Source organism: Dendronephthya gigantea, unplaced genomic scaffold (genome assembly GCF_004324835.1).
Source record: "Dendronephthya gigantea isolate DGI-Jeju-01 unplaced genomic scaffold, DenGig_1.0 000177F, whole genome shotgun sequence".
NCBI classification, from domain to species: Eukaryota; Metazoa; Cnidaria; class Anthozoa; order Malacalcyonacea; family Nephtheidae; genus Dendronephthya; species Dendronephthya gigantea.
In genome coordinates, this window is record NW_021163187.1 from 288,359 (window position 1) to 345,000 (window position 56,642).

The following is a 56,642-nucleotide window of genomic DNA, read 5'->3' on the forward strand; positions in this document are numbered from 1 at the left end:
AGTTCAACATACTTCTTTATATGACATTAACATGCTTATACAAGCTAAACTGATGTCCTGTGGCACTTGAGAGTCTTTGAAAATTATAACTTGCAGGACTGGCAATTCTATTTCATGATGTTTTGGATAGTCAATGTCCAACAAATAGAATGAAGCCAGGAAGGCAACAACTGCATCAGCTATCTTTTCAACTACTGCCCATATCAAAATATGTTTTTCAATAACAATGTAAATACCTTCCTGGTCAATCAGGATGATTGGAAGATTTCGAACTAATTTTCCCCAAAATGCTTTGGATCTTCACTGTCGACCTATATATAAAGTACAAACAAAATGAATGCTCATATTAACAATTTAAGTTCACATTATAAATTATGCCTGAAAGCCATTTGTGAGTATTTATACAAGTTATATTGCTTAATACCTCTGTATAGATTTACATGCAGTTAATTCATGGACTAACTAATTACCCTAAATTTTGAGGACTTTTGTCAGGAAATATCACAGAAATCTTCTTTAGGAGATGTATCATGTTACGACAAGCCTTCTGGATGTTTGGGAGATGGTTATGCTATTGATATTATTGTGATTTGTGACAAATAGAATTTTAATTTATATAATTTCAAAACTTGCAACATATCTAACAACAATCTAACTGGCAAAAATCTGGCAACATATAGGTTGATTGCAATGTAGGCCATAATCATATAGTTTGTCAAATACCATGCAACAAGAGAAAAAGTATTTCTTTATAATGCATTAAAAATCAGGGCAATAAAAAATAATTAATGTTTTAGTTAACATTACAATGGTAAAAAACATGCATCTTAAAAATAGTCTTACTTTCAAAGGCTTGTTTTCATTTCCATTTCCAGTAAAATAGAGTATATCTATATCTTTCTTCATCTTCTACAATGCCAGTTCCTATAAAAAATTGAAATATTTACCAGGGTGTACCACTTTTCAATTGCAATATGTGTGGGAGAGAAGAGTCTAGATACCAGACCCCAGGTCACACAGCACAAATATCTGATAAATTATAAACGTTTACATGTAACAGCATCTGAGTATAAAAACACAAATAACAACATACTAAAATACGATTAAGCTAATTATAAGTCAGTCTTAAGCGTGCGATATTTACTATTCGTAAAATGATAATCATTTTACTAGTAGCAGAATTTTGAGTTTAGTTCGTAACGAATTTAATAGAGTACGTTCGGTTAAATACTATTAAATTGTAGCAATACTCAACAAAATTAATACCTTCCAATATCTGCTCGCATTCTTTGACCACTCTAGCGATTTGTTCGAGCAAACTTGTCGTTTCTTGATCCATATTAAACGTATGAATTGAAAAAAATCGATAAAATATCGGCGATCAGTGAAGACACGTTACACAACAGCGACGAAAATTTGAAAAGGACGCGCTTCTTTCCCACAATGCCTTTAGCGCTCTCTCGTTGATCGCGTGATCACGCGCGATATGTCGCGCAAACGACGTTATGTTGCAATCCATGCTCCTTTACATGATAATTAAAATTTAAAATATCAATCTTTGACTTTTGCATTGTAAATCTTACTTTTAGTATATCAAATATTATTGTACATGGGTAGCGAATTAAGGTGGTGTTTTTAGTTCAATAACCAAGCACACCTATTGAAAGGCTAAATGTGACACATTTCTCTCATGATGAAATTTGTTTCTAAAGAGCTTCTATATTGTAAAAATTGTTTGTACATAAGACTTAGCTAAATATAATCTATGAAGGGAGGCGGACATTCGTTCATGGTAAATAACAATAATTCTATTGTATATATATTTTTTTACTATACCCCATTAAGTTCTGGTTTTCTTATTATCTTCTTATTCCAAGAAATTATTTTCTTGAAACGAGACTCAGATATAAGGCAAGCTTTCCTATTTTAAGAAATATTTGGGATATTACTCAAGATTAATTTTCTCATATTAAGAATTTCAGAAGTTAAGATAATCTTTCTCATTCCAAGAAATTATTTTCTTGAAACGAGATTCAGATAAGGCAAGCTTTCCTATTTTAAGAAATATTTGGGATATTACTTAAGATTAATTTTCTCATATTGAGAATTTCAGAAGTTAAGATAATCTTTCTTATATCAAGAAATCATTTTCTCAGTATAAGAAAAAAATTTCTAATTCATAAGAATATAATTTCTTGTCTTAAAATCTGTAAATCTGTGGCTTGACGACTTTCTTATTTTAAGAAATTACTTTCTAAACGAGATTTTATATCCTAGAGTTAGAAAAAAAATTCTCGGTTTAAGAAAAATTTTCTTTACATAAGAAAAAAATTCTTAAGATAAGATATATTTTCTCGATAAGAAAATGATTTTTTGCTGTGTATAAGCTATATTGGAATAACACACTTCTGCGCACATCACCTCGCGTGGAGGCCGCACTCACAACTTTTTCGTAGAGTTTGCGATATATATACATATATATATATATATAATATATAATATATATATATATAATATAATATATATATATAATATATATATATATATATATAATATTATATATATATATATATATAATAATAAATATATATATATATATAATATATATATATATATATATATATATATATATAATATATATATATAATATATATTAATATAATATATGGTTTGTGGATTCGGTATTATTAAGGTGGTTTTTCACTATATTGGTGGAGGTGGAAATCTTCGATGGAATGGAATATTTCGCTCAATTTTCTTTTCAATTGTAAAATAAAACCGAAGCAGATTCCCTCGACATATCACAATTGAAAAGAAAACCAAGCGAAAAATTTCAACTTCAAAATGGAGTTATGTTAAGAAGTCGAGTTCGATTCGCGAATCGTCTGACTATTTAGGAGGTCAAGGTCTCGTTGAAGAACAGTTGAAGCAACAAGACAGATCCATCCTCTTCGATGTCTACACAAAAGTAAGTTATCTTAAGGCATTGATTTATTAGTAGAAATTAGTGCATTAGAATATTAGGGTATTAGAAACAGTATAAATCAGTATGTGTCAAGTATAACGGAACAAAACCGGATGCATAAATTTGTGCCCCATACAAACCACGTGTTCTTCCTTATTTGTTTTCATACTAACCTTCCTGACAAATCCCCTTGGGTCAAAACGTCAAGAAGTGTTCTTTTGTCTATTTAGGCAGTTGTTGTACCACATTTGATGTATAAATATGTGTTTAATGCAAAAAGTTTCATTACCTGACTTTTTTTCAGGATCATCAGTGATAGCTTCTACCATTTCATTCTTACTTTTTTTCACCCCGGAAATAACCTTTTTCTTTTGAACTAGGTTGAGCAACTTTGCCTAGATTTCAGTTTCGAACGTTTTGACCATTTTTTTTTGTTCCAGTCATCCCCATTATCCTGTGAAACTCTGCTTTCAGCTGAAGTAAAAACAAGAATATCTACATCATATATTTCAACCACTTGCAACAAAAATCGGAGCTTGAATGCTACATATAGAGGTAACAAGCGGTGAATAACATAGTTGGTTATAGGGTTTTTAGACTAGGCAAAAACACTCCAATGGAATTTTTACCTTTGGGTATAAGCATCACCAACCATGCTACCACAATGATGCTAAAGACGGGCGTCGTGCACACAATTTCTGTGTGGCAAAGATCCGAAATTTAAAATGAGAAAACTGAAGATAGCTATTAGTAGTTTACCTCGGACACAAGTGTCAGTGCCGGATACTCTTCCAAGACGTTCTCAAGAGTTTTAGGCGTACGAAGGATTTCGTGCCTCCTGGAAGGGAAAGTGACCTCCATTAATTCTTTACTCAGGTCTACGTTTTTGTTTCGACTATTGCCAATTTCCTTCTTTATCGCTACCACATGTTCCCTGCAGGTTTCTGCCGTCTCGCCTTCAGTTGCTTCCGACAACACCGACAGTTTAGACGACCCGGCCATTCGTTTGGAGTCACTTTCCTATTTGAATTAAGTGAGCAAGTGTGAATGTGAGTGATGCTAAAACCGAAGTATAGTGAAATTCCACTTAGGATAAAAAAGAAGGAAAACAAGATAACGGTTCGAACAAGAGCTCACGGAACATGGCGATTTTATGTAAGTGCATTACGTATAAAGGGTAAATACCCCTTGGATTGTCACAGTACTCCTACGTCTCTTCTTTCTTCGTTGGTTTTTAAATCTATTTTTGTTTGCTTGTTCCCATGAAGCCTGCAATAAAATCATTTTAATATATATATAATAGGTCATTTGGCATCTTCCGTTGAAGAGTCATGTCTTTTTATACTGTATACTATACAAAAATACGCGACGGTTTTGAAGGAGGGTATGTAGAGGATTTATTCAGGCCTGTGAGCATTACGAAATGACCTAGGGTGCTAACTAACTAGCGTATTATACGTACATGAGATAGGCTTGTAAACTTACTGTTCCAGAAACAAGTTTGTCTGCTAAAAACGGATATTTTTATATGATTAGAAACGCTACGTGTTCACGTTCCGTTTTCTTAGGATTCGTCGTATGAATCTGAATGGTGGAGCAGACATCACGATTAAACTAATCGCGCAGATTACCAATGAGTTCCTGTTTCTCCAAGGCGGCAGTAACGGATGGGGGAAACTGTAAAGGTATATATACTCTGTGTCTCCATTTTCAATAGTCACTAATGAATAAAATCAGGTCTTATATAGATCCTTTTCAAAGGGGTGTTTTAATGGTCTGTGAACATCGTCTGCTGACAGACACCTTACGTTTGGCCTTTACGACAAACGTATGAAAAGTGTAAAGTTTTAATCCCTTTGTTTGATTAGATATATATAATTAGATGTATTATATGAATATATTTAATATATATATAGTTTGTAAGAAACCAACCATTTGTCATCATTTGCATGTTATACATATAAAATACGAGGTCATATACGCCCCAAACTACCAGTGGCAGCTCTTGGGTACCTACGTTCGACCCGGGAAGATAGTTCCAGCCTACGTTGCCTGTGTACCTCTGAACCTGCTTAAGCGTTTTTACATGTCTAAAACGTACACTATACGCAGCAAAACGTAGCCAAACCAAGGCGATACCTGAGGACAAGCTAGGTCCAAAACTATAAAATATGAATAGAATACCATTGAGTGGGGATGTTTCACTTGTTCCATCGGTGTAAAATCTACTATCTCTTCAATAGGAGCGACCATATCATCAGGCAAAGACTCTACCTTCATTGCTACTGGGAATTCCGTTTGCTGTTTGTTTGATACCTCCTGGTCAACTTCGTCCGTGATGGCTTGCCTTATTCGAACAATTTGTCCCACCTTTATATTTATATAAATCCTAAAAGGGGATCTGTCGATGACTTAAGCAAGTTCACCGTCAACAACTACGTACAACATTGAAATGTAGTATATATAGTATATATATATAGAAATTTCTTTTCACAGCGCTGAATTAGGAAATGATTTCGTTCACCGCAGACAAAATCTAATTGAACCAATTTGTTCTCTCCACACTGTAAACAAACCTTTAACTCCGTGCGCAAAATGATGATGGGTTGTATACCTATTTTGTAAGGGGAAAGAAAATGCCATTATACCCAAACACTCCATAAAATGATGATTTTCACGGTTTGCATTAATACCCATACCTTACTAGATTGGGAAATACATAAATTAGACGGCACTTTCAAATTATTTGAAAAGCAATGCCTACATGCAATACATCTAGAATATTTAGCAAACCACGAGCGAATGACGAGTTTGAAAATTTAGTGATTTCAGCAATGCTACGTGTGCAGAAACATGGTGGGTCATAGTGGACATTTTTGCGCAGTAAAAAAAGTTTTCCCATACAGAGGCTTTTAAAACATCGTTCTTCTATGCGTTTTTACTAAACCAATTAGTATACGATGTCCAATTATTCAACATATGGAAAAGCAAATTGTTCACACCTCTGTAGTGGCCGTTCACAAATTACGTGGCGCATTTTTGGCCATTTTTGACACCCCCTTCTGTACACATACTATCAAGTTTGTGAAGGCAACGATTGTTTTGGCTGTTTTCCATGTTGTCTGGTTTATGTTGTCCCTTCTACAGCGTTCCCTATCAACTATTCTCTCTTTCTATCAACCTGTCATCTTTCCTTTTTTCTCTTACCCCACGACCATCTTCTCACCCCTTCCCCCAGTCATTGGCGTCAATCTGACGTTAATTGAGGGGGACCATATTCATTCTGCTGTGCCTGGTTAATTTCTTTTGAAAACAACTCACTTTCAAAAGAAATCATCCTGGCGTAACAGAATATATGAATATGGTTCCTCCCTAATTAACGTTAGATTGACGCTGATGCCCAGTCCCTATGTTCAGTCTTCCTTTTCCCGCGTTTTTTATTTCCCCCTGTCAACTGACCTCTATACAATAACTGAATGCAACACTATATATTTTACAATTAAAGCGCCTGGGTACAAGGCTGCTCAAACACCTCAGAGGAGCACGTATTTTGTGAAACACCCCTTTATATCAATATTTCAACAATCTAATCGTGTTCTTGTGTGTACAGATATTTTTTAAGGATGATTTAGTTCATACTTCCTAAGTTACAAGTCAAACATATTTAAAAAGAAACATTCAGTACATTTTTTTCAAACACCTCAGAGGAGCACGTATTTTGTGAAGCCCCCTTTATATCAATACTTCAACAATCTAATCGTGTTCTTGTGTGTACTGATATTTTAGCGATGATTTAGTTTATACTTCTTAATTACATGTCAAACATATTAAAAAAGAAACATTCAGTACACTTTTCCGGTAATTCTTGGGTTTCACGTGACGTCACAGATTCAAATGGTCAACTCAATTTCATAATGAAAAACGGTTATGGTAGGATTCGAACCATCGATTTACCACTTGGGAGACCATCCTCCTCGCCACTCGACTACAAGGTCTTGTGCTGGATGGCCATGGTTATTTAGTTTACTTTTTCCTTCTACGAAGTTCATGATAAAAAATGCTTTTAGCGGGATTCGAAACATCGATTTACCACTGAGGAGTCAGTCGTCTTCGCCTCTAGACCACAAGTTCTTGTACTGGATGGCCATGGTTATTTAGTTTACTTTACCCTTTTACGAAGTTCATAATAAAAAATGGTTTTGGCAGGATTCGAAACATCGATTTACCACTTAAGAGACAGACTGCAGAAGACATGCTGAACGGCTATGGATATTTAATTTACTTTATTCTTTTCACGAAGTTCATAATTAAAAGGTCATGGCAGGATTCGAACCATCGATTTACTACTTAGGAGATAATTGTCTTCGCCACTAGACTGCAAGAACTTGTGCTGAACGGTTATAGTTATTTAATTTATTTATCCTTTTCACGAAGTTCATAATGAAAACGGTTATGGTAGGATTCGAACAATCGATTTAACACTTGGGAGACCACCGTCTTCGCCACTAGACCACAAAGACTTGTGCTGAACGGTTGTGGTTAATTAATTTACTTTATCCTTTTCACGAAGTTCATAATGAAAAAGGTTATGGTAGGATTCGAACAATCGATTTAACACTTAGGAGACCATCGTCTTCACCACTAAAGCACAAGGTCTTGTGCTGGATGACCATGGTTATTTAGTTTACTTTATCCTTTTCACGAAGTTCATTATAAAAAACGGTTATGGTAGAATTCGAACTATCAATTTACCACATTTGGGGACCATCGTCCTTGGCACTAGACTGCAGGATCTTGCGTATAACGGTTATGGTTATTTAATTTATTTATCGTTTTCACGAAGTTCATCATGAAAAACGGTTACGGTAGGGTTCGAACCATCGATTTAACATTTGGGAGACCATCGTCTTCGCCACTGGACCGCAAGGTCTTGGGCTGGATGACCATGATTATTTAGTTTACTTTACCCTTTTCACGAAGTTCATAATAAAAAATGGTTTTGGCAAGATTCGAAACATCGATTTAACACTTCGAAGAAAATTGTCTTAGCTACTACACCACAAGTGCTGCAGGGAATGGCTATATTCATTTGAACTACTTTATCGTTTTCACAAAGTTCAGAATGAAAAACGGTTATGGTAGGATTCGAACCATTGATTTAACACTTGGGAGACCATCGTCTTCGCCACTAGACCACAAGGACTTGTGCTGAACGGTTGTGGTTATTTAATTTACTTTACCTTTTCACAAAGTTTATCATGAAAAACGGTTACGGTAGGATTCGAACCATCAATTTACCACTTGGGAGACCATCGTCCTCGCCACTAGACCGCAAGGTCTTGTGCTGGATGACCATGGTTATTTAGTTTACTTTATCCTTTCACGAAGTTCATAATAAAAAATAGTTTTGGCAAGATTCGAAACATCGATTTACCACTTAAGAGACAATTGTCTTAGCCAATACACTTTAAGGCGTTGTACTGAGCAGCAATGGTTATTTAATTTACTTTATTCTTTTCACGAAGTTCATAAAAAAAGGTCATAGCAGGATTCGCACCATCGATTTACTACTTGGGAGATGATTGTCTTCACTACTAGACTACAAGATCTTGCGCTGAACGGTTATTGTTATTTTAATTTATTTATCCTTTTCACAAAGTTCGTAATGAAAAACGGTTACGGTAGGATTCGAACCATCGATTTAACACTTGGGAGACCATCGTCTTCGCCACTAGACCGCAAGGTCTTGTGCTGGATTACCCTGGTTATTTAGTTTACTTTATCCTTTCACGAAGTTCATAAAAAAAATTGGCAAGATTCGAAACATCGATTTACCACTTAAGAGACAGTTGTCTTAGCCATTAGACTGCAAGGCCTTGTGCTGAGAGGCGATGGTTATTTAATTTACATTATTATTTTCACGAAGTTGATAATAAAAAAGCTCATGGCAGGATTCGAACCACGGTTTACTACTTGGGGGACGATTGTCTTCGCCACTAGACTGCAAGATCTTGCTTTGAACGGTTATGGTTATTTAATTTATTTATCCTTTTCACGAAGTTCATAATGAAAAACGGTTACGGTAGGATTCAAACCATCGATTTAACACTTGGGAGACCATCGTTTTGGCCACTAGACCGCAAGGTCTTGTGCTGGAAGACCAAGGTTATTTAGTTTAATTTATCCTTTCACGAAGTTCATAAAGAATAAGGTCATAGCAGGATTGGAACCATCGATTTACCACTTGGGACACAATTGTCTTTCCCACTAGTCTGCAAGGTCTTGTCCTGATCGGTCATGGTTTTTTAGTCTACTTTATTCTTTTCACGAAGTTCATAATGAAAAGGTCATGACAGGATTTGAACCATCGATTCACTACTTAGGAGATGATTGTTTTTGCCACTAGACTGCAAGAACTTGTGCTGAACGGTTATGGTTACTTTATCCTTTCACGAAGTTCGTAACAAAAAAATGGTTTTAGCACGATTCAAAACATCGATTTAACACTCCATTTAGCCACGAGACCACAAGTTCTTCGGGGAATGGCTACGTTTATTTGATCTACTTTATCGTTTTCACGAAGTTCATAATGAAAAAAGGGTTATGGTAGGATTCGAACCATCGATTTACTGCTTGGGAACGACGGTCTTCGCCGCTAGAGCACAAAGTCTTGTGCTGAATGGTCTTGGTTTTTTAGTTTACTTTATCCTTTCACGAAGTTCATCATGAAAAAGGGCATAGCAGGTTTCGAACCATCGATTTACCACTTGGGAGACAATTGTCTTAGCCACTAGCCTACAAGATCTTGTGGGGAATGGCCATGGTTACTTAGTTTATTGTATTTCTTTTCACGAAATTGATAATGAAAAACGGTTATGGTAGGATTCGAACCATCGGTTTACCACTTTGGGACCATTGTCTTCACCAATTGAGTACAAGTTATTGTGCTGAACGGCCATGTTCATTTAATTTACTCTATCATTTTCACGAATTTATAATGAAACACGGTTATGGTAAGATTCGAACAATCGATTTGCCACTGGGGAGATCATTTAAGTTTAAAAACCTTCAATCCAGCTGTTTTTGAAGCATTCTAATAAAATTTTGTATGTTCCTTCACAGGGAGCTAGTGATCTACAATAAAAATAACCAATGATTCAATATTTTGTCCACCACAACCCAAGGTGTGTGTTCATAGTTTTTACTAGTAAACAACTCTAACATGCCTTTCCCTGAACAAGTAAAGTTGTCGGGTTTAAATAGAAATAAACACACTTACAATGATTTCACAACTTCTTCTTCTCGTTCCCGTTTGCTTCTATCCGATTCGTTAAACAAGTTTTTAAAGAAAATATCTAAAGCTGATAACGTGATGTTATCATTGAATCACCACCTTTTCGTGTATGGAAATGAATATTGTGTTTCCATATTGCTTAATTCACGATCAATATGGCGGTTGGTCGGTAGCTCTATATATTTTTTATGATATTTATTTTATCTAACGAGTTTCGTACATCTCGACCAATTAATATGGCATTTAAGAATACTAATTGCATGGATTTTGACGGATTTGCTGCGGATGGCATAACCTTGAGTATTTGTATAGATATTGCTTTTCGATGTCGGGTCAACATACAACGAGTTGGTTTTGAATCTAAATACAAAGTCTCATTTGCGATTGCTAAAGAACCGAAACATGGATTTGTTAGTCTAGTCCTATGTGCGAAGCCTTTTAAGCAGGATCTAACAATGTGTGTGGATGTTTCGTCTAATCCTGGTCCTCAATCTTTTGATAAATATCAGTCGGATAAGATGTCTCAACATCGAAAGCAGTCACGTTTGATGAACACGTTTCGACCCGAGGAGCTTAGTTCAATGCTTGGGCAGTTGAATCTACAGAAAGGTTGGTTTTTCCATATGACTTATAGGAATATTTTCTATAATACCTACTTGGCAAACACCTCCGCGACACTATACATGCAATCACTATCATCATGCAAATCATCAGCCTGTAAACCTATATGGCAGAAATGATATTAATTAAGAGAAACAATCTCATCAATATTCCTTTAACGTTCTAACGGATCCTAAGGCTCACATCAGTACGATAGCACACCAGCTCTTACACTATATTTTGCCCGCTGCCGATCGGTAGGGATGGAGACGGTATCCGAGCGAAACCATCGGGCTAGGGCTGTAACGGTGTTTCTTTTGAGTTTGCTGTTTTCGGCGCAGATAATAACTCTAAGAAACAATCTTTTTTCACGGTACCTCCTCCATCCCGTGATCAACTGTCACACGTGAGTCACTGAAGTGAAACCGTGGAATAAACGATACGAACATCAAAGTAAACAAATACACAAAAAGAAGAAAAATACCTGTAAATGTGGCGATCATTAAATAATTTACCTTTACCCCAAACACCAATTCAACGACCAAAACGGGTGTGAAAAGAACTGTGCTTAATCCTGCAAAACAAACTAACAGAAAAAACCCCGCGAGGTTAATAAGACGCTTCTCCCGTAGAGTTCACAACATCGCGTGAAGTCGTTAGGGAAAAGGGAGGGATGGGTCACGCAAGCAACTAACAACTAGATCAGGCAAACTGGGCTCATATTTATACTCACCGGAGGGGGCAAGTAACCGACCGGACCAGCGTCCTAAGACCCGAGACACTAATATACGAAGACCCGTATAACATTAACCTCCATTATTATTTAATAATAAATACATTTATCAAGCATTGCCAACACTCCTGATACAGCTGTTACTCAGCTTTGTTCTTTTGGTCTTCTCAACTGCCGGTCTATTCGATACAAAGCCAATTTAGTCAAAGACTATGCGGTTGAGAATGAATTTGACATATTTGGGATTACAAAAACCTGGCTTCACCCTGACAAATTTGATCTGATATCTATTGGGAATTTCACCCCGAAGGGCAACTCTTTAAACATATCTCGAGACAACAAGGTAGATGGGGAGGCATTGGTATACTATACAACAACACTTTAAAAGTCAAGCTGGACTAGGCGAACATGTTCACACACATTAAGTCTTTTGAACTGATGGGTATGCAAATCAATATGTTATCTCAAATTCTAAATTTAATCGTATTATATCGACCTCCATGTAGACGATAAGTCGGAATTAACAACAAAAAAATTCTCAATCTTGTTGATTCTTTTAATCTGGAACAACATGTACAATAACCAACACACATTGCTGGTCACACGTTAGACCTTATCTTGTCCCATGAGGAAAATATGTTCAATCTATTGACGTTCATGATCCATCTATATCTGACCATTACACGGTTACATGTGAACTAAATTTTAAAAAAACATTGTTTCAGAGAAGGGTCGTGGAGTCACGTAAAATTAAAGCAATCTATATGGACTCATTCTTTAATGACATTAGGCTATCTCCGATTATCACTGGGAACACGGCTGATATTTGTGCGAAAGTCAACCAATACAACTCGGAGCTGTCCATAATTCTGGATCATCATGCACCACTTATCACCAGAGATATAATTAGTCGTCCAGCTGCACCTTGGTACACTGAACAAATTAAAAACGAAAAACGTATCAGAAGGAAACTCGAGCGGGTATGGCGTAAGTCAAGACAATCCTGTGATCGTCTAAAATACAGTCAGCCATGTCGCCGTGTCAGTGAGCTATTATCGGAAAGTCGTACTCGTTACTATTATGAAATTTTAGAAATAAGGGAGTGACCAAAGGCAATTATTTAAAACCGTTGGAAAGTTTCTACATCATACCCCTGCTTCTCAATATCCTGTGCCAATCTGATCAGAATCTAGCTAACAATTATATGACTTTCTTTGAGAACAAAATTTTAATAATGTAATATTTTGGTATTTTGATTTTTGTTTAAGTTCGTGATGTATTTCTATGTAGCCTCAGTCTTATCCTAATGGGAATTTTTTTTAGATGTGAAGAGAGGATGGCCATCCGCATTAAAGTACTAAATGTGCTTTGTAACATATTAGGAACATTATTTCCACTATATGAGGTATAAAATGTTGGTACTTTGTATAAATTTTAGTCCATTTTTCTAGACATTAGTACGGTGGCGCAGAGGTGCAAAACACAAACGCAAATTCAAAACACAAACGCAAATTCAAAAACATAAACGCAAATCATGAAAGCACGAACGCAAATTCAAAACAGAAACGCAAATAGAAAACACGAACGCAAATTCAAAACACGAACGCAAATTCAAAACTCGAACGCAAATTCAAAACACTAACGCAAACCTAACAACTTGAACGCGGAGAAAAAGGAAGTACAGACTGGTACAGACATACCCTGTCAGTAAAAGGAAGGCTATTTTCGCTGAGTGGAAGTATTAGCGCCATGAAAAACACGCGGTTCTTCCAGTCTGGCTTGTATCAAATTTGCAAATAAGGTAAGCTGATTTTAAAAAACCATTAAAAGTTATTTTTATGGGCATTCCTCCATTTTTATACTTTTCGGAAATATATTTGCGCAGCGTACCGTAGTGTTCAGAACTTAGAATTGGCACAAATCACAACATCCATTTTTATGCAAATGTATATGTATATTTGTATAATAAATTCACATTGGATGATAGGTGGTACACATTCCCCATCATGTACTGTACTAGAATTAGGTTTTGCGCATATAAGCAAGTTTTTTTTGGTTTTAATTTGGGAATGATCTCTTTTAAGTATAAACATTTTTATCTGCTTTGTGTACTTCCCAATTGATTTGACCAAAACTGTATTATTAATTAATATTACATTGTATTAATATGATGAGGCGTCAATAAAGTTATAAAAATTTAATTTATTAACTGCATATAATAATAATAATAGATGTTTTGTCCATCGTGCGGAAACCTATGTGTTAACAGCAATGAAATTTTGCAATTCCTGTGGCTCAGCATTAAAAGACGGAAATTTTACAAAGCCCAAGGAAATGTCAAAAAATGCAAGTGGTGGCTTAAAAACTTTAACTTTTGAAGAATTTCTGAAGAGAGGATCAAGCAGATAAACTAAAGACCAAGAAAAAAGTCAATAAACCTTTAACGAAATGAAAAAAAGAAAATCAGATGAAAGAACGAAATCATTAAAAAAAAAAGAAGGAAGAAATTGTAAAGGTTTGTTTATCATTTCACACTTATACTAGAGATTGACACATGACGGGTTCCTCTTATCATCATATATTTTCTAAAGTTATAAGACATTGATAAATTTGGCAGTACAACTTAGCAGTAATAGTAAACTTAATATTATTTTGGTAGATAGCATTTGGTTTAGCATTTATACAGTTGTCATATCAGTTTACATGATGCAATCTATGATTATTATGAAATTGTTATACAGATAATATTGGGTTGGTAGAGTGTGGAGTAGCAAAGCAGCTAAAAGTCAAAAGAGGTTCTCTTCTACCTCTCGATGTTAAGAAAAATGATTCCAGTTGTAAAGCGAAGAGTTTGGGGATGGACAAGCAGTTGGCTCATAATAAACACTGAGGGATTCTGGTGACTTGATTGTGTTCTGATGTACCCAGACTTTGATCTGGTTAACACTATCCAAGAACTTCACAGCCATTTACAGTTGAGAGATATAAGGAAAGCAATTGGAAGGCCTTATAATCGAGTCAACTTGTACTTGTGCAAGGTCTCTGACTTGAAAGTAAGGATTATTTACCTATAACAAACTGATTTGCAATGTAATTAAAGCATATACAGTACAGTCTCCAATCATGTGTAACATCAGTTTTAAATTTTTCAACTTTTAATTCTGTCACCCTCAATTATGATCTTTATGACAAAATCCATACAGAAATGATGAAATCAGGTCAAGTTATATTTTTGGCCGTGAAAATCAGTCCCATGTTGTTGGATATAAAAAGTACCCCAAAAACCAGGACTTCATGATGTTGGTGACATGGGACTTAGGATGGCCACACACAAGCTATAGCCTATAAGAACCTAATGACAATAATGATAAAATGTTGCTATAATGCTAATATTTATAGTTTATTGCCAATGATATTGAGAAACTGAAGATAATCTGGGTAATTATGAATAGTGTGGTAAAAACAGTACAGTTATCAACTGACAACCAATAAAAATAACCAACTGATTAAAAATTTTTATTTCAAATTTCTACTCCTGTATAGTTAGGACCACACAGCCCCCAACAATTAACCTCAGGACTGGAATAGCAACCAAACTATGTTAACTCCTAACAAGCAGGCAATTTTTGGCTATGATTACCAAACAAGTACCTCTGAAACCCAAGCGAGTATCTCGCCAACCAAGCAAGATCTCTGATGCCCAAGAAAGTACCTCTGGCACCCAATCAAGTCCCTGTGAAACCCAAGCGAGCATCTCCACCACCAAAGCAAGTACCTCTGATGCCCGAGAAAGTACCTCTGGTAACCAAGCAACTACCTCTATCAACCAGGCAACTGAAACAAATATCACTGAAAATTTCCAGAAGATATATGAAGGTTAGAAATATCATGCATGGAGAGCCCTCTAATTCCTATCGAGTATTGTATTGCATATCACATAAGAATAGTCATTTTTAATTTTTCTAGATATATTAGTTGAAACAGAAAACGTCAACAACACTGAGGTCATATCCTGTCATCGTTGGAAGAAATGGAAATGAGGTCTTGGTTATCCATAGAACTCAAGTAAAGAATGATTCTTCACTATTTTGCTAATAGTAACATTTAAACAAGTTTCATAAGTGTACAAATAATCGAACCGCAGAGGTGTTGTAGAGAGAAGTGTAGGTAGCGGGGCTGTACGAGATGCGATTTCCATATTTTGGAAAGATATCTACAATAGCTATATGCTCGGTGAAGCTGAAAGGGTACCAATAATTCGTCATGATGTGTCTAAGTGCATGTGGCAGGCTCTCGCCAGAGTCCTACCAAAGGTTATGTGCAAGACCCACTATTTGCCTATTAAAATATCCCCAGTCTTTTTAAGCTGCTGTCTTTTCGGGGAGGAATCTGTCACTTCTGAGATGTACTTTAACTCTCTTATGAAGTATATCTCTAGAACCGAAGCCATCTTAGTAGAAAAGAGTTCTTTCTTCCCTGTAAGTGTGATACTGAAGAGGTTTTAGATCTTTTAACGCTTTTGAGTGCAAGAAGAGCTACGCCTGAAAACTTCAAGGATCTTAGTACCTTTGAAATCTTTTATCACTTCTAACGACGCCTTGTTTCAGATATACACCTCTTTTTTTCCTACTGCGAGCAAAGTATGTAAGCTCATTAAAGCTGAACAAAAATCCCCTGCTGAGAATGAATCATTAAGTAATTTAAAGCGTTGGATCAAAGGTCTTAATATGAATGATCTTAAACACTCTTGAGAATATCAACCGATCCGATATTATTTTAGTTGAGGAGATTTCTATCGCATTTACCTCTTTGGTTGGTAAAGGTCGTTGCCAGTGTTTCATACTTTGGAGCAGTGATAGAGCTCCCATCAACTTAAACGATTTCGGCGATTTTAGAAAGGAATGGTGCAGTCTTATGTCTCACTCAGACATTTATATGGCATTAGTCTAACTGACGTGAATGGGTGATTAAGGTGTTTGTTATCCCACGTTTTGTAAAGGGAAAGTTTTTTAATATTACATGTTCTTTTATGTTTTGAAGTAATTACTTGAGTTTCTGTATCTTAGAAGTCTCATAAGAATTATATTGCTTAACATGCATAAGTTACTAAAACTTTAGACACACTATAATGTAAAGTTATATATATGTTAAAGTTCATATTATTTCAACAAAGAACACTTAAATAGTGGCAATTGAAGCAATTAACGTTAAATTTAATTTGAAACCTCGTAAACTTTTGGCGGTTAAATTCGTGGCTTCTATACATTCGGCTGATAAATTTTGGCTTATGACATGGAATTGCAAGCAATTTCCTCCAATTGTAAAAAAGTGTTTCCTATATAATTCTATGGCTTATATTAGGCAACTTAAGCAAGGATAACGTTGACGTCCTGGGGCCGGTTGTTCAAAAGCAGGTTAAATTTAACCCTGGGTTAGTGCTAAACCTGGGTTAAAATCCTTAACCCTAGGTTAGCTAAACCTGGGTTAAAACTGTGTTGTTCAAAGCTGGGTTAGCGGTAGGGTTAGTTAACCCAGGGTTAAAATATTTAAAATAAGATTAAATGTATTTTAACGACTAAGTTGGATATAAGAACGTTTTCGATTGGTCAACGAACGGGCGGCAAAACTTTACCCGACGAGGATATATTGTCAGTCGAAAGATTATATGCCGTGAGGGCAGGGTCGAAGGGACGTTGTTTTGAACAGCAATTTCCGTGCATGCAATTTTGGAAAGATTCGAAATGAAAGGCCATGTTGTATGATAAACAATGTCGCGATGTGAAGCAAAATTAAGCAATGCATATTATAAACAATCTATTTTGAAAATTTCAGGCATTCTTTGATTATTCAAAACTCAGGAACAAACGTAGCCTTACCATTTGCTGCCAATCAAAAGAATCAAATTTTGGCATCCGAAACAAATATTTCGATTACGATGTTTCATTTCGTACGGTTGTATTCATTTATCGCGTATTGCATTGAAGCGAAGATAAATAAATCAATACATCAGCTGAAATCGAACAAAGTCAAACATAAATAATTATTTGCTGTCGAAATTATTCGTAAAACCTTTCAAAAGTGTTTAATTCATGACGAATTATACGTGTTTACGTGTTTCAGCTACTTATTCATCCATTTTGAATCGAAGTTAACCCAGGAATAAAAAGTTAACCCACCTAGCTAGCAGGGTTAATTTTTTTGTCAATTTTAACCCAGGGTTAACGCTAACCGAGCTTTGTGCAACGCAAATCAACCAAGGTTTAAAATTTAACCCTGGGTTAGGCATTTTTAACCCTGGGTTAGCGTTAACCGGCTTTTGAACAACCGGCCCCTGGACGTTAACTGTACTTTCGTACTCCCATTTACCAGTGAGGATAAAGGTCAGCTTAAGAGCTGCTTTCCAGTTACGCGTTTTTTATATGCCTACGTTTTATATGCCTAAGTTTTTGAAGTGGTTTTTCTTTCGTGTTCTCGTTGCTTAAGGTCGCTACTTGTTTTATACTACGTTAGAATATGAATTCACTTAGTTTGTTAGATTTTTTCGTTGTTTTTTCTTGGTTCTCACTTGGGCTGCTGCAATCAGCAGTTCATAATTATTGAGAGAATCGTTCTATGTTGTTGGCTCCTGCAGTTGTAATATTGAAAAATTATAATTAAAATATTCTTGATTTACTTTGTGTATTTCGTCATCTTCCACGGCAACGCTGCCTTCGATCGCTTGGATATCATGTTGCAGGCACTCCACCTTATGATCAACCGCGTCAACTGACTCGGGCAAGAAAAAAAGTTGATCAGGAATGCCATGAGCAGTGTGGTATCTGGATTTTCTCACATAATGGGCATTCCAGGACTCCTTAATAGCCTTTAGGGAATCCCTCATCATTTTAATGAAACAAAACCAAAGACATTCCAGCTGAAGTATATTGCTTGTGTCAACAATACCTCTGTCTACCAAATCTTTAAAAAAATTATTCCACCACGATGCCCACGACCGACGTAGCATGCCCCACCACGCCACTATACGCTGGTTACTGTGTGACGATCCATAGCGATGTGCTTTTATCCCATTATAGTGATCTCTGTGGTTTCGACGTAAGTAGCACTGAGCAGTGGCCATTGTACCATTTTCAGTCCCTTTGTCCGTTCGTAGAATTGTTGGGCAACCGTTTTGGGATTTAACACAATCAAGAAATAATCCTCCAATGACCCGAGGGTCGTTATTTGTTCGAACGATCTCTAACCACATAATTCACCTGCTAAACCCATCAATGCAGCTGTGAATGGGAAACTCAAACTGTTTGAGTCTATCGTACCCATCGGCATGCCAGGTAAAGTTTGGACCAGGATTTAAATACTTCCTCCGCTGCAGCTTATGAGCTTTTCTTACTGCACAACTTTCAGGATCAAGCACCTTTAAGATACTTTGAGCTGTTGAACGGCGCACACGCATGCCATATTTTGATTGCAGTTTCCTCCACATTGATCTTTATCCTAAGAGGTTGCTATTTTCATGTAGTTCTCTTTGAACGCATTCCCTAACTTGTTCTTCATTCGCGTTGTATCTTCTTCTTCCCAAACCATACTCCTGTAATCTGGTGATGAGCGTTCTTTTACATATTTTGATATCATGATATTTTTCTAAACATTCCAGTATCGTTTTGTACTTAAAATTTCTTCCGTAGTAAAAACGGATCGCTTCCTCCATATCAATAATTTTATATTTTACTAGGCCAAAAGACAAAAATGCACTTATAAATGTATTATACTTTGCAACAATAATATTCCCCGAGCCGGTGCGGAGCACCGTGCGAGGGTACTAATTCCGCTCGGATATTTACATCCACGATGTGCAAGTGCGAAATCAAAGTCGTCCGCCATTATGCAATGGACCTCACGCCATGGACGGTCTTCTACGTTACGCGCATGCGCCAGTGTGAACTACTAAGCTCTTGATTGGTCGAGACAAAAATTTGTATTTTCAAACGTCAATGAATAACTGTCATTTAGCATAATTTTGATGAAATTTACAAATTCATATTTTCATAAATATGGAATATATGTATTTTTACTAAATTAGAGGGAAACTCGAATGAGGTCAGGACTTTTCACGGTTTAACAAATAACAAAACCAAATTTTCGACCGAATTCACCGTGTATAATGAAGTCGGAAGATTTTACACTTGATAATATTTCATCCGACATAGCTTTAAAAAGTAATTCTTTTGTGGTAAACACAACTTTAATATTCTCAAATGTATTTCACTATAAATCTGAATGTGTTATGTGATAAACGACATTATAATTTTATTTATAAATTCCGTTTTCATAATGATAAAAAGAAAAGAAAATCAAAATATTCCCGTGAAAAACCAGTCGAAGCGTAACATAAAACTTCGGAAGTTGTATGAGACGTCGGATGTTATATTTCATAGTATTTATGCGAGGGGTTGCTGCATGCATGTATTTCTAGTAATAAACTTATCCTTGTTGACTTTAAATTTGTGGTACGCTAGGTCGTTTTGGATTTGGATAAATAATTAAGAATTTGCGTTTGTGTTTTGAATTTGCGTTTGTGTTTTGAATTTGCGTTTGTGTTTTGAATTTGCGTTCGTGTTTTGAATTTGCGTTTCTGTTTTGAATTTGCGTTCGTGCTTTCATGATTTGCTTTTGTGTTTTTGAATTTGCGTTTGTGTTTCGAATTTGGGTTTGTGTTTTGAATTTGCGTTTGTGTTTTGCACCTCTGGGCCACCGTACATTAGCGATATTATGAATCTTTTTCTAGTTTTGTAACTCCTTGTTTTTTACAGGGAGAAATACTTGAGAATTCAGTGTTGCCACATTTAGACCACATTGCGAAAGATCGGGATATTTTTTTGCGGATCCGAGCTGTCCAGCTTCTGGTCGATGTTATTGCATGCTCTGATTCACCGAAAGTTTGCGATGTTTTGCATATAATCGAGAAGGTACTCAATACAATCCTTTTCAGACGGTTTCATTTCTCCACTCCAATTTGCCTCTTCATTCGTGATGAGCTGATACTGTACTTCAATAGAAAACTCTCTCTTATCAGTGAAAGCTTCCTGACCTGAACCCAACTATATATCCGCAAATTGGATCGTTTTACACGGGAGTCGTGAATGCAAACGCATCAGTGAAGTAAAAGGATATATATTTCATTTATCAATTCCAAATTTCCACTGTCCAGTAGATCCTCTCAAGCGATACGTCAAGCCGTCGTGTAAAGAACATGTAAGGTAATTATAGAGACTGCAAGGTATTTGTAGGAACATCTAGAGACACATAATTACATCTAATCACTGTAAATTGTCTTTGTTGCTGCAGCCTCAGGATGAAACAGCGTAGAAAGACATCAAAGAGGCTGCATTAGGATTAGTACAGGGAACTATTTTGGCTTCAAACTAAATAGAGATTTTTGTCAGGACTTATCGTTCCAGTTGTATAAAATGAAACTATTAACAATGAATTCCAAATCGTAATTCATCATGGTATCAATGCCCCCCCTCTCTCTTTCAAAAATTAGGCCCATATTCCATTTCTAATTTAATAAGTGGGTTCTTTATAAAGTGATAAACTAGCTAAAGCTAATGCTTCCAAACTATTTCCACATCAACATATGCCATATTTTTGTGCAGAAGGTTAGTGGTTATAAATTACATTGGAGTGAACGAAAGGTTCCAGTGACGTTAGAGGTACTATTATTGTTTTCAAGTTTCTTGATAACTTACCTGTGTCTTCATATATATATATATATATATATATATATATATATATATATATATATACAGGTGCGCTCAAAAGTTATTGGACACACAGTTTTTTGATTATTATTTTGTCTGGTGGATTTGGTCGGATAATAACAACTTATTTTAACACAGAATTTGAAATAAAATATTTTAGTATTCAAAAGAGCACTCGTGCGTGCCAGCGAGCGCGATAGATTTAAAACAGCTCCCCAGCACAGACGAGACCTAATAGCAGACGGCACACGAGTGTCTGTATCAACAATAAAGAGACGTTCGAAAGAAGGTAATATGAATGGACGAGTACCAAGAAAGAAACCATTGATAAGTTAAGTCAATGTGCTGGCCCGTCTAAAATATGCGTTAGCGAAGAGACATTGGACAGCTGATCAGTGGTTAAAAGTGATGTGGTCTGACGAAAGTACATTTAATCTTTTTCCCAATTGTGGTAAAGTGTATGTGCGGCGGCGACCTGGCAAAAAGTTCCAACGCAAATGTCTTAAACCCACTGTCAAACACGGAGGTGGAGGTATCATGGTTTGGGGCTGTGTTAGCGGGGCTGGTATGGGCAAAATAAAAAGGTTGGAAGGAAAAGTAGATGCTGAAGACTATTATCGCATACTACGTCACGAAATGGCGCCCACTATGAAACTCCAAGGTGGCCGGCAGTCTTTCGTTTTTATGCAAGACAATGCCTCCATGCATACAGCTAAGAAGAATCTAATGTTCCTTGAGCGAAATAACTGTGACTTGCTGGACCATCCTGCCCAATCACCTGACTTAAATCCATTGGAGAATATTTGGTGGGCAATAGAACCTCTTCCTTCTAATGCAAATGATTTGTTCGAGAAAATTCAGCAAATTTGGAATAACTATCCCAACGATAAAACTGATTAGATACATAGAATCAATGCCCAGTCGTATAGAGGCAGTTATTCAGGCCAAAGGATGTCATACCAAGTACTGATTTGGCGTGAAAAAGGTTGTTTTGTGATGTGTGATGTGCTACTGATAATTGTGCAATTTGCATAAATGACAAGGCTATATAGTATGTAGCTCGTAAATGTTGTATTAAAGCATAAACTTTTGAATACTAAAATATTTTATTTAAAATTCTGTGCTAAAATAAGTTGTTATTATCCGACCAAATCCTCGCCAGACAAAAAAAAATCAAAAAACTGTGTGTCCAATAACTTTTGAGCGCACCTGTATATACTTGATATTGCCAGACATTTGAATAATTGAGATTTGAATAATTCAACTCAGGCTTTCATTCCATTTCTATCCTTAGGTCTCAGATTATCCTAGGAGATTTGTTGTTGTCTGTGGTGGTTTTAGCACAATGGTATGTACCAGATGTTGCTAGTACCAGCCATATAATAACCAAAGGATAAGATACCGGTTATTTCTGTAAATTGAAGTTTTACATTTTGTGCACAATTTTGCTTTTGTTTTCCGGCATCTTTTCGCATCAGAGAGGGAGAGGAATTGCTGAAAAAGATGATGGAATCTTCTTTCAATAATGTTGGTGTTACGATAAGATATGTGAACATTTTAAGTAAACAAATTTTAAGTAAATGACAAAATGACTTATATTCAGGTTACTTTATTTGTTTACGTTTTAACCGTTTTTGACAAAATTTTTTCCAGGTCTGTAATTTACTTTGAGCTGTATTTGTTATTTCTTTTGCCTCGGTTTTAGGCAGAGGAAAAGTTCCATCAAAGTGGAGTTGTTTTTTAAAACAAATTTGGAAAATACAGTTGAGTGATATATTATTAAGACAGTATTTCGTTTGTCCTGTGTAAAGAATGTGATATATGACAGTAAATGACAAATTTTTCGTTTCAGTGATGACGAACATATCACATCAATGTCAGAATTCAGCGTCTATAAAGAAACTCCTCGGAGTAAAGTGAGTTATGTTGTTAATAAAATTCTTCTAAGAGTCTATCCTTTTTCTCATTTTAAAATCGTTTTGACACTCTCAAATTTAGGATCCTGTTCAAAGAACGCTGTGTTTCTTTTCTTAGAAACGTACAATATCGTCACCCTTCATCCCCTTAGCTCATTAAGTCATGCGACATTCCATGTCAGTTCCAGTAATTGTTCATCTCTGACCTTGAAAGAAAACACTCCAAACACTCCATGTCTTCTGACCTGGATTCAAGTTTACTGCTTTTATCGTGTTTTTTATTTCACGTTTCCATTTTGAACATGTCCAATTGCAAAAAAGTATCCAGCCGAGTTAAAACAGTTTTATTTTTGCAGTTACTTTCCAGAATATACCGTATATACCGTATAGTAAATCATAGTTTTCAAACTTCTTTTTCTGTCAGATATTTTCAATAATTCGCTATCGAAACCATCCTCAGTTGTTGGGGCGGAATACACAAGCGGTCGGCTGAGAAATTACTCGTCTCCTGACAGGTAGTGTAAGAAAGCAAATTTTGTATGAAAAAATATTTCTTGTTTTGAATGTTTGTATTTCACTCAATCTAGGGGTACATTATTGGCTGGTTTGCTAGACGGTGTTAGAGCCAGTTGAAACAGAGATGTTTGCGTAAAAACGACCACAACGAAGAGAAATACTGCACGCTTATTCATAGATGATTGAGCGAAAATTATGGTCAAAATTATCCTGATGAACATCTCGTACTGCTATGATTACCCTAAATACGATCCCTCATTTCATTCTCCTGCTGACGTGTGTGATCTCATATAACACACCAACAATTACACTTCTCGTCAGGTATCAGCCAATAGCATTATTCCTATCAGCCAGTTCAATACATCACATACAGCAAAAGAAGAATTGTTCTTTTAAGATGATATATTTTTCAAGGTTATCGTTGGGGTCCATTGTATAATGTTGTTGACGAAGAAGTAGAAAACAGTCATTTAAATTCCTCGCTGCGTCTCCAGGTGAAATATTTCTCTTTTTATTTCACTTTTAAATTTTAGAAATATCTCCAAAAGCTTATATTGTCTTATGACTGGTTCCTTGCAGGAAATTTAACCGAAGCTGTGTACAGATTTAACTGCAATATTTCCTACTGCGGTCTACTTCATGCAGTCACCCAAGACGTAAGTTGACAACTTCTTATCTTGTACTTTTCTGCAGACAAAATCCTGTGTAGAGAATATTATTGCCTTTTTATTGAGTTTTAATGTTCTGTGAAAATCTGGATTAAGGCTGTTTTCCACTCACGTGTTTTTCATACGCACGTACACGCACGTAAAAATCTAAATCCTTATACATGTTACCTTTGAAAAAACTAAGTGAATAAATCGACCTAGATGCACGTTAATTAATAAAAATTTAAAAGCATTTAAAATTCTCCGTATGTGTACATGCGTATAAAAAACGCGTAAGTAGAAAGCAGCCTTTAGTGTAAACTAAACGATTGCTAGGCTGCATAGCTACGTTAAATGAAAACATTTGCCCATTTCGGCTGCTAATTGAAAACATTTAGCAAGGTTTAAAACGTCTCCAAACAACACGGTACATTTAAACTGGTTTATCCAGTATAGCCAAAGGCAAAGAGTATGGCTTTAATAAAAATACCCTATCCTGCTACAGTTCTGTGCACAAATGTACACAAAACACTAATAGTACTCCCTAAAAACCGCCGTAACTCCAGCCTAGTCCCAGGCCTTTCATTGCGCGTGTTTTATATTTCCGTCACGTCACCGAATGAAACGCGCGCGAGAGGCCTAACACAAAATATTTTCTAATCTTAACGGCCCGCTTAATGTTGTGAACTTGAAATTAGAATTTTTATTAAAGTTAATGTTTGCAATTTACAACAGTAACCGTTATAAAGGAAGCGAGAATAATTTAAATTGGTGGATTGAAGTTTATTATAATCATAAACATGTACGTACGGACTCGAGTTTACTTGATAATCGATGGCGTTGACGGCGAGCGACATTGAAACGTTTGTATGAATATTTCGACTCCTGGCAGTATAATTAATATGCCGTAGCTTATTTCAAGCAAATGTTTGACTAACGACGTCGAACAAGGCCAGTTAACCGCGTCGTAGATGGTAAACTGACCTCAATACGGAAAGTGGGGACAAAAAGTCCCCACTTTAGCGAAAATACAAAACATTTTGTTCTAGGCCTCTCAGTTCCCGCCTCGACGCGTATAAGGAACGTTAAGAAGCCTAGGGACTAGGCTGCGGTAACTCTGGTGGCTGAGTTGACTGGGTACGAATTCATGAAATGGTAGTTTTGAAATTTTCCCGCCAGAAGTACGACTGGAATATTAAGTCTTTTAAACTCCAATATATATTTCAAACGATTTTAAATATTTTGTTGGGACTTTTCTCGTAGAATAAAGAAAGACTTATCATTAATGCCATCACAATGCTCATTGCTCACGAAGGTATTGTATATCTTTGCCAATAAATTTAATTAGTGTTCAACCCTACAATATACATATTCTGACTGCTATTACTTTCACAGGTGTTCTATATATACTTAAAATAGTTAAAAAGTTTCGTCTATTTGCAGCAGACCAAAACAAAATATGAGAAAAAGATCTCGAAGCACTGTTTCACGATTTGAGAAGTTGGGTTTGATCCAAAGCAGGTTTTGCGCTTTCACAACGCTCACTAGGTGAAAAACGTTTATCTTTAACCACAGCACACGCTGTTTACTCAACCAGTTCACTTGCGTGAGAAGGTTGGTGTGAAAACTGTGAAAGCTTTGAAGAGGAATAGTGAAGCCGTGACTCACGCCGCTGTCGACATGTTGTGGTCTCTGATGTAGGTAAAGACAGGGCTTTCCTTTAAGCGGCCAAAATGGTCAGACCGGACATATTTAAATTTAAAATAGAGTATTTCGTTAAGAATATAGCGGCGAAATTTCCGAGCTAAATAGATGCAAGTAATGAAATACGTAAACTCAGCCAACTTTGAAATTTGCATGTTAACAGGATCCAATTTTATCGAAACCAACTCTGTTGTTTTATATAGCCAACGCACGATAACTATGACATTCGAGAGGAACAGATAAACAAAAGCTCTCTGTTATCCTGTGAAAAATTTCTAAGCAGTTTGTTGGGAATTCTCACGATAAATGTGGTAAGATGTGCGGTGTTGGTTGCCTATAATCTATGCTGAACCCATGCATTTTATTTTTCCATCCCTCTTGTATGTATATAGCCTTGTTTTGGAAGAGAAATTCCCTTGCAAAACTCAGCAAGTGATTTGTAGCAACTGCCTTTCTAATTTGGACTACCTTTCTAATTAACACAAGAAATAGATTAACCATGAAAACTTTTCTTCTAGAATCGTTCTTCTGGGGTTTTAGGTATAAGTGGATTGCTTGATTTTCTGACGTTTGCTCTGTGTCCTTCTTACAGGTAAAGTTCTGGTTGCTTTGCAATATATCAAACTGATGAGAAGAAATTTGAGGAGCTTTCATTCAACTTGCCTTCTTGGTAGTTTATGGCTCTTTGACTGACGTTGATAGTTGATTAAATTGCCTTTCTCTCTTTACATTTTTGGTGAAGTTTACCACGTCCACTAGCTTGACCCATGCCTGGGAGCAACTCATGAAGTCTGTTATTTGTTTGTCTAGAAATGGGTCATTGCACTTATCGATTGTTTCAGGTAGGTTTACGATAAAACTGCAATAAATAGTACCAATTGTACCATTTCTTCGCTTATGTATGTTTTACTATTGCCCCGCTAATGGTTCTTACCAATCGTGGTTTTGAATTCGTTCCTCAACAATTTCAGCATCCGTCGACAACAATTGTGAAAGGTGCTGGCATGGTTCTGAAGGCGATAATCGAGGTAATTTTATTCATTCATTCCTCCATTGAGAATTTTCTGCTTTTGACAAACGTCATTTATAACGTTCTGCATTTTTTTAGCAGTGATGAATGTACATATTAGTTCAGTTGATATTTAAAAGGTATTAAAGGGTCTTAATTTCGAAAGGTATTATACACACTTCAAATTCAAGCCAGGAACAGTTGATGGAAAAATGAGTCAACTATAGATCCTCCGGCAGGAATCGCTTTTGCGATACCGGTGCAATGCTCTTGTCACTGAGAACGTATAGTTGACTCATTTTTCCATCAACTGTTCCTGGCTTGAATTTGAAGTGTGTATAATAAAACCACTCGAAATTAAGACCCTTTAAAACTCGAATTAGTGTGATATATTAACAAATTGTTGCAGATGTATAGCCTCGATTCCATCCGGAGGACCTGAGTTGTATTTTAGCATTATTCTTAGATTCATCTTAAAACTTGTGATTTTATAATCCTCTATATACTAGCCATCTATAAATAGTTCAATTGAGACTAACAAGCATACTCCATCAGTAATTTATAATCTTTATTGTTAGCATATAGGCAATTGAGTGGACATCTTGTGGCTCTCTGGACAACTGGTCGTCCAACAGCAATGGCATTACTTGTGAGAATAATGTTCGTAATAAAGTAGTTATAGTTTTTAATGTCTAAAATATACAAAAAAGTTTAAATGCGAGATTTCCTGTTCGTAAGTTTTGGTTCATAAACAATTATGTAATAAAGTTGAATACGATTTTCACAGCCTGCTGGTTTGCTCTATTACCTTGAAAGCCCTGACGAGGTAGGAAATCTTTGAGAATTTTTTGCGAGGGCCATTATTTACATAAACCCATTGCAGTGATTCTGACTAACCAATCATAATAGTGACTAAGTGGTATCAACTGCTTTGGTAATTAAACTCCATCATTCATCCTTAAACTGTGCCAACTGCCCCACTGACGAAATAACTAAATGGTAATTCATTCAGAAGTGTAAAACCTTTTTGTAAAGAAACAATTTTGTTGGAAAGTTTTTATCTTTCCTTCAGCCACCAGAGACTAAAGAAGATCATTTATCAATTCGTGACAATGTAAAGCTTGCAGAGTACGTTTTAAATCAACAATCGTGTTCCAAAATTTCATAATGCATGCTTGTAGGTACGTATAAGCCTGTTATTTCACGTGTATACTTGTCTGTTAGAGCTCTGGAAAAGCGAGAGGAACGTCAAGGAATCAACTTGAAGGATATCTCTCGCATTGGAAGACAAAAATAGGATTCAAATCCAGGAAAGATGTGAGAATTTAAATCCAGTTGTTTTATTACAAGTAAGTGTTCATATTAAGAAAATGGGAAAATGTTCTAGTCGTTTGAAAGATGAAAAAGCAATGGTATTTAAACGGATCTTTTTTACGGATTCAGTCAAGATCTGAAAGCGTACAACCTGATTTGGAATTACAAGGTGAGCCTCGAACTTAAAGTTAGTTTCCATTGAAAATATAGGAAATTAACAGGTAATGGGGGATTTCCTGTCGCTATGAGTATAACAAGACAAATTCAATAGTCCTGACCTCTTTCTCTAAACTGTTCTCGTAAAAGAGTATGAAACAATTTCTTTTGTTTTCAATGTGACAGACACGAGAGGAACTTCTGGGGCTCTCGAATCTGAGATGCGCAAATTTGCAATGGAAAAAGATCTGAGTGGAAACTACGTTGTTTTTGGAATCACCTTTAGTTTGAAGTCCTGTATGAATGTTTAGCTGATCAACTGAAAATAGGTTAGTGATAATCCTTATACTGCTCTAGCTTTTTAACAGTTCTTCTTAAAGCGTCCCCCCTATCCCTTGATAGCAATCAAACTCAGTAACGTATCTCTCCTATCAGGCGACTATTATTTGAGAGTCTTGTTGGAACAAAACGACGGGGAGACGCTGATAACAAATGTGTGAGTCCACGACATTTATCTATCAGGATTTGCAAATATTCAAACTACTGTCTTGTTTCCCGCTGCATAAAAACGATTCCAGATACCTAATATATAATATACCTCAGAGTCCTATTCTCTATATTGCTGCACAGTTCACACAATGTTATTTGTCCTGCAGTATGTAGTAGAGAAGTATAGAATTATGGATGAAACAATTCACGATTCGATCGACTTTTCTATTTTGTTTTCAGGCTCGAGTTGTTTAACGATATGTACCACAGATTCCGATTGACAACTAAACCAACTATGAAAGCAATGCGCCTTCAGGTGAGGATGTCGTTTAGCGAGAGTCTAGCCATGTGTAGACTTCGAAGAATGAATGAAACAAGTCGGAATATTTTATTCACAGGCGATGACTAAAGTTTATGGAAAATGTCAGGAAGAGATTGGCGCTTTTAATGACACCAAGCTAAGGATCATCTGTTATTGATCCAGTGTTACTACAGGAGCCTGAACTAAACTAACTTTATTCATACTGTTTCGTATATTTGGCACTTACATGAAAATGGCATCACCCACAGGGATTGGAAGGTAAGCGCGCACTTATTTATTTATCACTACTGTCTTTATATCCTAATCTTTAACGACCATAATTTAACTTTTTCTTCTCTTGCCAGAAAATGTTTTATTGTGTTCCTCGTATGACGAAACGCTTATAAAGGTTTGTGTCGGTTGTGTATTGAACTTAATCTCAATTCCGAGTTTTGTCCGTGATTTCGTTTCACGAAAGCAGAGCGCATTCTGCGAACGTTTTTTGCGTACATGGTGAAGACTAGCCGACGGTCATGTTCGACAGACGAGTTTCTGCGAGCAAATAAAATACTCAGTTGCGTAGCCAACACGACAATTTAGTCATGCTCTGCTAATATTTTGGAGTTCATTCACTGTGAAAACAATGAATTTCTAAAGAAATTAATGTGATAATAACATAAATTTTGCATAGCATGACTGAAAATGCTTCATGTAAGATCAGGTCGAAGGAATATGCATCCTCATTGACGCACGTGGTGGGTTAAAAACGCGCTAGTTGTTCCGATAAATTAAAGAACAGTTCCATACCTATACTTTTGTACGTGTGAAACTTTTCGCTTGATTTTCTTTTAATTGTGAGAATCCGACCGTGTAGCAAACATTAAAATCAAGCGATAACACTAAACTTGATTGTGATAGCCCTGAGTATATGCCGCTATAATAGCTTTGTTCCTCATAATGATATGCTGGATTCCCCGTCCAGGTATCACTTCTAAAACACGCCTTATTTTTACTTGTATTCCAATGCACGTAAGTTAGTAAAAAACCTGACTAACCCGCTGGAGGGGTAAGAATGGAAAAATAGAAAAAAATTCATCGTGTAAACAATTTTTTTCTAAATCAAAAACTCACTCTTACATAACCCACTTATTGAAATATTTTCGCTATATATTTCAGTCAGATGCATCTCTCAGTCATTTGTCATTCCTTAGTGAACAAATAGTGTTTCAGTGAATTGCTAGAACATACCTGAAGAACAGCTATAAACTTCAATTCTCAAAGATATGTTCGTACCATGTCTTTGGATGAATGCGGATGTAAAGCGCGGTTACAGTTGGTGATAGGACATTTGATAGGACACCCACTGGTGAGTCTCTAATGAAATGAGTAATTTGTTAAACAATTAATCTTAATCACACATTAAAAGTTATATATGACCGCATGGAAATGATGTGATGCATATAACGTGAGAGGGTAATCTGTAGGAGCCTTGCTTATTAATCCAGCTAACCCGGACTAATCCATTTATTTTGTAATGAGCGAATTTTTGCCCGTCAGAACTATAGGATACAGAGTAGGTCTTCACCCACTAATTATAATTACGGCGACTTTGAGTGAAATCGTACCGACAGCATCTTTCTTGCCGAAGTCAATTTGAATGCATTGGTCCTGGTAATTTTTCCGTGCAGATCAAGAAGCAGCCTCATTTAAGCGACCATGTCCTGTCGACTTATCCGCATTCCCAACACTTGTTGCTATTATCTGGGATGTTATGTGTCTTCAGTACGAGGGGCAATAATTAGTATCAACTATTCTATCTTCCGGCACCAAAACACCATCGAAACAATCATCAACAAAAATGAAACGATAATGCAGATAATTGTGCCAATATATGGGGCCTCCAGAATTGAAACCAGTCGCGGTACAGCGTTATTTCAATTGATTTTCTGAAATCTTTACTAGGGGTTAACTTCGAATTTTATCACATTCCCATGTAGGGGAATTACTGAATAAAAAAATAATGTCCAACAGTCTGAATATGACATAATAATAAACTGAACATATACCATGTAGCCTGCAATATTTACCTTGCTTGGTATGTCAGTCCATCAAATCCATGTATGGCACAGCGATGGATGGAGGTGTAGTCAGTGATAAGAGAAAGGTAATAATTGTTAGCGACTCCTGAGTTGCCATAATTTATTTGATCTAAAATTGAGAAACAAGGAACAGGTAAATTAATATATTATTGTCCATAGTTGCGAGGTTATCAGCATTGTGACATCCCAGGTTCGTGCGTACCGCTACCGTGGGACAACATTCCTTAGCGAGCAATAATATTTCAGTGAATTGCTAGAACATACCTGAAGAACCGACATAAACTTCAATTCTCAAAGATATGTTGCCATACTAATTCGGCTCTATATGCAATAGAATCTACAATTGAGATTACAAGAACATCACTTTCACACAATTGAAACTATAATTGTATATGAATCACAAGGCCCTATACTGTATAGTAACAGCATGTATTTTGTGACTTCTATAACAAAAAGAATAACCGAACAAAATGGAGGTGTTTTCTATTCATATTCACTAATACCCCCAACCCCTGTATATTGGTAATGGCAATTACATAATAGGAAAGGGAAAAATAAATCTATTTTTAATAACACCAGTGTAAAATGAATGACATATGGAACTATACAGCAAAATATTGTGTAGGCATAATTCTTGTCATGCCTTCCATCACCAGATATCATGAAATTATCTTGGTTTTTTAATGTTTAAATTAATCCGTTTAATTTAAAAAGCACAAAAATACCACCAAAATATAGCTGAAGAAAAATACTTTAACCCAATCGCTTCTGTTTTAATCCAGAAATTAATCAATATTGCTGTTAACCTGACACTGCAGTGCAGCTCTAAAAATCATATCAAATTACACGGATTACAAACGGAAATATAACTCGCCTTTGGAATTTCGTTATTTTCTTCGTTATTTTTATCCTGTCGTCTTTTAACCGTTACATGTAAACTGTAAAGGCTTTAGTTATCTTTTCTGATAGTTTTTAAGTCAGGATGGGCAGAAAAACTCGAAAAATATATTTTTTTTATTTGTTATTGTGTATAGCGAGGCGTTGCTCAGCCGCACGCACATGTGGTTGTCACGTAAGTTTAGAGGTGTCAAAAACGTAAGGTTGCCTACCCCGTGGGGGTAAAATAAGCCCGGTAATCGATTTACGGGGTAAAATTATCCCTAGAAGTCATAATTGTAAATTTTCGCCAATATGGTGATAATTATATGCACATTTTCCAGTTTCCATTTGTAAACACGTTTGTTGGAAATATCACTACAAATCGCCAAAGCGACTGTATTTCAAGTAAAATAGATGAAAATATTGATCCCAATGTATACTAGAAATATTTGGAGGTTTTTAGGCGAGATTTTTGGAAGGCTTTGTGTATTTTCGCTTCTCTAAAATTCAACTTAAAAAGTACAAGTTCGGCAATAAATATCTTGGCTTATAAGAAAGCTTTTGAAATGAACTAAAGTTATATAGGTAAATGTTTTTTCTTTGAGATAACACAATTTCTAGTTGATTTGATAAAATACTTCCAGATAAAATCGAAATTATCTGTGTGCGCCGTTTACGAGCAGACAGCAATGAGTTTAGTAGTCTCATATTTACTGAAATGGGTGAAGTATTCGCACAGTAATCACAATTTTAAATCAGCTTACCACTTTGAAATATCCTCTGATCGGACGTCTAACTGAGAGGATCCCTTAAACATCGAGAATACTTCATTAACAAGTGCCGCATCCTGTCCTGTTTGAGAAGTTACGAGAACTTCATTACTGAAATGGGTGAAGTATTCGCACAGTAATCACAAGTTTAAATCAGCTTACCACTTTGAAATATCCTCTGATCGGACGTCTAACTGAGAGGATCCCTTAAACATCGAGAATACTTCATTAACAAGTGCCGCATCCTGTCCTGTTTGAGAAGTTACGAGAACTTCATCTTGGGTATTGGTTACTCCTTACTCTGTTGGAAGTTCCATTCTGTTATATAAGGACAACACTTGTAGTTGGTGTGGTGAAAGGATGCAGATTGTCCGTTGGATGTTGTGCTTTTGTATTAGAGACGGACCACATTAGATATCAGCGCAAAATTGACACATTCATGGGACTCGAACCCAATCTCCTAAAAAGGAGTATCCGAAATGTGTTCTTTGTGTGGCCAGGAAAAAGCGAGAGCTACAGGGCAACTCGCAAACCGACTGGCAGACAATACGAACGTACAACACAAAACACACAACCGACGACACAACATCCAACAACCCACAACCCACTAACTCTGTAGCTGAAACGACAAAAAATATGGTGAGTTGTTCCTAGAAAAGGAAGCATTCAGAATTAGCATGAACGCAATTGTGGCTAGGGGTTTAACTGACGGCATGGATATGGGGTGGCTTCTTAGGGTTGGATACTGAAACTAAACTACGATCGTCTTTGTCTGAAAAACACAAAAAAATTATTAGTAGCTCCCTAGAAAACGAAGAGCAAAACACAGTTAGACAAGCAGTGAGCCGTGTTTCCAGATATGGGGACAGAGATTCGTAGCTAACAGAGTTGCCACGGGGATCTACTTCTATTAAAAAAATAATTACACATACCTTGATCCTACCTAAAGAAAGAACTCACTTACCTGAAGAAAACTGTCGCAGAAAGCTCTGTTTTACAGCCTGTAGGCTCTTGCATAATTCAGCAAAATTAAGACAACTTGATTGGTTATTTCTGTGCACAGGTAAATTTTGTCATTGGTCAATTTTTGTACTCCACGATTGGTTCAATAAAAACCAATCAGATTGGTTAATCTATATTCAAATTTTGATCCCGTTTCTTTGATATTTGCAAGGTGATTGCACAACAAATGTTCGATTTCACACGTTTTGGAGCATATTCCAAGCCAATGTATCACAGTATGTGTGTATTTGTTCGATTATTTCTCTCATGAAGTTCACAAAAAATTACAGTTCAATCATTAATAAAAGGCTTTATTTCCGAACCAGCTTTAGAACCCCATCGAGCAGGAAAGGCGGAATTTAAAAGGCAAGTAAATCTTTCAAACTGTTGTAGCATTTGAATTATGTGGTACATTTAACTACTGAACCTTTCAGAATATTGTCGAATTGGGCATGCCATGGAATAATAGTAAATATAACAAACTGACAAAATCGCAAATGTAGTAAATTTCAAGGCTAAATATTGCAAATTCCAGTGGAAATATGGCGTTTTACCGCCATGCATACATAGCTATTCACAGGTATGATATTCACGCGTTTTATATATTCAATATTACACATCAAGGCGGCTTAATCCTTAGGATATTGCCCAAATTAATGCAAACGAAAACCGGTTGCAGTGGTTTAGTTCAAATATTCAGTACTATTTTGATATATTTAGCGTCAAAATCGAGCCTTTAGAAGATTCTTGCCGATTTTTAATATAAACATACCTGATGATATGAATTATCGCATCACCGGCAATAATATTTCACAATAATAAAAATATGGAAAAAGAATTCGGGCAAAAAGCCGAAATTCTGACCTAGTTCCGATTCGAGCTTGTCTTACGCACGTGCTTACCAACGATTATCGCTTAGCACTTATGAAATGCTATTTCTTCGATTCTTTTGCACATCCTAGCCCAAGAATTACTCAGAATTACAACAGATTGATAACATGTAAAATTGGGACATTTTGAAGACAACAGAGTACCAAAAAAGCAAAAAAATATGGAATTTCTAAAATACATCTTGCTATGGGTGAGTAATTTGAGATAACAAAGCAACCTAGTATTTTGATTATTGTTTTTATTTATAATACAAATGCAGGTTATAACTATATGCTGGTTGGAATATACTATTCAAATAATCGTTTCAACCGCTATCGTTTAGTGGTATTCCGGGGTCTTTAGCCCAAATATTTCTGAGACATTTAATGTCTTGCCTCTGTGCAACATTATTGTCAGGAGTAATAGCCTATTTTGCTGTACAGTTCCATTTATCATTCATTTTACACCGGTGTTATATAAAATAATTTTTTTTTATTCTCCCTTTCCTATTATGTAATTGCAGAACGAATATTCAATATATTAGTGTACCACATAAAAACTCATTATGACAATCGCTATCGGTCGTCTATTGCATCGGAGATACGACTTGTGGTAAGCCAAATTCAATGTTATTTCTCACGATTTTTCTATGATGCCTTACATTGTGGTTTTTTAAAGATTCTTCAATGTTTCCTCAGTCTGCGAGCTGAGAACATCTAGGCCTTGTGCAAGACAAAATTGGAAAAGTTAAATTCACTTCGTATGTTATTTGTTCTGAAAGGAAAAGTTTGGTTAATGATGATAGTGCAACGCATGTCAGGTATTCTGCTTCCAAAATTCCTTTTCTTCTTTGTGTAATACATCCTCATTTTTGTTTTAGTTCTGCAGAAGATAAGACAACCGGGATTGTCTCACTGCCTTACAACGAGGCAATGAATGTTATTCTTGTGTGCTTACAACAGGTAAACTTTTCCATCATAATATATCATCTGGCATTCAGTTTCGATTGAAGTTCAACTTTTTTAATTTTCTAGAAATTGGAATGGGAGGTGTTGTATGTTGTTCTGAGAAACTTTCCAGAGGCACTGCAAGATAAAAACTTGATAGATTTTTGAAAGCACTACTTACGTTCAATATGTACAGTGTTATCTAAAATAGTAAGGGAAGTAAAGTTTTGCACTTTTCACACCAAAATCATGAACTAAAAATTTTACTTTGCATTTAGGTTTGAAATTATGATTTTCTTCCTGGATTATTTCGTGTTCCTCATTATGTGCGAATTTTTCCAGTACGGTTCTTATCATTAAGTTTTTTGCATCTATCATAATATCTTACCATAACTATACCAAAACCATACCATACCATAACCATACCACAACATATCATATAATCATATCATATAATCATATCATATAATCATATCATATAATCATATCATACCATAACTAACCATAACCAAATCATACCATACGATAACCATATAATTCCAAAATTATATCACACCATACCATACCATGACCAATAAAATCATTACCATACGATAACCATATCATACCATAATTATATCACACCATACCATACCATAACGAATTTATACCATAATTATATCATATCATACTAATAATTTAATTGGATATTTTATTGTAACATGTGAAGGTATTAACAGAGCTGTGTACGTACCACATTTTTATTGGTCAAAATGAACAGGTAAGAACCTGCTTGACTTTATTTTCAGCGGTTGTCTGTTCTCGCTTAAACGTTGTTGTATATTTCGTCTAGTTTTGTCTGATGCGTACTTTGGAAATTGGTTTGGTTGCTCATTCCGCGACGTTATGCGTATCCTGTCTCACCATATGTATGTTAGAAATGCCTTGCCAGTTATGGCAAGGTAAGGCTACTTAAGATAGTCTGGAATTTGAGACTTTTTTATGTCCATTAGCACTTTGTAAAGAATGAAGTTGATTTAAGTAATTGCAGCATTTTATAAGTTTATTGCTTTGGAGATATTTGAAATCATGCCTTGATAATGCACTCAGTGAATTTACAGAAATGTATTTCAACAAACTGCAGCCTAAATGTAACGTCTCTTGTTATGCGAGATACTCCTTCACAAATACAAGATTTTTTGAGCCATAATTTCTGAATTTTCGTTCCTTAGACTGCTCCCAACATATCTGGAAAAGTTTACTAAACTTTCGCCAACGCCTCAAGTTGTCATACCACTGTTAGAATTTCTCTCTGGTATGTTTCTTGAAGTTACGTAAATTAAGAAATCTTTTGCGAAATATCAATGTACCCCTTAAAGAGAGCTAGCTTGTATAAACACCCAATCGTATTCGGCGAAAAGTTGTTGATGAGTTGAAAATGTTGACACTTTTTTTACCTTAGATACTCTAAATACGTGGTAACTCTTGCTGATAATGTCATTTCATCCTGGTTTGTCAACTGTCCACTGTTGTTAAGAAAACAATTCGTGCCATTTATTACAAAAGTAAGTCCACATCTCATTTTATTGCCACGGAGACTGCTTGCTAAATTTTCAATAGATATTAAGAAGTGGTCTTTAAACTTTATACAGCTTAGTCAGTGTTGTTACATAAACTTGTCCATTTCATGTTACATAATTTTGGTAATATGGAAGCTCGTTTTCAATCATTTGAAAACTCTGTTAAAATATATGTCCTTGTATTCCTTTAGAGTCTTAACAACACAGATATATCTTCAGACGCTGCAAACCCATACCCTAAAGTCACTAATCCCCCCACCAAATTCCAGTCACCCCCAAACTCCCTTGAGAAATCAAAAGAAGACTACAGCAACACACTTAGTTCAGAGATGAAGGAAATCGTGGTTGATATGATGGTCAAATATACATTTTCTTCTTATTTGACCCAACCAAAAACGTCTGTATATTGGCTTCGTATTTTTCTGCACTGTGTTTCAGGGAAGATGACTATTTTGTTGTTTTTATAGAACTGCAGTTGTTGAACGACTCCTGCACAATGGAGCGTCAAGAAGTTGGTTGCTTGGCAATGTGTTGATCACGGTTACAGTCAACAAGCGGGCAACTTCGAACATGTCATGCGCATATTGTTCGGCAGAAAAAGTGTTCGTGGGAGATGATTCACTGCAGAAAGGCACGGAGCCTGAGGTTTTAAAAGCTGAGCTTAAGAGAAACAAAAATGAGGCCTCAATTAGTCAGGTAAGGAAAATGCTTTCAGTATCATTGTTTAAATTCGCATACGCTCTCTCCCAGCGTATTCATGCTTAAACAACAAAATATATTTGCAAGAGCGACCAAGTTTTAATATTCTTCTAGTGAAAGCTCTTAGGAACGTATTTGACATTTCCAGGCTTCATCAACTGATAGCAAAGCTCGTGCAGATGATTCTAGCCAGGTGTCAAACACATTTTAGGTAAATGACAAATTTACTTACATACAGGTTACTTCATTTATTTACGAAAAAATTCTTTCCAGGTGTGTAATTTACTTTGAGCTGTATTTGTTATTTATTTTGCCTCGGTTTTAGGCGGAAGAAAAGGTTCCATCAAAGTGGAGTCGTTTTTTAAAAACTTATTTGGAAAATACAGGTGAATGATATATTATTAGGACAGTATTTAGTTTGTCCTGTGTAAAGAATGTGAGATATGATAGTAAATGACAAATTTTTCGTTTCAGTGATGACGAACATATCACATCAATGTCACAATTCAGCGTCTATAGAGAAACTCCTCGGAGTAAAGTGAGTTAAGTTGTTACTAAAATTCTTCTAAGAGTCTATCCTTTTTCTCATTTTAAAATCGTTTTTACACTCTCAAATTTAGGATCCTGTTCAAAGAACGCTGCGTTTCTCAGAAATGTGTCTTTTGGAAAGAGATCCCACGATGTACAACATCGTCACCCTTCATCCCCTTAGCTCAGTAAGTCATCCGACATTCCATGTCAGTTCCAGTAATTGTTCATCTCTGACCGTGAAAGAAAACACTCCAAACACCCCAAACACTCCATGTCTTCTGACCTTGATTGATGTTTACTGCTTTTATCATCTTCTTTATTTCACGTTTCCATTTTCAACATGTCCAATTGCAAAAAGTATCCAGCAGAGTTAAAATACTTTTATTTTTGCAGTTACTTTCCAGAATATACTGTGTCCTTGAGACTTGTGTATTATAGTATATCATAGTTTTCAAACTTCTTTTGCTGTCAGGTATTTTCAATAATTCGCTATCGAAACCATCCTCAGTTGTTCAGGCTGGAATACACAAGCGGTCTGCTGAGAAATTACTCGTCTCCTGACCGTGTAGTGTAAGAAAGCAAATTTTGTATGAAGCTATAAAAAATATTTCTTGTTTTGAATGTTTGTATTTCACTCAATCTAGGGACACATTATTATCTGGTTTGCTATACGGTGTTAGAGCCAGTTGAAACAGAGATGTTTGCATAAAAACGACCCCAACGAAGAGAAGTACTGTACGCTTATTCATAGATGATTGAGCGAAAATTATGGTCAAAATTATCCTGATGAAAATCTCGTACTGCAATGATTACCCTAAATACGATCCCTCATTTCATTCTCCTGCTGACATATGTGATGTCATATAACACACCAACAATTACACTTCTCGTCAGGTATCAGCCAATAGCATTATTCCTATCAGCCAGTTCAATACATCACATACAGCAAAAGAAGAATTTTTTTTTAAGATTATATATTTTCAAGGTTACCGATGGGGTCCATTGTATATTGTTGTTGAAGAAGTAGAAAGCAGTCACTTAAAATTCCTCGCTGCGTCTCCAGGTGAAATATTCCTCTTTTTTTTCACTTCCTCCACTTCCAATACCTCCAAAAGCTTATATTGTCTTATGACTGGTTCCTTGCAGGAAATTTCACCGAAGCTGTGTTCAGATTTAACTGCAATATTTCCTACAGCGGTCTACTTCATGCAATCACCCAAGATGTAAGTTGACAATTCCTTATTTTGTACTTTTCTGCAGACAAAATCCTGTGTAGAGAATATTATTGTATTTTCACTGAGTTTTAATGTTCTGTGAAAAATCTGGAATAAGGCTGTTTTCCACTTACGTGTTTTTCATACGCACGTACACGCACGTAAAAATCTAAATCCTTATACATGTTACCTTTGAAAAAACTAAGTGAATAAATCGAAGGAACTTAGTTTTCTGCGTATTTAGTATGCATTAGTTGAACTAGATGCATCTTAATTAATACAAATTTATAAGCATTTAAAATTTTCCGTATGTGTACGTGCGTATAAAAAACGGGTAGGTGAAAAGCAGCCTTCAGTTTAAACTAAACGATTGCTAAGCTACATAATTATGTTATATGAAAACATCTGACCATTTCAGCTGCTAATTGAAAACATTTAACAAGGTTCAAAACGTCTCCAAACAACACGGTACATTTAAACTTGTTTATCCAATATAGCCAAAGGCAAAGAGTATGGCCTTAATACAAATACCCTATCATGTTACTGTTCTGACAGAAATGTACACAAAACACTAATAGTACTCCTTAAAAATAATTAAGTCTTTTAAACTCCAATATATATTTCAAACGATTTTAAATATTTTTTAGCGACTTTTCTCGGAGAAAAAAGAAAGACTTTTTATTAATGCCATCACAATGCTCATTGCTCACGAAGGTATTGTATATCTTTGCCAATAAATTATTTAGTGTTCAACCCTAAAATATACATATTCTGACTGCTATCCCAGCTAACACACAACGTAATCCCAACGTTAGCGGAAGGTTTTGGGAATGTCAGGTCAGACCTAACTAAACCACGACATTCCCACGACGTTGTTTTCCCGTCGCGATATTACTATACGTGTTAATAACGTTGTAGCGACGTAGAACTTGGACGTGTGACACAGGTATTTATTTAACGTTTGTGCAACGTCCTTTGTTAACGTCGAGACGACGTCAAAGCAAAACGTATTCATAAACCTTCAAATAACGTAGATACAACGTTGCCATTTTCGAATATATATATATATATATATATATATATATCATAGTGACACGTGATATCTGTTTGAACTTTGAACGCGTGTTCGTCTTTGATCGTCTCTTCCCGCTGTAAAATTTTTACTGTTTGAAGCGTGTTCTGTCGTTCTGTCTTGGCTATTGCTGGAGTCATACGTATTATTTACAGAAGATTTTGTTACGGATATTGTCGCTTGATTTTAAAGTAAGTATAATTATGTTACCTATATACAGAGAATACTAGATTTATAAGACTTATAAATATTTATACCAAGACGATCATATACGTTTATAGCTCTCACTAATTATCATATTTAATATTGCGAAAGTATAGCGATTTTAGAGGTTCTATCAAAGAACGTTTGTGTAGAATATAAGCCCAAAAGCACGGGATTATATTCTTACTAGCTAGTAATTTAATGTGTATGAAAATATTTACATATATTGCGAGGAAAGATTTTTAGGCATGTTAATATTTGCATTTAAGATGGCCGCCATATGGTGGTTTTCATCATCCTTTATAAACAGTTATCGTTTCATTAAACGGCTTTATATAGAATAATTAAATCATAGTTTAAACTTTAAAGGAAGATAAAAGATATTACACCTTTCCAAAAATACGGATGGGCATGTTTTAAGAAGGATTGAAATCGGTTGAGTTCAATCCATCAATAATTGCCAGTTTGGTCTGATTCAATCAAGTATAAATAATTTATGTTACTCTAGTACATTAGATAAGGTGTAAATTGTCTCTCTTTTATCTTTTTATATGTTTAATAATTGAAGAGCTTATTCAAAAAAAAGTAAATTGATATCCACTGTTATAGTCATACAGTCATACATGATATAGTCATAAATGTATCATGTACAGTATGTAAGAAATAATGTTTGCTGTGCTCAAATTTGCTTATTTTAACTTATTACCTCTAAAATGCTCCACTTAAATCTTTTTCATTAATTATCAAATTGCTTTTTAAGGTAATTGAAAAAATACAGTATGTTAAAAGCATGAGAGTTGACACACTACAATTTCCCAGCAAGCAGGAGCAGGCCCTTATATATATGGGCCTACATGTATATAGGCCTACATGTAGTATGGCACTGTGATACCTGTGTGCACTTAAAATTTGAACTTGATATTTAAAGTTTCAATGTTTGTGCAACACAACCCATTTGCCAGCTGTGACCACAAATTCATGGTATAGATTTTGCAGTTTGCAGGTTTTGATAATTAATCAATCTTGTTAAAACTAAAACAAATTTTTGTTGCACCATAATATATAGATCCTTCATAAGAATGCACAATAATAGATCCTACAGCATGACTACATCATATACTTGGCATTTTTTATTATTCTGAATGCTGTAACATTAATATTGAATAGTTGTATGACTATAATATATTTAAAATAGGTATTTGATTCAAGTAATTACTGGTGAATAATATATTTAACAAATAAGTTTTAAGTTTGTCAGAAGTTTTGTTGCACCCACAAACTGTGTTGAATTTTCATGGGGTGTAGTTGACATAGTCATTTTAATTAAACAGGGAATATAGAGAAATACATTCAAAGAGAAGTGGAATCATGAGTAATTGTCACACAGAAGTCGATTTTGCAATTAGAACTGCTCAATATTTTATGTTTTATTCATATTGTATATTTTGCATGTATACCTACATTTATGATAGACTTAATTAACTTTCATATTTCTAAACATCACTGCAAAATTTCAACTGCAGGTAGTTTCTCAAACCAAAAAAAAAGCAATGAGTGATTATATTCTGTTGTTTATTGCAGCTTCATAAATGAAAGCAAACCGAGCACAGTATAGGAAGAACTGGACTGCTGCAGCTCGTAGTTTAAAACGTACTAGTGCTCCCATTCCAGTTGAAGTTGATGATACTGAATTATTTGAACTACCTTTTGATTCAGCACCCCCGAACCATGACACTGTAACTGTGTCAGATGATCATGACCAGCAGCCTGTTAAACGTATCTGCACCTCTGTTGTGGAAAATCACTTAAGCAATCATGATAGGTTAAATTTGGATGAGACTTGGCATGATAACTCTATTTCTTCATCAGATTCGGAGAATGATAATTTGTTAGATGATTCTCTTGCTGAAGGCTTAACCAATTGGGCTAATAGGTTTATGATAAAACATAATGCACTTGATGGTCTTCTTTCTGTGTTGAAAGAGAATGGGCATCCAAACTTGCCTCTTACTGCTCGTGCCTTGCTGCACACATCCAGAAATATCACCATTCAGGAAAAGTCTGGAATGGAATATGTTTATTTTCCCCTTGCTAATCAATTGTTGAAACACTTTAAGAAATATCCTTCAGACATAATTGCTAGGACTAATTCTCTTGAAATTTCTTTGAATGTTGATGGTCTTCCATTATTTAAGAGTTCAAGGAAGTGTTTATGGCCAGTATTATGTGCCATTGTAAATATCACACCTGTAGTTGTTTTCCCAGTGGTTTTAACCTGTGGTAATTCCAAACCAGTTGATTTGGATTTTTTGGATGACCTAATTGGAGATTTGAATAATCTTCTACAGAATGGGCTCCAAGACGGTGAAACTGTTCTTTCAGTTTGTTTAAGATGTGTAGTTTGTGATGCTCCCGCTAGAGCCCTTGTAAAAGGCACAAAGTTGTGTTCTGGCTATTTTGGGTGTGATAAATGTGCACAGAAGGGCATATGGGTTGGTCGTGTACTCTCTGATTAGAAATGTTGAGTTGCGGACAGATGTTTCTTTTAGAGAACAAGTGCATGAAGGGCATCATAATGGTGTTAGTCCCTTCAGTAAATTGCCAGTTGATATGATTAAGAAATTTCCGATTGACTACATGCATCAATTGTGTCTGGGCGTCATGAAGAAATTGCTTCTGCTATGGTTACGAGGAAAGCGAGAAGTTAAGATATCGGCTGGCCAGGCGGAGTCTATCAGTACTAAATTGATAGAGGTCAAGTCTTCCATACCCAGCACATTTGCACGTAAGCCACGGAGCTTAGCAGAAATTGATCGGTGGAAGGCCACTGAGTTTCGGCAATTTCTTTTGTATACTGGAAAAATTGTTCTATCCGGTATCCTAAGACCAGATTTATATGAGCACTTCTTATCTCTTAGCGTTGCTAGCTGCATTTTGGTGTGCCCTATGTTAGCTAAGACTTACAGGGAATATGCGAAGCAACTCATGGAATACTTTGTTGAGCAAGGCAAATGTTTGTATGGTGATGAGTTTTTGGTATATAATGTGCATAGTATGGTTCATTTGGCAGATGTGGTTGAAGAGTTTGAAAGTTTAGACGCGTGTAGTTCTTTCCCATTTGAAAACTACATGCAAAAGTTGAAACGTCTTGTGCGATCAGGGAAGAGTCCAATTGCACAGATTGCAAAACGCATGAGTGAACACTCTGGTTCCATTGAACTTGTAGATGAGGATGCAGTCAGTGTAAAAAATCCAGATAATGTTTTTATTTTGTCTGAATCATCATGTTGTGAAGTAGTAGATAAGACTGGCAATCATGATCACAATGGGGATGAATTATTTCAATGCCGAGTTTATAGCAAAACTGAATCCATCTTCATGACTCCATGTGATTCCCGCCTCATTGGTGCTTACAAGGCTAACCAACGCTGGACAAATATGAGACTACTGCCTTCCAAAGATCTCAAGAGAAAAGCCATAAAAATTAATCTTGGCCCTGACAAAATTATATTCATGGCTATATTGCACACAAAATACTAACAGCACTCTGCACTGAAGGTACTGGTTTTAATTATAATTCTGCACCTCTAAAATCCCAAAAAATTATGCAATTTGTTTAATTATTGTTTCTGTTATAGATGGCAAACAACATATATGCTGTCGTTGAATTTATAGAGGAACAATTAGTGGAAATTGTTGCAACATGTTGGATTGAGACAATTGATTGTGTAAGTAGTTAGAATTTGTTGAATTTTGTTCACTTGCAGAATAGTTCTTGGGTGTTACCCAGTTTCCTTTTTCTAAATTGTGATAATTGCTGGCTAGATTTGGTTGTGAAAACAGGGTACATGTATCATGCCAAATTTTTGACTTGCTAACACCCTAAATAGACCATTCCATGATGATCTTATGTTGCTAAATACTCTAGTTTAACAGTATTTTTGTTTACAAAACTTGTCATTCTAGGAATTATACTGCTACTGGCCACGAAATAATGCATCTCATAAATTAAGGAAGCTCGAGATTCCAGACAAAGAAACTTGGATTGCTTATAAAGTCAGAGTTTTCTCATATACAGGTTTGTTTTTAATAGCTTTGAAAATTGTGTCGGGAGCTTTTTGAAGGTTCCAACCATTACAGTAATGGCACTTTTTAACACTTTATCTGGACACCTGCCCTGACAAGTAAATTGCCAATTAGAGTTTTATATGCCATGTTTATTATTATTAGATTCAGTAGCAAAAGCACAAAAGATTTTGAAAAGGGCTGAAGAAACATCAAATGTTGAATCCGATTCAGATTCTGGCCATGCAAGAAAAAGAAGGCGCACAAAAGCCAGTTTATTTGAATATTCAGAAGGCAGTGATAGTAAGTTCTTTGGTATTGCTCAACAGGCTACTGTAGTTGAAATGTTGAGGGCATTAGGTTTATATTTCTTACATAGTAAGGATGGGATTTTCGCCCTGAGAAAAAGTGTTCTCAATCATGACCAGGTGTGGTGTATAGCACTTATATTGTTCTGCAACTGAGGTTATAGTTGTTTCTCTCATTTACATTTTAGCGGATGAAGATATCTCAAAAAATGGGAAAAAGAAGTCAGCCCCTACATCATCTTCCCCAGTTATTACACCATTGCTCCCTGTTGCACCGAGCTTTTCATCAAATCCATCGAATGAAATGAGTCTGCCCATGGCTCAGAGAAAGGGTTTGTCAACCTTCGATGTGAGCAATAGCCTGGGTCATCATGATGTTCTTCAAGATGGTTCAGTTGTAAATGCAGTCAATCAGGTGTTCTCTTTAAATCCCAGTGGTAAGCATTGAATGTGTTTTTATGTGTAATTAAATATGACCAGTGCAAATCACATATTCTTTTGAATAATTCGCAAAATCGTCTTTCTAATGCCTGATATTTTGAAAGTAGTTAAATAAGGTCATACTTTTTAGTTAAAACGTTTTTATTGCTGTTGTATTAATTTATACTTTGTTGATATTCAGAAATTTTTAGTGCCCTGAGCAATCCTCTCACTGATGCATCTAGGACCAGTTTAAGTTCTGGTGTACAGAATGTCCATGGAAGTAAGAATGTTCCATTTGATTTTCTAGCTTTTATTGTACAGTGTACTGTATGTACGTTGAGTCATTAATTCATATGCTAGGCCAGACTGAGGCTATTTTTTATCAAACAGCTGTTGGAACTCCTGAAGGCAACAGGATTCATGTGAAAGAAGCCAGCATTCAGTATGTATACTTGATTTCGTTATGCTTTGCCAAAGAGAAATATTTTATGTAGTGGTAGTCTTTCTCAAACAGTTACTAAAGAAGAAATCACTATTTCAAATCTGGACATAGCTTCAAGGAATAAAAATGTGCTCAACTTAATGTTGCATATTTTGTCTATACTGAACACTTTCTTGCTGCAATAACGGGTCATGTTGTGAAGCCATGACAAAATTTAAGTACTATTAAAACACATGTGTTTATCACATATTATAGTGTTGTCATAAAACATGGCCAGTGTACATATGGGTACTATCTAGAACATTGCGCTATATTGTTCAGAGTCAAATTAAACTTTTGCATTTTCAGTAATTTTCTTCTCAATTGTCAGGTTCTGGTGCAACTACAGACTCTTTTGAAACACCAAAATCAGGCAATCGCAACTCTCTACATCAGGATCACGACAGTAAGTTGGCGTGGTTTCTTTAGAGTCCATGAGATCTTGTCTGATTTTTTGTTTTGTGGATATGTTGTTTCAATTATGCACGTAATGTATAATTAATATATGTGCATTTATGTTTCTGTAGTCATTTTGCATATCAAGAAAGCTGGTCATCCATTCCTAACAAAGTTACATAATTAATAGTATAAATACATTAAAATGTCATTAGGCTTTCAAAGATCTGTTCGACGAAGCTTGATATAATGCTGAAAAAACAAGAAGAAGCAATCAATTTTGCGGGTAGTACTTGGTGCCACAAGAGGTGTTAGTGGAAATGACATGCTGAGGATATTATTCCCAATCCTCTGGACTCAGTTGAGGAATTGGAAAACCTTAATGATCGACTTGCAGATGAAGATGCTAGGAAAAAAATGGTAATGAGCATAATGCAGACACCCTGGTTTGCCATTTGTTCTGCCACGTACTGTTTTTGTTCACGATAAATTAATTAATATAAATATTTTACTTGTAGTTACAATTCTTCCTTGCTCTGTGTGGGCATAACCATGGTGTTAGCACAAGAAGAATCCTGGCTAAGGTTGGAACAAACAAGCTGTGGTCATTATATAGTCTGAAGGGGAGAAAAGCAAAGCGGGCATTTAAAGAACTTGCTGTCTCGAAAATTGTTATCAGTAAGTATAGCATAGTATATTTGTACATTATTGTTTGGCCCATGATATTTTGCCAGGCTTTACCAGGAAATAATGAATTATAATGTATTCTGTTTGGTGATGAATGTACCCATGTACTGTACAGGTGCTTTAGTGCTAATCCACCTTTCGAACAACTGGCTCATTGCTATTAACCCTTTCTGATAATTAGCTATAATTGTTCTATTTTTGTTTAATTATAGAGGCCTGTCTACGTGTTCACAAAGGTGTAAGTGAAATAGACATCGAGGAACAAATTGCAGAGTATTTGAAGCATGCTCCACAGAAATCCGGTGGCTCTAGATACAAGGTAACTATAACTCACCTCTATAATTGCTAGAGTACGAGGCTCGCATTACAGCAATGCGGACCTCTTCACAATCTTTGTCACAATCGAATTTTCAAACTCTAATACTAGCCACTAGTAAGGTGCAAACTACATATACAGGAGACGCGCGTCTTACGGTCCGTATATGAAAATTATCTTATATAGACTCTAATTAATGTTTGACATATTACCATAAATTTGAAGGGCTTATATGTCCAACATATACCTAACATTTATTGCGTTTTTTTCTTTGCAGGATCGTAGGAACCAGGAGCAAGGAAGTGCATAACTTATTTTATGGTGTACATTTTATCTAAGGCCTATCTACACGATGCGATTATAGTGGTATGCGATTCTTATCCAGACGTATGAAAACGATTGCTGATGCCAGTCTTTCTGTTCCTCAGTTTATTAAAACGAAATTTAAAATTTGACATCTTTACACACGTATTTACTCGAATACATACGCCGGTATATGAATCGCATACGACTAATCGCATCATGTAGATAGGCCTTTTGGCATGATATACATATATATATAATACAGAATATTGTAAATGGTTTGATTCGTATTAATTTTATACATGTATACACAGTTAAGTTTTATTTAAATAAATTGCATTCTATCCTGTACATCATGTTGTATTGTTGACCAATAATTTAAGCAAGATAAAAATTTTTAACATGCATATATTGCATGAAATTTGATAATTCAAGGACTTGTCTGAAAAATGCCTTTCAAACTAATGAGGACGTTTCATACCAACAGTTAAGTGAACGTTCACTGTACGTTGTTGGAACGTTCCAGAAACGTGCTATGAACGTTGTATAAATGTCCGAACGTCGACCGAAGGTTGTACGAACGTAAAACTGGTACGTCAATCCCGACGTGTTTAATCCGTTCGTGGGAGTTCACAAAAGTACGTTCTAACGACGTTAATTACAACGTAGTGTGTACGTTCGGCAAACGTTCGTACAACGTTGCTACAACGTAATTGTGTTAGCTGGGATTACCTTCGCAGGTGTTCATTATATACATAAAATAGTTAAAAAGTTTTGTCTATTTGCAGGAGACCAAAACAAAATATCAGATAAAGATCTCGAAGCGCTGTTTCACGCTTTGAGACGTTGGGTTCGATCCAAAGCAGGTTCGCGCTTTCACAACGCTCACTAGGTGAGAAACGTTTATCTTTAACCACAACACACGCTGTTTACTCAACCAGTTCACTTTCTAGACCGTGTTTCTTTTTTGCTTTTTCAGCTTCCGTGAGAAGGCTGGTGTGAAAACTGTGAAAGCTTTGAACAGGAATAATGAAGTCGTGACTCACGCCGCTGTCGACATGTTGTGTGCTCTGATGTAGGTAAAGACAGGGCTTTCCTTTAAGCGGCCAAAATGGTCAGACCGGACATAGTTAAATTTAAAATAGAGTATTTCGTTAAGAATATAGCGGCGAAATTTCCGAGCTAGATAGATGCAAGAAACGAAATACGTAAACTCAGCCAACTTTGAAATTTGCATGTTAACAGGATCCAATTTTATCGAAACCAATTCTGTTGTTTTATATAGCCAACGCACGATAACTATGACATTCGAGAAGAATAGATAAACAAAAGCTCTCTGTTATCCTGTGAAAAATTTCTAAGCAGTTTGTTGGGAATTCTCACGATAAATGTGGTAAGATGTGCGGTGTTGGTTGCCTATAGTCTATGCTGAACCCATGCATTTTATTTTTCCATCCCTCTTGTATGTATATAGCCTTGTTTTGGAAGAGAAATTCCCTTGCAAAACTCAGCAAGTGATTTGTAGCAACTGCCTTTCTAATTTGTCTACCTTTCTAATAAACACAAGAAATAGATTAACCATGAAAACTTTTCTTGTAGAATCGTTCTACTTGGGTTTTAGGTATAAGTGGATTACGGATGAACACGAGTCAGAACACGACTCCAGAAATATGAACACGAGTCAAAAAATCATGAACACGAGTCAAAAATTCATGAACATGAGCGAACAAGAGTCCAAAAATCATGAACACAGTGAACAGGAGTCAAAAAATCATGAACACGAGCGAAAACGAGTCAAAAAGAGCCCAAAAATTATGAAAACGAGTAAGAAAAACACAAACACAAGTAATTTTTTTAAATATTTGAACTCATTTAAACAAAAACACAACTAGACCCTATAGAGGCATCTTTTAGTTAGTCTTTATTATAGTAAAGTATTAACTCGGACTTATTTAAGATTGAGGCTGGTTAGTGGTTACTACAATCTCGAACAAAATAGTTTACTAACGTGAAGTTATGTTATGCGGGAAATTTAATATGACTTAAACTCAACTTCGCAGCTAGAGGGAACAAGGATTAGGTACATATAAAAAGAAAAGAATGCGCATACGACTTTGTCGAAGATTGTAGTATAATCATCAGTGACTGGTTCTTAGAGATCAAAGCAGGTTAGCCTAGCCTTAGGTGAACCTCCGCCGCAGGGCACTTTTCATTGCAGTGCTTTCCCCCAAAATTGCCCCCAGGAAAGCCTACGAAAGACCGTGGGTACGAGGTTGGCCTTAGGTAACAAAATTGTTCAAATGAAAGCTCCCAAGATTGGTGATGCTAAACGAGTAAATTTATAACTAAAACAATGATTGACATCGTATCTAAGTTAATCTTATACCAAACACTACAGTTTTTTGTCTAAGGCGTAATCAATTAGCCATTTCCCAATCGAGCAGGGTACTGGGTCGAGTCGCGACCCACTAAGTATATATGGAAAATGGCTCATACGATAATCATATCAACGTAATAACTGAATGTTGTAAACCCCCCCCCCCCACCTTTTCAGACTTTACTTTTTGCAATACTGAGGAGCATTACAATGTCCATTTAACTTGACTACTTAGCTGTTTTTAACATTAAGATTTAAATTGTTAACAACATGAAGTTGCTCAGGTGAAAGCATCTGAGACAGAATGAAAGGATGAAGACACGACCATCAAATGCAGCATTCTTCACCATAATGTGCTCTTTGTCAGGATGGTAATACGTAGTTTTGAACTCAGGACTAAATGTCAACGATCCCTATATGGTCACGCCCGGTGATTCGTCTGTCGATATACCTAATGATCAGGTTATTAGGTGATATTCGGTACCCTGAAGTGAACTCCTGATGACAGCCAAAGCATTTTCTGACGGAATTTGGCAGAAGTACTAATTCTTAACGGTATGGGGACATGCGGGACTTCCAGGAATCAAAATGTGATTGCTAGCGTTGCTTTGCTGCTGTAAATTAAAACTACTTGTTGGCGACGATGTGGTTGCGGAATGCCGATGCTAGGCTGGCTGAAAATGGCGGAGTGTGCATCAGTGAGGACACGTTGGTTTGCAGGCTGAAATAAAAATTCCGTTTACAAGAATGGAGGGTAAATGCGGGTGAAATTGTCCTCAGCAAGCGTGTTCGTGGGCAATGATTGTTGCACATTGGGTTGTTTTACTGGTCCAGTGGGAGAGGACTCATCACTTGTAGCCGGTCTTTTTGTGAAAGTTTTTGGGTCTCGTTCTTTTTGTGATCTTTCAGCGAAGAGCTTAAGTCAGATTGGACAGCTGCTGTTAAGTTGACAGCTTTTTTACCAGCGCTCTTCTTTCGCTTGCCAAGTTTTTTTCTTAGTTCACAAAGGTAATTGCAGAAAACTCCGACCTCATCTGCGACGGCAAAGGCAACACAGCACATTCCTAATGCCTTATAGACCTTTGAGGTACACTGAAAGAGGTCTCTGTTCTTATGGAATGGCTTAATTAACAATCAATGGTACGGATCCATAGCGGCTTTTAACTGTGCGTAAACGATCATCGTCTGTAGCCGCTTTAGTGATGGAGTTGGGTTCGTTTAACAGTTCTTCGGCTTTATTAAAAGCATCTTGTAAGAGGTGAGGAAGCAAAACAACATTTAGAACCGAAGGCGTCTTGAAGCGATACGGAAAGCGTGCGTCGTGGTTTGTCTAGAACGTCGTGGCTTGGACCGATGGCAGAAATTTGGTTGAGGAGAATTCGAGATTTGTTGTGACACTTGAAGATAATCTTGTTTACGTGCTGACGTAGATGGACCAGGTGCTTCGTCATCTAACAGGGAAATAGTTGGAATGGATTCCTTGTTTTCTACACTTCGAACTCAGGAGCGCAAGAGTACATCGTCGGTTGGAATGTAAGCCATGAATGCTGCGATGTGCATCTTTCGTCCGCCTGTGACATGCCTTTCCAATCGGCATATGTTTTACGAAACATGTGGTAGGCTGGTGCTAGGACGTAAGGACCATAATCATATATGGCTTTGACAACATTGCTAAATAAACGGATACTGCGTGCTTTCAAGGCATCTATAGGCACTCTGAAAGTGTCGGGTCTCGATGACTACGACCCTCTGAACGCACGTGGGCGGATATTTCATCTTTTGATAAGACGTTTTGCCACTCATTTGATTTTGGCCGTACACTCCGTCAATGGAAGCTTGCTTTCGAACTTTTTTAATCATTTTGTCCCTAATTTGCTTCTCTTTATAAGTTTCAAAATAATCGACGAACTGACTCGCGGGACAATTGCTGGTGTGTTCCTTTTCTATTTGAAGCCATTTTGATTTCAGTTGCAATAGCTTACGGTTGTAAATATCAGTACTTTCGCTTCCGTAAAGAGAATCTTCTTCTTCGCACGTGGCACCCCCGAAAATATCACTCACTATAATTTTTTTTGGATTGAAGTAAAATTTAACGACTGCAATTTTTTATCTACATTTGCTTGGGCATGCTCTTTGCCCAAAAGGTGGATGGTCTTTCCACTCGTTTCCTTAAGAATCCCGCTAGAAAGTGCTTCGTCTTCATCTGTACCAAAAGAAAGGATGTTGGCAAGAGCCGGATTCCCTCTTTTCACTGCTTGCCAAAAATGTGCAAAATCCTGCGCTGATTGATTTCGATGGATCAGAAATGGACCTAGAAACCAGGGATTCCTTAAACTCTCTCTTCCAATTACTGACATCTGCTTGTAGGTCGTTTGTGTCACGAGATGATTTGCAATGTTAAATGTAGTGTCAAAAGCCAAAGGCGTAGTAAACCTGGGATTTGCTGATGTTGTGGAGAAGCGCTCTATATTTGTCAGACTGTTGCAAATATGCCACAAAACAAGCTTGCTTCTCGTGTCTTAACAGGAATTCTCTGACGAATGCTTTATTTTTGTCAAGCAAATCAAGGTCCATTTCGTCAGCAGTGGATCTTTGTTCAAGGAGGTTAAGGATAACGTCCTGAATTTGATCGATACTAGATCTGGTTTTTGTTTCCCCATGCAAATAACGGTAATTATACAGCTGCTTGGTATCCCGAATAGTGGTTGACTGTAATGGACAGTCAAGTAAATTCAGATCCTTCGATTTTTCGTCTTCAATAATCCTTGGGGCACGAACATCTGTATGAACCGTTTCTTTCACTTTTTTCTTGAGAGAGTGCTCTCTTGAAATGCTTTTTGACACATTTTCATCGTATTCTTATGCTTTGATCTCTTTCTAACTACAGCGTACAAGTGCTCCTTGCCTACGATCTTCCGAACCCAATTTCAACCATCGCGGACGCTGCAGGTACCACCAACGATAATGCCATTGTCGTCTTTGTTCACCGAGACCTTTGAACTGATAAAAAGTGCGCCTCAGTCCGTAACCTTAACTTCATAAAACCTAGTTTGCTCTTTTTTCTCATAGTCCCCAAGTGTTTCATCAGCTTCAATATCAAACGGTTGCTTTACTTTTGCAAGTTTTCTGTCGACAACGAAGGATGAGGTTGTAGAAATGCTTGTTGGCTTTATTTCTGCCTTTCGTTCTGCACGAATATCCTTTTTTAAACAGATCTGGAATATTTTTTTAATGTCAGGATAACTCGAATAACTGTAAATTGGAAGCCTTTTGTCACCCCTGTAATGGACAAGATTAGGCAAATCGATGTCAAATGAGTAAGACGTATTATCATTTTCACTGTTCTCATTCACTGATTCGGGATCACTGGAAAATGTGATAATTTTCTTTGCTGTTTTCTTTTTTTATTGTTATAAAAAGATTTCATCGTCCTCCGTGAGATCCACAGTTAAGTTCTCTCGCGCTTTTTTCTTCTTTTCGTCGTTTCCCGATATATAGTTTTTCTTTTGGACATCTAGAAAAGCGGGTCATTTTTGTTATGTAAGTGCTCATGTTTCTGCTTTTTTCTACTTTTCTGCCTTAAAACAGTTACGCATGCAGTTAAATATTAATTTTGGATTGTCATCTTGATTACTGATGATTGACATTCTTGCATGGTAACCCTTACCATGACCAAATTAATTAGTAGAAAATGTTCTCATCCACAGCCTGAAAATAGTATACAAACTCTTTTTATATCTATATATAAACTCTGAGTGTAATTGTTATACTGTATTCTTATTACTGTCTTAATATTTAAACACGCCCCTCATGGAAACCAGCCTAGAGTTGATGGGGCTAGCATGTTTCTTGGTTTTAAATAAAGTTTACCTACCTACCTACCCATCAACCTACCCTGTGCCCGTGTTCATTCGTGCTGATGATTTTTTAACTCGTGTTCACTCGTGTTCATATTTCTTGACACGTGTTCTGACTCGTGTTCACTGGTGTTCATTCGTGTTCACTCGTGTTCTGACTCGTGTGGTGTTTTAGAACAGATCATGGCAAGAATCGAACCTACGCTTTTGCGATGCCGGTGTAATGCTCTTGCCACTGAGAACGTATGGTTGACTCATTTTTCCATCCACTGTTCCTGCCTAGAATTTGAAGTGTGTATAATAGCACTCGCAATTAAGACCCTTTAAACCTTTTGTTCCTTGATGATACAATCGCGTTCTTCCAAAAGCTCCTTTTTAACCGTGTACTTAAGCGTAGACGGCTTGGTAAAAGAGACAATAAAACCTGACACGAGTGGGTCATTTTGGTATGAGTTTCTTTTTCCAACGAGATAGCTGCTTCAGGATACTTAGAACTATCATCGTCGTCGTCATCATCATCTCTGCCTTTGTTTTCCTTCACATCTTCACATCGTTTAAAAGCCTTTTAATAAGAAACTTTCTTTTATCAACGGCAGCTTCTATTGCTTCTTCTTGGTCAAAATCATCACTTGTAATAAACGCATCTTTTGTGTGCATTATTTTCTTATGTACCGGATCTTTCTTTAGTTGTCTCACCCACAAAAGGCGCTCTAAATAGATATTTGAAACCACTGTTTATAAGGCTTTCTTTCATTTCCTCGAATGCTTTGTTAGTACTATGTTATGCTTCTTCTATTAACGGTATCCAGGGATCCATTTGTAATATAGGAAACATGATACACGTAATATGCACAATGAACAATGCACAATGGGTTATTGAAAAGGGATATCATGTAGCGAGATAGCACAGTATGATTAAGCAGAAATCAGTTAGTTGATACAGGAGCACGAGAAGAGCACATCTCAAGCACCGAAGCACGAATAAAGAGTTATAAATATATGTGTGTGTTCTGTGAGTATTTGTAAAGAGCTGTCTCCCCAAACGACCCGACGATCCCGGACGTTAGAAGAGCCTAAACGAAGCCACACAAAAAGGGTCGTTTTACACATTTCTTCTTCGCATTCTGAGTCCGTTGTCGTCGAACTTCCAAATTGCTGAGTGGAAGTGGTCGAGACAACATCTTGGAAATCACTTTCTTGACTGTCCGAGTCTGTTTGAGCCATGTTTCTTCCTTGTTCTTGTAGTAGGCAATACTCCCGTTCTTGTATGCGCTGATTGTAACTGCGGCTGAAATATCTTCCACAAAATTGGCAGCTCATCCCCTTAGCACTAGAAGTGTTTAAATGCCTTGTTATCGAGCAGCAACGCAATTTTATGACCAGATGTCTGCTCATGTGTAGTTATGAGCATGTGCTCATCTGCTCAACGGTACTTTTGGTTACTCCAGTACATGCACACAAACTAAAATGTTAGCCATCCCTTATGTACTTTCTTCGTTTCCCCCGAGATAGAGGTTCTTGGTTTCAGTACTTAAATAAAAATTAAAGTTTCTCTCCATCTCTTCTTGGCGCTCGAATAAATTTTCCAGACGCTCCTCAATATCGAATTCCTTTGGTTCTTTACTCTGTCGAGGTACACATATTCCTTTCTTACTCCACTTTAACTATCTCTAGCGTTCCTCTGTGCCTATGCCATGTACTTGGTCGACGATTGCTAACCTTCCTAAATTTGTACTACCACAGGTAAACACAGGACAGTTCCTACGCGTGCGACCCATATTTAAAGGATTGCTCTACAAATTCCTAATAATAATTGGCTCGTTTTTTCGTGGGTCAGGTATTTTATTAGCCCGTTTGGGCCCTATATGGCCTTATATGGCACTATTAGGCCCGATTGCCCGATTGCTGCATGACTAGGCGTCCTAACCCGGACAAGTCCGGGCTTGTCAGCGCAAACCCTTGCTTATGGAAGACAAAGTCAAACCATCTAGACAAGAAAACAGTGTAGTGCCCGGACAATAAATTCAAAATATTTGTAAAATTGTTATACTTAATTACATTGTTACAAGCGTTAATCCGTGTCTTAATTTACGCTCCAAGCATTGCGTTGTCCATAACACCAACATATATTTCGCTCTAAAAATGCACACATTTTCGCATTCGCCAAACCCCTTTTTCCTC

General features: G+C 36.3%; 3 protein-coding genes and 3 long non-coding RNA genes across 6 annotated transcripts in view; 5 read left to right on the top strand and 1 right to left on the bottom strand.

The window, feature by feature from the left end:
* Positions 1-1,607, bottom strand: part of LOC114538203 — a 1,840-nt gene extending 233 nt beyond the window's left edge. The window contains exons 1-3 of the long non-coding RNA XR_003688692.1: positions 1,267-1,607; positions 844-924; positions 1-311 (exon numbers count right to left, since the gene is read on the bottom strand). The exon at positions 1-311 is cut by the window's left edge and continues 233 nt beyond it. This is a non-coding gene — a long non-coding RNA (uncharacterized LOC114538203). The remainder of the gene's footprint in view (positions 312-843; positions 925-1,266) is intronic.
* Positions 1,608-24,067: 22,460 nt separating this feature from the next.
* LOC114538191 lies at positions 24,068-24,401 on the top strand. Its single transcript, XR_003688683.1, has 3 exons — positions 24,068-24,103; positions 24,197-24,276; positions 24,362-24,401. It is a non-coding gene; the product is annotated as an uncharacterized LOC114538191 (long non-coding RNA).
* Positions 24,402-27,122: 2,721 nt separating this feature from the next.
* LOC114538220 lies at positions 27,123-28,253 on the top strand. Its single transcript, XR_003688696.1, has 3 exons — positions 27,123-27,161; positions 27,728-27,802; positions 28,215-28,253. It is a non-coding gene; the product is annotated as an uncharacterized LOC114538220 (long non-coding RNA).
* A 12,818-nt stretch (positions 28,254-41,071) lies between these two features.
* On the top strand, positions 41,072-43,764 carry LOC114538214. Its single transcript, XM_028559364.1, has 2 exons — positions 41,072-41,235; positions 42,830-43,764. The coding sequence occupies exon 2, from the start codon at positions 42,838-42,840 to the stop codon at positions 43,762-43,764; it is 927 nt and encodes a 308-aa protein (XP_028415165.1). The 5' UTR covers positions 41,072-41,235; positions 42,830-42,837.
* A 950-nt stretch (positions 43,765-44,714) lies between these two features.
* LOC114538215 lies at positions 44,715-47,108 on the top strand. Its single transcript, XM_028559365.1, has 10 exons — positions 44,715-44,806; positions 44,887-44,976; positions 45,215-45,326; positions 45,479-45,616; positions 45,810-46,058; positions 46,244-46,324; positions 46,405-46,486; positions 46,742-46,764; positions 46,857-46,931; positions 47,053-47,108. The coding sequence occupies exons 2-10, from the start codon at positions 44,887-44,889 to the stop codon at positions 47,106-47,108; spliced, it is 906 nt and encodes a 301-aa protein (XP_028415166.1). The 5' UTR covers positions 44,715-44,806.
* A 150-nt stretch (positions 47,109-47,258) lies between these two features.
* Positions 47,259-48,397, top strand: LOC114538219. Its single transcript, XM_028559368.1, has 4 exons — positions 47,259-47,341; positions 47,440-47,599; positions 47,821-47,927; positions 48,202-48,397. Exons 1-4 carry the CDS (start codon positions 47,339-47,341, stop codon positions 48,232-48,234), a joined length of 303 nt encoding a protein of 100 aa, XP_028415169.1. The 5' UTR covers positions 47,259-47,338; the 3' UTR covers positions 48,235-48,397.
* The last annotated feature ends 8,245 nt before the right edge of the window (positions 48,398-56,642 follow it).

What these genes read in the sequence shown, in the direction of transcription:
- LOC114538219 (XM_028559368.1), top strand. An exon ending in TGTCTCGAAAATTGTTATCA is followed by an intron (nt 47,600 to 47,820) that starts GTAAGTATAGCA and finishes GTTTAATTATAG; the next exon opens with AGGCCTGTCTACGTGTTCAC. An exon ending in CCGGTGGCTCTAGATACAAG is followed by an intron (nt 47,928 to 48,201) that starts GTAACTATAACT and finishes TTTTCTTTGCAG; the next exon opens with GATCGTAGGAACCAGGAGCA.
- LOC114538215 (XM_028559365.1), top strand. Translation starts at nt 44,887, where the DNA reads ATGGCAAACAACATATATGCTGTCGTTGAATTTATAGAGGAACAATTA. An exon ending in CAGAGTTTTCTCATATACAG is followed by an intron (nt 45,327 to 45,478) that starts GTTTGTTTTTAA and finishes TATTATTATTAG; the next exon opens with ATTCAGTAGCAAAAGCACAA. An exon ending in GTTCTCTTTAAATCCCAGTG is followed by an intron (nt 46,059 to 46,243) that starts GTAAGCATTGAA and finishes GTTGATATTCAG; the next exon opens with AAATTTTTAGTGCCCTGAGC.
- LOC114538214 (XM_028559364.1), top strand. Translation starts at nt 42,838, where the DNA reads ATGAAAGCAAACCGAGCACAGTATAGGAAGAACTGGACTGCTGCAGCT.